Source organism: Gymnoscopelus braueri (genome assembly GCF_963280865.1).
Source record: "Gymnoscopelus braueri genome assembly, chromosome: 6".
NCBI lineage: Eukaryota > Metazoa > Chordata > Actinopteri > Myctophiformes > Myctophidae > Gymnoscopelus > Gymnoscopelus braueri.
Genome location: NC_137607.1, coordinates 15,989,520 through 16,057,021, shown reverse-complemented (window position 1 = coordinate 16,057,021; position 67,502 = coordinate 15,989,520). Strand labels below are relative to the sequence as shown.

Genomic DNA, 67,502 nt, shown 5'->3' with positions numbered 1-67,502 from the left:
TCCGTGCCCCCTCCACCTCCATTTCTTCATTGTCTCCGCCAGGCCGAAAGGCATGGCGAGAGAGTATGTTTTACCCTCCGTCCGTCCGTCCGTGTGTCCGTCCGTCCGTCCTGTCTGTGTGTTACCACCAAATCTCCGGCACCGTTGGCCCGGTCGCTGCGAAACTGTGCACACACACTCCCTGGATGCCAATTCAGAACCTCTGCCTCAAATTTTTCACATGGGCCTGTTATAGCGCCACCAGGAGGCCGATTTGTGCACAATCCATTTTTTTCCCATTACTCCTACAGTTTTTAACCAAACCTCATGCAAATCGGTACACAGTATCTCTATAGTCACGTGATCAACCCTGATCTGTCCGATTTCCCATATTCCATCCTCATTGGCTAAGGTTACCATCCAAAGTTTGCAGGATTGGTCCGTTTTGAACAAACTGCCTCAAATCATGAACGCAGCTTGCCATTTCCATAAAATTGCACACGCACATTCCCACTAGGCCGAGGAAGAAATGGCACTTAAAAGTTTTCACATCAGCCTCATGGTGGCGCTATAACAGGCCGATTTGCATTTTTAACTATAACTGCACCGATCTGCGTGAAACTTTGCACGCCTACTCCCTAGAGACCAAGGAAAAACATCTGCACTGCATTTTTTACATCTGCTTTTTACAGCGCCACCAGGAGGCCGACTTATGTCAAATACATTTTTGGATATTAATCCTTCAGATTTTATCCAAACATCACGCAAATCGGTACACAGTATCTCTATAGTCATGTGATCAAGACGCATCTGTCCGATATTTCATATTCCATCCTGATTGGCTAAGGTTGACTTCCAAAGTTTGCAGGATTGGTCCGTTTTGAACAAAATGTCTCAAATCATGAACGCGGCGTGCGATTTCCGTGAAAATTTGCACGCACATTCCCACTAGGCCGAGGAAGAAATGCCACACTTTTCACATTGGCCTATTATAGCGCCACCAGGAGGCCACAATAACTTACCTGACCTGGCGGAGACCTGTGCTCCGAGGAGCACTTTTTCTAGTTATTATTATTATTATTATTGTTCTGAATAAACATAAAAATGCATGACCGTCTGTCTGATTCTGTGTAATAAAGCTATGCACGATTATGCATTATGTGAATTCATATTTTGAATAAGAGCTTGGTGAAAAGAAAAACATCCTTCAACTCGTTAAAACCGGATAAGCATCTGTGTCATTTTAACGATTTTATCGTTGGCTATTACAAAATAACAGATATACAAGCTCACAGCGTGTCACTTCGTGCCACGCTGTGAGCTTGTACATCTGCTATTATTGAACATTTTTGAAATTTTTATATATCTTTTATTAACACAAATCTTCTATTCTGGTGGTCCCTGGCACAAAACATTTTCAGATGGGGGGTCCATGTCCAAATACATATAATTATGGGGGTCCTTGGCACGAACATGTTTGAGAACTATAGGGTTAATAGTTCCTGGCAACACAACATGTTTACTATATTTAATGAACGTCCTTACTGGAAACTAGCTGCTGTGTTTGGAATGTGAACTGACAGAGGATTCCTGTAGACTGACAGTAAACAGGATAGACAGCTCATCATGTTGTAAATCGACTATTTTTCGGCAAAAATACAAGTACAGACCCCTGGGGAACTCCGGTCAACCAAGTATATACAGGGTTTAAATGGTTATAAAGAAAACATCACATGGATGCACCTGGGACGTATCATCAGTGTTGTAGCCTGGGGTCATCGGGTGTTTCGGGTCTCGCAACAACATCGCCCAGGTGACCCAGCCGGGGTTGATCTAGCCCCGACTTACGTCCCAGTAGCTACCCACGGTCAGTCCTGAGACAGGGCCACTCAAAGAACGTATAGATATTTACTTTGACATTTTTAAAATCAAAACACAGTGCCAGAACCGGCTTTGTTTTAACCAAAAAAAATCAAGCTTGTGGATCGGGTACTTTCGATGGTTTTGTGTGATGATCAGAGTGTAGAAGAGAGAGTTGCGTCACGCTTTGATCTCACCGCAAAGCAGGATGTTGCCTCCTGTAGTTCCAAACAGGAACTTCCTCATTGAGATAGAAACAGAACTTCCGCATTCCATTCTTACGATGGGAGTCAACGCTAGTGTCGTCACTCTCATAGTTATATCACGCTGAGCAGGGGTGGCCTTAGTGATCTGGGGGCCCGTTTCAAGAGCTAATATGTGGCCCCCTATGCACCCCCCCAGCCCCAGAAAAAAGAAATTATATAAAATAATATATAATAAATAATATATATAATATAAAATATATATATAATATATAATAATTATATATATAATATATATATATTATTATATATATTATATATTATTATATATAATAATAATATATTATAATAAATAATATAATATAAAAACAGTTTATTTTATAAAATAATAATAATAATATTTGAAAAAATATATATAATAACTGCTTGATACCACTGCAATTTATCCACCACACACACCTTATATAATTATGTAATGCACCGTATGTATATTTATTATGTATGTTTTTCTGTTTCTTCCTTTCCATATCTCTTTACAGCTTTCTTAAAACTGCAATGATGGGGTTTGTGCAACAAGTAATTTCACCCACTTGTACCATCATTTTTTTTTCTTTTTTACTGAACACACCAATTATGTTCGTATAGAGAGACTCTGGACAAAGCTGGATGTACGGCGGTGGATTCTAACCCACAACTGGGATCTTTAAGTGAGCTAGGGTTGATGTGTGGATGTACTCAGATTCTCCCTCAGATGTCTCTGCTACAACAGGGAATGACGACACTCTTTATATTGTCACTAGCTGTATACTATTGACCCTGTGCCTGTGGTGTAAAGTAACTAAGTACATGTACTCAAGTACTGTGCTTAAGTACATTTTTGAGGAATGTTTACTTAAATGTTTACTGGAGTATTTACCATTTTCAGTACTTTTACTTCTCAGAGGCAAATATTGTACTTTTACTCCACTACAATTATTTGAAAACTTTAGTTACCAGTTACTTTGCAGATATAAATGATTACATTATAAAACATACATTAACCACTTTAGCCCTATTTTATATAATAGGCTATTTTCAAATATTTTAGTACTTTTACTTTTGGTACTTTAAGTACATTTTGACACCAATACTTTTGTACTTTTACTCAAGTAAATCTTGAGTACTTTTTCCACCACTGCCCTGTGCATATTTGTAACAGCAAGCTTATTCTGTAAAGGAGTCTCTCTGCATAACATACACTCTAAACACTTAGACCCTCTATATACTTATAAAACAAGCTACAATACAAAAGTATGGTAGTTATAATATGCTGTTCTTCTAAGCATAATAATGTAATTTGACCAACACGGAAAATACTTCATAAACCTTGTTATAAGTTGTTATGTATCATTATAAACATTAGTGTTATGAAGCCTTATAATGCATTGTAAATGTGATTATAAAGATAGACCCGACCTTTAAGTAAAGCATTACACAATACACCTTGCTTTGTCTTTGCATGCATCTCTTTATTCATGACGATGTTCACAACATCTTGGATTATGTATTCATTTAAAAGCCCTGACAGGTCACCACTGTAATAATATGTGATACAATACAGATATCTACTGTATGAGTTTAGGATTAAACAGAGTCCCAAAGAGAGAAAAAACCCAAATTAAAACCATGAAAAAGAGTAAATATTGCATCATGCCTTTTATACCACGGCTGTGCTTTTCTAAAATACATGCATGTGAACCTAAACATGTTTAAGGAACACGTCTGATCTTCATCGCTACAGCCTTCAGGGAGTATTTAGTACCCTTCCAGTCCTTCCAGTATACACCTATGTAGGCGTTAGGCGTCTTTCCCCAAAGGTAAACACCGTTGGGATTAGCATAGTCACAGGACTTGTACCAAAATGCACCGCAACGATCAATTGCACAGTTCGCGCTCCACGTGTCCTGATCTTTGTCAAAGGTTGAGAATTTCATTCCATTGCTATAGGTCAGTGAGTCTCCTGCTCCTCCATCCTGGAAGCCATCAACCTGCAGCTTGTAGCCATCAGCCTCAGAACCCACAGAGAAAGAGGAGTAAAGAGCAAACGCTGTGTTTCCCTCAAAGTCTTCCATGTCCACCCTCAGCTGATACTTTGTGTCCTTGGTAAGGAGATGCATGTTCTCCAGTCCCAGCCAGTACTCGCCTGATGCGTCTCCAAACCCAGCTCGGTACTCTGCCCAGGGTCTGTAGAAGTTCACAGTGCCGTCCACTCTTCTCTGGATGACTGTCCACTTCCCTCCATCTGTGTCCATTTCACAGTAGACCTTGGCAGGTGGAGTAGTGGGGAAGATGGTGTACACACCACTCGCTGTGGAGACTTTTTTGTAGATTTCGTCACAGTCCAGAACCAGGTCGTGATCATCATTGTTGTAGATTTCCTCACAGTCCAGATCAGGGGCGTGCTGGGACCAAAATTCAGCTCTGGGATTTACACATTTGTACATAAATGGCGCGGCCGTTCTGGAATTTTCCCGAATTTCCCAGTGGCCAGCTGAGTGGACTGTTACAGCCAGAAACAGAACTGCAGCAACAAGTATCATCTTGAAGTCTTTGAGTTGTAGCTTGTTGTTCAGATCAAAGGACGTCTGAGTGTGTTGAGTGTGTGTTCAGCTCCAGTAGAAGGTTCAATGCAGTCTGTGTGTGAGACCCTTCTCTTATAGTTAAGAATGGTGACGTATTGACACCAAAGAGATCGTATGATAGATAAAGGTACTCTGTCACCAGACCAGTCTGACCTGCCTATACATTTTAGTTACATAGTACACACACACACGCACGCACGCACGCACGCACACACACACACACACACACACACATACACACATACACACACACACACACACACACACACACACACACACACACACACACACACACACACACACACACACACCAACCAACCACATTATTCAAAGCATGCACTGCTCAAGGTGCGGCCATAGTTGAATGATTATAGAGCCCGCCTTGGAACCCAGAGGTCACAGGTTCAATTCCAGGCCCTGCAGCAATGTGTCAAAGTGTCCCTGAGAAAGATACATGACCCCCAACTGCTCCCCGAGACACTGCCCCCTAGTGCCCACTGCTCCTGTCACTAAGGATGGGTTAAATGCAGATACTGGTGTTTTCCAAAATATCCAGTGACAAATACCACAAAGGTGTGTGGACTACATTATTATTATTATTATTATTATTATTATTATTACACTAACAGGTTGGGTTGTCATGATATTCTTATGTCAAAATATGAATTGCACGACTAATGTTTATGTTATATTGGTCAGTTTATTTTATTTTTATCTTGGTGTTGCTGTGTTTATTAACCATGAAATATGGACTGCAACTTATGTTAATTATCAATAAGGCAATCTCAATCAACAAACAAAATAAAAGTAAGGCAGACTGCCACATGCAGTGCCAGGTTTGGATGTGCTTGCAGTTTTTGGAGCCTGATCACCCTACGTCCTACAAATGGGCCTTGAGCTTGTTTGGAGGTCCTAGCAGGGGAGTGGAGCTACTATCACCGATGAGCGCCAGGGAGAAGGTCCTCTGACACCGAGCGCGGAGCTTCGGGAGTGGACACACATGGAGCGGAGAGGGAGGAAGGGGACACCCGCCTAACCAGCCAGATCAGCCGAATCAACCCAGACAGATGCCGCCGCAGATCACCCTCACATCCAAAAGTAATCACTGATCTTCCAGGTATATCTGCCTTTCAATTTTCCCATCCCTATCATTCACGGTTTTATTGTCCATTTAAAAATGTATACATTCATTGAGTAGCTATATTCATGCATTGCATTGTCCATCTCACATACAAAGTTAAATGTAGTTCTATATCCTAATAATTTTTCTTTTAAACAGTAACTTGGTTTAACAGCAGTTTTTCCCATAATACATTGTTGACATGTAAATTGGTCTCTTTTGATTGGTTCCCACCAGATGGCCAGCCTACCCCCACCCCTCCTCCAAACACACACACGCACGCACGCACACACACACACACACACACACACACACACACCACACACACACACACACACACACACACACACACACACACACACACACACACACGCACTAGGGGGCAAAAACATGATGAGTGTGGAGACATAGCTGCATGGAAGATTTTCATTTAATATATGATTTGATCTGAAATATATGAATCTCTGCTTACTTTTTTGTGTTTGTTCGTTTCCTTCTTTTTATTTAAGTTAATTATTTTCACTGGTATTGTGGTATTCTTATGTCAAAATATGAATTGCATGACTAATGTTTCTGTTATACCGTTCTTTCTTTTATTTTTCTCTTGGTGGTGCGGTGTTTATTAACCATGAAATAGTGGACTGTAACTTATGTTAATTATCAATAAGGCAATCTCAATCAACAAACAAGATAAAAGTAAGGCAGACTGCCACATGCAGTGCCATATCTAGATGTGCTTGACCTCCCTATGTACTGCAAATGAGCCTTGAAATTGATTGGAGCTCCTATTAGGGGAGCGGAGCTACTATCAACGCTGAGTGCCAGGGGGCATGTCCACTGCCCGTTGACCAGTGGACACTGGGACTCAGAATGGGAGCGTAGAATGGGGCACCCGCCTACCCGTCAGATCAGCCGAATCAACCCTGCCAGATGCCTCCACAGATAGACCTCACATCTACTAGGTAAAGCCGATTCTTCAGCTATATGATCCTCTCAATTTTTCCAACCCTATTATTCACGGTTTTATTGTCCATTTCAAAATGTATACATTGAGTAGCTATATTCATGCATTGTATTGACCATCTCACATACACAGTAAAATGTATAGTTCTACATCCTAATCGTTTTTCTTTTAAACAGTCAAATTGTTTAACAGCATTTTGTCCCATAATGCATTGTTGAAATGTAAATTGGTCTTTTTTGATTGGTTCTGTTGCGTGTGGCCATGCCATCATCCTTAATCAATCACTAACCCCCACTGTCTCTCCTCTCACTCAGGCTGGCACACCTGCAGCTGATCTGGGATTGCTGCCACGGCGCCCCAATTACAAGCCACTATAAAAGCCAGCCAGATTCAGTTGCCCTTCAAACATGGACCCAGCAACAGCTCAGAACCCATATTGTTGGTTATTCTGGCTAAAAACCCTTTTCTTAAAGGGATATTTCACTTTCAAAAAAACTTTTGGTGATTTTATCATCTACTCAAGCCTTGGTGAGCCCCCCAGACAGTTTTTAAGTTGCTCGATTCAGTATTTAGATATTTGATATTCATTTTATCAGACACGCCCCCTTTATCCTAATCTCTCCGAGATTTTTTTTAATTTATTTTATTTAAATTTTGTATTGTATTTTATTTTTTTCATTTAAAGTAATACTAGGTAACGTTTTCAACAAAACTAAAGTTAAATTGTATATCTTTTGCGAGTGGCAAAAGTTTCACAACACCCACTCCGTGAATTTCACCCCCGGAAGCCTTTTATTTATATATTTTCTATTGAAAGTGGACTGGGGGGACTTTCCCGGGGAAATGACGTTCCTGGCCAACGTCATGACGTCGTGGCCGACGTCCCCAGGAACTACCGCAACGGTTTCCTGTTTGGCCAGGAACTACCGCGCTATAACAAAAAGGAACCTCACGCTGATGTTAAGATAATGTAGGATTGGAAGATCGAAAAAGAACAGAAAAAGAAAGCACAGCTCATGGTAACTAATGCTCCACTGGCTAAGAGAAACGATCCGTAGATAGTATAAAACAATTAAAAGATCGCTTTTTGAAACGCTTCCGGCTTCCGGTGAAAACGAATGGAATTCTGGGTAATCGAGGATTACGGAAATTGTATGCAGTGACGGTAGTGACCAGCAGAGGTTGCTAAAAATCGTTATTTGGGATTCTGCATTGTACAACTTTAAAAAAAAATCGGGAAAAAATGAAAAAAGTAATTGAATTACCTTAGTTTGGCCTGGAGATAGCTGGTGGTTCTCTCTTCTTCTTTTTTTAGGTCAGTAGAACTTATAGGCCCACATTTCTTATTTTTGATTCACATTTACGTTGGCAATGTAAACATGTAAACATTCTGTTTCATTTCATGTGAGGATGCATGTTTGTCTGGATAGAAATGAACAAATACTCCAAACTGGAGAAAGTTTGACTGGAAATATGTACTTTAGAACTCAAGCCATAATGGCTAAATGGAACATGTTCAGGATTATGTTGGAGAGGTTGTGGCCACCAAGGAGATATTACTATGGGTTTGTCCAAATTTGCAAAGGTACTGGCAGGATGTTAAAAAGGGAAATAGAACTTATTTTGGAACTGAAATTATGTCTAGATCCAAAGTTATTTATTTTAGGTATCCATGTTTTAAATGATATAGGGAAAAAGAAAATCTATCTATTAAGGACCTTACTCTTAATAGCTAAAACAGCTATTACAATTTCATGGTTGCTGCCACAACCACCAAACATAAAACAATGGAAGTGAATTGAGGTGTTTCCTATGGAAAAGATTACAGACAGAATATAGTTGAAAATGGACATATGTGGATACTATGGACCTATGGATAGCCTACGAGCTATGTCAAAAACAAAGAGCGAAAATATATATCATTGATATTGTTATATTTGTGTTTCATTGTTGTTTATTCGTTTCCTTCTTTTTACTTAAGTTAATCATTTCTACTGGTATTGTTCTGTATTTGTATGATGATTATTATTATTACACTAACAGGTTGGGTTGTCATGATGTTCTTATGTCAAAATATGAATTGCATGACTAATGTTTATGTTATATTGGTCAGTTTATTTTATTTTTCTCTTGGTGTTGCTGTGTTTATTAACCATGAAATATGGACTGTAACTTATGTTAATTATCAATAAGGGAATCTCAATCAACAAAGAAAATAAAAGTAAGGCAGACTGCCACGTGCAGTGCCAGGTTTGGATGTGCTTGCAGTTTTTGGAGCCTGATCACCCTACGTCCTACAAATGGGCCTTGAGCTTGTTTGGAGGTCCTAGCAGGGGAGTGGAGCTACTATCACCGATGAGCGCCAGGGAGAAGGTCCTCTGACACCGAGCGCGGAGCTTCGGGAGTGGACACACATGGAGCGGAGAGGGAGGAAGGGGACACCCGCCTAACCAGCCAGATCAGCCGAATCAACCCAGACAGATGCCGCCGCAGATCACCCTCACATCCAAAAGTAATCACTGATCCTCCAGGTATATATTCCTTTCAATTTTCCCATCCCTATCATTCACGGTTTTATTGTCCAGTTCAAAATGTATACATTGAGTAGCTATATTCATGCATTGCATTGTCCATCTCACATACAAAGTTAAATGTAGTTCTATATCCTAATCATTTTTCTTTTGAACAGTAACTTTGTTTAACAGCACTTTTTCCCATAATGCATTGTTGACAACATGTAAATTGGTCTCTTTTGATTGGTTCCCACCAGATGGCAAGCCTACCCGCACCCCTCCTCCAAACACACTCACTCACGCACGCACGCACGCACGCACGCGCACGCACGCACGCACGCACGCACGCACGCACGCACGCACGCACGCACGCACACACACACACACGCACTGAGGGGCAAAAACATGATGAGTGTGGAGACATAGCTGCATGGAAGATTTTCATTTAATATATGATTTGATCTGAAATATATGAATCTCTGCTTACTTTTTTGTGTTTGTTCGTTTCCTTCTTTTTATTTTAGTCAATTATTTTCACTGGTATTGTGATATTCTTATGTCAAAATATGAATTTCATGACTAATGTTTCCGTTACATCTTTCTGTTTCTTTTGTTTTTCTCTTGGTGGTTCTGTGTTTATTATTATTATTATTATTATTATTATTATTATTATTACACTAACAGGTTGGGTTGTCATGATATTCTTATGTCAAAATATGAATTGCATGACTAATGTTTATGTTATATTGGTCAGTTTATTTTATTTTTCTCTTGGTGTTGCTGTGTTTATTAACCATGAAATATGGACTGTAACTTACGTTAATTATCAATAAGGCAATCTCAATCAACAAACAACAAAGAAAATAAAAGTAAGGCAGACTGCCACATGCAGTGGCAGGTTTGGATGTGCTTGCAGTTTTTGGAGCCTGATCACCCTACGTCCTACAAATGGGCCTTGAGCTTGTTTGGAGGTCCTAGCAGGGGAGTGGAGCTACTATCACCGATGAGCGCCAGGGAGAAGGTCCTCTGACACCGAGCGCGGAGCTTCGGGAGTGGACACACATGGAGCGGAGAGGGAGGAAGGGGACACCCGCCTAACCAGCCAGATCAGCCGAATCAACCCAGACAGATGCCGCTGCAGATCACCCTCACATCCAAAAGTAATCACTGATCTTCCAGGTATATCTGCCTTTCAATTTTCCCATCCCTATCATTCACGGTTTTATTGTCCATTTAAAAATGTATACATTGAGTAGCTATATTCATGCATTGCATTGTCCATCTCACATACAAAGTTAAATGTAGTTCTATATCCTAATAATTTTTCTTTTAAACAGTAACTTGGTTTAACAGCAGTTTTTCCCATAATACATTGTTGACATGTAAATTGGTCTCTTTTGATTGGTTCCCACCAGATGGCCAGCCTACCCCCACCCCTCCTCCAAACACACACACGCACGCACGCACACACACACACACACACACACACACACACACACACACACACACACACACACACACACACACCACACACACACACACACACACACACACACACACACACACACACACTAGGGGGCAAAAACATGATGAGTGTGGAGACATAGCTGCATGGAAGATTTTCATTTAATATATGATTTGATCTGAAATATATGAATCTCTGCTTACTTTTTTGTGTTTGTTCGTTTCCTTCTTTTTATTTAAGTTAATTATTTTCACTGGTATTGTGGTATTCTTATGTCAAAATATGAATTGCATGACTAATGTTTCTGTTATACCGTTCTTTCTTTTATTTTTCTCTTGGTGGTGCGGTGTTTATTAACCATGAAATAGTGGACTGTAACTTATGTTAATTATCAATAAGGCAATCTCAATCAACAAACAAGATAAAAGTAAGGCAGACTGCCACATGCAGTGCCATATCTAGATGTGCTTGACCTCCCTATGTACTGCAAATGAGCCTTGAAATTGATTGGAGCTCCTATTAGGGGAGCGGAGCTACTATCAACGCTGAGTGCCAGGGGGCATGTCCACTGCCCGTTGACCAGTGGACACTGGGACTCAGAATGGGAGCGTAGAATGGGGCACCCGCCTACCCGTCAGATCAGCCGAATCAACCCTGCCAGATGCCTCCACAGATAGACCTCACATCTACTAGGTAAAGCCGATTCTTCAGCTATATGATCCTCTCAATTTTTCCAACCCTATTATTCACGGTTTTATTGTCCATTTCAAAATGTATACATTGAGTAGCTATATTCATGCATTGTATTGACCATCTCACATACACAGTAAAATGTATAGTTCTACATCCTAATCGTTTTTCTTTTAAACAGTCAAATTGTTTAACAGCATTTTGTCCCATAATGCATTGTTGAAATGTAAATTGGTCTTTTTTGATTGGTTCTGTTGCGTGTGGCCATGCCATCATCCTTAATCAATCACTAACCCCCACTGTCTCTCCTCTCACTCAGGCTGGCACACCTGCAGCTGATCTGGGATTGCTGCCACGGCGCCCCAATTACAAGCCACTATAAAAGCCAGCCAGATTCAGTTGCCCTTCAAACATGGACCCAGCAACAGCTCAGAACCCATATTGTTGGTTATTCTGGCTAAAAACCCTTTTCTTAAAGGGATATTTCACTTTCAAAAAAACTTTTGGTGATTTTATCATCTACTCAAGCCTTGGTGAGCCCCCCAGACAGTTTTTAAGTTGCTCGATTCAGTATTTAGATATTTGATATTCATTTTATCAGACACGCCCCCTTTTTCCTATACAAACCCATTGTAACTTCAAACTCCATTTTAACCATGTTAGATTCATAAAAAACACCCGTCCTTGGTTCTGGTGACTCACCCTTCCCTCCTAATGCGTGAGGGGGCCGTGTTTTTCCGAGATTTTTTTTAATTTATTTTATTTAAATTTTGTATTGTATTTTATTTTTTTCATTTAAAGTAATACTAGGTAACGTTTTCAACAAAACTAAAGTTAAATTGTATATCTTTTGCGAGTGGCAAAAGTTTCACAACACCCACTCCGTGAATTTCACCCCCGGAAGCCTTTTATTTATATATTTTCTATTGAAAGTGGACTGGGGGGACTTTCCCGGGGAAATGACGTTCCTGGCCAACGTCATGACGTCGTGGCCGACGTCCCCAGGAACTACCGCAACGGTTTCCTGTTTGGCCAGGAACTACCGCGCTATAACAAAAAGGAACCTCACGCTGATGTTAAGATAATGTAGGATTGGAAGATCGAAAAAGAACAGAAAAAGAAAGCACAGCTCATGGTAACTAATGCTCCACTGGCTAAGAGAAACGATCCGTAGATAGTATAAAACAATTAAAAGATCGCTTTTTGAAACGCTTCCGGCTTCCGGTGAAAACGAATGGAATTCTGGGTAATCGAGGATTACGGAAATTGTATGCAGTGACGGTAGTGACCAGCAGAGGTTGCTAAAAATCGTTATTTGGGATTCTGCATTGTACAACTTTAAAAAAAAATCGGGAAAAAATGAAAAAAGTAATTGAATTACCTTAGTTTGGCCTGGAGATAGCTGGTGGTTCTCTCTTCTTCTTTTTTTAGGTCAGTAGAACTTATAGGCCCACATTTCTTATTTTTGATTCACATTTACGTTGGCAATGTAAACATGTAAACATTCTGTTTCATTTCATGTGAGGATGCATGTTTGTCTGGATAGAAATGAACAAATACTCCAAACTGGAGAAAGTTTGACTGGAAATATGTACTTTAGAACTCAAGCCATAATGGCTAAATGGAACATGTTCAGGATTATGTTGGAGAGGTTGTGGCCACCAAGGAGATATTACTATGGGTTTGTCCAAATTTGCAAAGGTACTGGCAGGATGTTAAAAAGGGAAATAGAACTTATTTTGGAACTGAAATTATGTCTAGATCCAAAGTTATTTATTTTAGGTATCCATGTTTTAAATGATATAGGGAAAAAGAAAATCTATCTATTAAGGACCTTACTCTTAATAGCTAAAACAGCTATTACAATTTCATGGTTGCTGCCACAACCACCAAACATAAAACAATGGAAGTGAATTGAGGTGTTTCCTATGGAAAAGATTACAGACAGAATATAGTTGAAAATGGACATAATGTGGATACTATGGACCTATGGATAGCCTACGAGCTATGTCAAAAACAAAGAGCGAAAATATATATCATTGATATTGTTATATTTGTGTTTCATTGTTGTTTATTCGTTTCCTTCTTTTTACTTAAGTTAATCATTTCTACTGGTATTGTTCTGTATTTGTATGATGATTATTATTATTACACTAACAGGTTGGGTTGTCATGATGTTCTTATGTCAAAATATGAATTGCATGACTAATGTTTATGTTATATTGGTCAGTTTATTTTATTTTTCTCTTGGTGTTGCTGTGTTTATTAACCATGAAATATGGACTGTAACTTATGTTAATTATCAATAAGGGAATCTCAATCAACAAAGAAAATAAAAGTAAGGCAGACTGCCACGTGCAGTGCCAGGTTTGGATGTGCTTGCAGTTTTTGGAGCCTGATCACCCTACGTCCTACAAATGGGCCTTGAGCTTGTTTGGAGGTCCTAGCAGGGGAGTGGAGCTACTATCACCGATGAGCGCCAGGGAGAAGGTCCTCTGACACCGAGCGCGGAGCTTCGGGAGTGGACACACATGGAGCGGAGAGGGAGGAAGGGGACACCCGCCTAACCAGCCAGATCAGCCGAATCAACCCAGACAGATGCCGCCGCAGATCACCCTCACATCCAAAAGTAATCACTGATCCTCCAGGTATATATTCCTTTCAATTTTCCCATCCCTATCATTCACGGTTTTATTGTCCAGTTCAAAATGTATACATTGAGTAGCTATATTCATGCATTGCATTGTCCATCTCACATACAAAGTTAAATGTAGTTCTATATCCTAATCATTTTTCTTTTGAACAGTAACTTTGTTTAACAGCACTTTTTCCCATAATGCATTGTTGACAACATGTAAATTGGTCTCTTTTGATTGGTTCCCACCAGATGGCAAGCCTACCCGCACCCCTCCTCCAAACACACTCACTCACGCACGCACGCACGCACGCGCACGCACGCACGCACGCACGCACGCACGCACGCACGCACGCACGCACGCACACACACACACACGCACTGAGGGGCAAAAACATGATGAGTGTGGAGACATAGCTGCATGGAAGATTTTCATTTAATATATGATTTGATCTGAAATATATGAATCTCTGCTTACTTTTTTGTGTTTGTTCGTTTCCTTCTTTTTATTTTAGTCAATTATTTTCACTGGTATTGTGATATTCTTATGTCAAAATATGAATTTCATGACTAATGTTTCCGTTACATCTTTCTGTTTCTTTTGTTTTTCTCTTGGTGGTTCTGTGTTTATTATTATTATTATTATTATTATTATTATTATTATTACACTAACAGGTTGGGTTGTCATGATATTCTTATGTCAAAATATGAATTGCATGACTAATGTTTATGTTATATTGGTCAGTTTATTTTATTTTTCTCTTGGTGTTGCTGTGTTTATTAACCATGAAATATGGACTGTAACTTACGTTAATTATCAATAAGGCAATCTCAATCAACAAACAACAAAGAAAATAAAAGTAAGGCAGACTGCCACATGCAGTGGCAGGTTTGGATGTGCTTGCAGTTTTTGGAGCCTGATCACCCTACGTCCTACAAATGGGCCTTGAGCTTGTTTGGAGGTCCTAGCAGGGGAGTGGAGCTACTATCACCGATGAGCGCCAGGGAGAAGGTCCTCTGACACCGAGCGCGGAGCTTCGGGAGTGGACACACATGGAGCGGAGAGGGAGGAAGGGGACACCCGCCTAACCAGCCAGATCAGCCGAATCAACCCAGACAGATGCCGCTGCAGATCACCCTCACATCCAAAAGTAATCACTGATCTTCCAGGTATATCTGCCTTTCAATTTTCCCATCCCTATCATTCACGGTTTTATTGTCCATTTAAAAATGTATACATTGAGTAGCTATATTCATGCATTGCATTGTCCATCTCACATACAAAGTTAAATGTAGTTCTATATCCTAATAATTTTTCTTTTAAACAGTAACTTGGTTTAACAGCAGTTTTTCCCATAATACATTGTTGACATGTAAATTGGTCTCTTTTGATTGGTTCCCACCAGATGGCCAGCCTACCCCCACCCCTCCTCCAAACACACACACGCACGCACGCACACACACACACACACACACACACACACACACACACACACACACACACACACACACACACACACACACACACCACACACACACACACACACACACACACACACACACACACTAGGGGGCAAAAACATGATGAGTGTGGAGACATAGCTGCATGGAAGATTTTCATTTAATATATGATTTGATCTGAAATATATGAATCTCTGCTTACTTTTTTGTGTTTGTTCGTTTCCTTCTTTTTATTTAAGTTAATTATTTTCACTGGTATTGTGGTATTCTTATGTCAAAATATGAATTGCATGACTAATGTTTCTGTTATACCGTTCTTTCTTTTATTTTTCTCTTGGTGGTGCGGTGTTTATTAACCATGAAATAGTGGACTGTAACTTATGTTAATTATCAATAAGGCAATCTCAATCAACAAACAAGATAAAAGTAAGGCAGACTGCCACATGCAGTGCCATATCTAGATGTGCTTGACCTCCCTATGTACTGCAAATGAGCCTTGAAATTGATTGGAGCTCCTATTAGGGGAGCGGAGCTACTATCAACGCTGAGTGCCAGGGGGCATGTCCACTGCCCGTTGACCAGTGGACACCTGGACTCAGAATGGGAGCGTAGAATGGGGCACCCGCCTACCCGTCAGATCAGCCGAATCAACCCTGCCAGATGCCTCCACAGATAGACCTCACATCTACTAGGTAAAGCCGATTCTTCAGCTATATGATCCTCTCAATTTTTCCAACCCTATTATTCACGGTTTTATTGTCCATTTCAAAATGTATACATTGAGTAGCTATATTCATGCATTGTATTGACCATCTCACATACACAGTAAAATGTATAGTTCTACATCCTAATCGTTTTTCTTTTAAACAGTCAAATTGTTTAACAGCATTTTGTCCCATAATGCATTGTTGAAATGTAAATTGGTCTTTTTTGATTGGTTCTGTTGCGTGTGGCCATGCCATCATCCTTAATCAATCACTAACCCCCACTGTCTCTCCTCTCACTCAGGCTGGCACACCTGCAGCTGATCTGGGATTGCTGCCACGGCGCCCCAATTACAAGCCACTATAAAAGCCAGCCAGATTCAGTTGCCCTTCAAACATGGACCCAGCAACAGCTCAGAACCCATATTGTTGGTTATTCTGGCTAAAAACCCTTTTCTTAAAGGGATATTTCACTTTCAAAAAAACTTTTGGTGATTTTATCATCTACTCAAGCCTTGGTGAGCCCCCCAGACAGTTTTTAAGTTGCTCGATTCAGTATTTAGATATTTGATATTCATTTTATCAGACACGCCCCCTTTTTCCTATACAAACCCATTGTAACTTCAAACTCCATTTTAACCATGTTAGATTCATAAAAAACACCCGTCCTTGGTTCTGGTGACTCACCCTTCCCTCCTAATGCGTGAGGGGGCCGTGTTTTTCCGAGATTTTTTTTAATTTATTTTATTTAAATTTTGTATTGTATTTTATTTTTTTCATTTAAAGTAATACTAGGTAACGTTTTCAACAAAACTAAAGTTAAATTGTATATCTTTTGCGAGTGGCAAAAGTTTCACAACACCCACTCCGTGAATTTCACCCCCGGAAGCCTTTTATTTATATATTTTCTATTGAAAGTGGACTGGGGGGACTTTCCCGGGGAAATGACGTTCCTGGCCAACGTCATGACGTCGTGGCCGACGTCCCCAGGAACTACCGCAACGGTTTCCTGTTTGGCCAGGAACTACCGCGCTATAACAAAAAGGAACCTCACGCTGATGTTAAGATAATGTAGGATTGGAAGATCGAAAAAGAACAGAAAAAGAAAGCACAGCTCATGGTAACTAATGCTCCACTGGCTAAGAGAAACGATCCGTAGATAGTATAAAACAATTAAAAGATCGCTTTTTGAAACGCTTCCGGCTTCCGGTGAAAACGAATGGAATTCTGGGTAATCGAGGATTACGGAAATTGTATGCAGTGACGGTAGTGACCAGCAGAGGTTGCTAAAAATCGTTATTTGGGATTCTGCATTGTACAACTTTAAAAAAAAATCGGGAAAAAATGAAAAAAGTAATTGAATTACCTTAGTTTGGCCTGGAGATAGCTGGTGGTTCTCTCTTCTTCTTTTTTTAGGTCAGTAGAACTTATAGGCCCACATTTCTTATTTTTGATTCACATTTACGTTGGCAATGTAAACATGTAAACATTCTGTTTCATTTCATGTGAGGATGCATGTTTGTCTGGATAGAAATGAACAAATACTCCAAACTGGAGAAAGTTTGACTGGAAATATGTACTTTAGAACTCAAGCCATAATGGCTAAATGGAACATGTTCAGGATTATGTTGGAGAGGTTGTGGCCACCAAGGAGATATTACTATGGGTTTGTCCAAATTTGCAAAGGTACTGGCAGGATGTTAAAAAGGGAAATAGAACTTATTTTGGAACTGAAATTATGTCTAGATCCAAAGTTATTTATTTTAGGTATCCATGTTTTAAATGATATAGGGAAAAAGAAAATCTATCTATTAAGGACCTTACTCTTAATAGCTAAAACAGCTATTACAATTTCATGGTTGCTGCCACAACCACCAAACATAAAACAATGGAAGTGAATTGAGGTGTTTCCTATGGAAAAGATTACAGACAGAATATAGTTGAAAATGGACATATGTGGATACTATGGACCTATGGATAGCCTACGAGCTATGTCAAAAACAAAGAGCGAAAATATATATCATTGATATTGTTATATTTGTGTTTCATTGTTGTTTATTCGTTTCCTTCTTTTTACTTAAGTTAATCATTTCTACTGGTATTGTTCTGTATTTGTATGATGATTATTATTATTACACTAACAGGTTGGGTTGTCATGATGTTCTTATGTCAAAATATGAATTGCATGACTAATGTTTATGTTATATTGGTCAGTTTATTTTATTTTTCTCTTGGTGTTGCTGTGTTTATTAACCATGAAATATGGACTGTAACTTATGTTAATTATCAATAAGGGAATCTCAATCAACAAAGAAAATAAAAGTAAGGCAGACTGCCACGTGCAGTGCCAGGTTTGGATGTGCTTGCAGTTTTTGGAGCCTGATCACCCTACGTCCTACAAATGGGCCTTGAGCTTGTTTGGAGGTCCTAGCAGGGGAGTGGAGCTACTATCACCGATGAGCGCCAGGGAGAAGGTCCTCTGACACCGAGCGCGGAGCTTCGGGAGTGGACACACATGGAGCGGAGAGGGAGGAAGGGGACACCCGCCTAACCAGCCAGATTAGCCGAATCAACCCAGACAGATGCCGCCGCAGATCACCCTCACATCCAAAAGTAATCACTGATCCTCCAGGTATATATTCCTTTCAATTTTCCCATCCCTATCATTCACGGTTTTATTGTCCAGTTCAAAATGTATACATTGAGTAGCTATATTCATGCATTGCATTGTCCATCTCACATACAAAGTTAAATGTAGTTCTATATCCTAATCATTTTTCTTTTGAACAGTAACTTTGTTTAACAGCACTTTTTCCCATAATGCATTGTTGACAACATGTAAATTGGTCTCTTTTGATTGGTTCCCACCAGATGGCAAGCCTACCCGCACCCCTCCTCCAAACACACTCACTCACGCACGCACGCACGCACGCACGCGCACGCACGCACGCACGCACGCACGCACGCACGCACGCACGCACGCACGCACGCACGCACACACACACGCACTGAGGGGCAAAAACATGATGAGTGTGGAGACATAGCTGCATGGAAGATTTTCATTTAATATATGATTTGATCTGAAATATATGAATCTCTGCTTACTTTTTTGTGTTTGTTCGTTTCCTTCTTTTTATTTTAGTCAATTATTTTCACTGGTATTGTGATATTCTTATGTCAAAATATGAATTTCATGACTAATGTTTCCGTTACATCTTTCTGTTTCTTTTGTTTTTCTCTTGGTGGTTCTGTGTTTATTATTATTATTATTATTATTATTATTATTATTACACTAACAGGTTGGGTTGTCATGATATTCTTATGTCAAAATATGAATTGCATGACTAATGTTTATGTTATATTGGTCAGTTTATTTTATTTTTCTCTTGGTGTTGCTGTGTTTATTAACCATGAAATATGGACTGTAACTTACGTTAATTATCAATAAGGCAATCTCAATCAACAAACAACAAAGAAAATAAAAGTAAGGCAGACTGCCACATGCAGTGGCAGGTTTGGATGTGCTTGCAGTTTTTGGAGCCTGATCACCCTACGTCCTACAAATGGGCCTTGAGCTTGTTTGGAGGTCCTAGCAGGGGAGTGGAGCTACTATCACCGATGAGCGCCAGGGAGAAGGTCCTCTGACACCGAGCGCGGAGCTTCGGGAGTGGACACACATGGAGCGGAGAGGGAGGAAGGGGACACCCGCCTAACCAGCCAGATCAGCCGAATCAACCCAGACAGATGCCGCTGCAGATCACCCTCACATCCAAAAGTAATCACTGATCTTCCAGGTATATCTGCCTTTCAATTTTCCCATCCCTATCATTCACGGTTTTATTGTCCATTTAAAAATGTATACATTGAGTAGCTATATTCATGCATTGCATTGTCCATCTCACATACAAAGTTAAATGTAGTTCTATATCCTAATAATTTTTCTTTTAAACAGTAACTTGGTTTAACAGCAGTTTTTCCCATAATACATTGTTGACATGTAAATTGGTCTCTTTTGATTGGTTCCCACCAGATGGCCAGCCTACCCCCACCCCTCCTCCAAACACACACACGCACGCACGCACACACACACACACACACACACACACACACACACACACACACACACACACACACACACACACACACACACACCACACACACACACACACACACACACACACACACACACACTAGGGGGCAAAAACATGATGAGTGTGGAGACATAGCTGCATGGAAGATTTTCATTTAATATATGATTTGATCTGAAATATATGAATCTCTGCTTACTTTTTTGTGTTTGTTCGTTTCCTTCTTTTTATTTAAGTTAATTATTTTCACTGGTATTGTGGTATTCTTATGTCAAAATATGAATTGCATGACTAATGTTTCTGTTATACCGTTCTTTCTTTTATTTTTCTCTTGGTGGTGCGGTGTTTATTAACCATGAAATAGTGGACTGTAACTTATGTTAATTATCAATAAGGCAATCTCAATCAACAAACAAGATAAAAGTAAGGCAGACTGCCACATGCAGTGCCATATCTAGATGTGCTTGACCTCCCTATGTACTGCAAATGAGCCTTGAAATTGATTGGAGCTCCTATTAGGGGAGCGGAGCTACTATCAACGCTGAGTGCCAGGGGGCATGTCCACTGCCCGTTGACCAGTGGACACCTGGACTCAGAATGGGAGCGTAGAATGGGGCACCCGCCTACCCGTCAGATCAGCCGAATCAACCCTGCCAGATGCCTCCACAGATAGACCTCACATCTACTAGGTAAAGCCGATTCTTCAGCTATATGATCCTCTCAATTTTTCCAACCCTATTATTCACGGTTTTATTGTCCATTTCAAAATGTATACATTGAGTAGCTATATTCATGCATTGTATTGACCATCTCACATACACAGTAAAATGTATAGTTCTACATCCTAATCGTTTTTCTTTTAAACAGTCAAATTGTTTAACAGCATTTTGTCCCATAATGCATTGTTGAAATGTAAATTGGTCTTTTTTGATTGGTTCTGTTGCGTGTGGCCATGCCATCATCCTTAATCAATCACTAACCCCCACTGTCTCTCCTCTCACTCAGGCTGGCACACCTGCAGCTGATCTGGGATTGCTGCCACGGCGCCCCAATTACAAGCCACTATAAAAGCCAGCCAGATTCAGTTGCCCTTCAAACATGGACCCAGCAACAGCTCAGAACCCATATTGTTGGTTATTCTGGCTAAAAACCCTTTTCTTAAAGGGATATTTCACTTTCAAAAAAACTTTTGGTGATTTTATCATCTACTCAAGCCTTGGTGAGCCCCCCAGACAGTTTTTAAGTTGCTCGATTCAGTATTTAGATATTTGATATTCATTTTATCAGACACGCCCCCTTTTTCCTATACAAACCCATTGTAACTTCAAACTCCATTTTAACCATGTTAGATTCATAAAAAACACCCGTCCTTGGTTCTGGTGACTCACCCTTCCCTCCTAATGCGTGAGGGGGCCGTGTTTTTCCGAGATTTTTTTTAATTTATTTTATTTAAATTTTGTATTGTATTTTATTTTTTTCATTTAAAGTAATACTAGGTAACGTTTTCAACAAAACTAAAGTTAAATTGTATATCTTTTGCGAGTGGCAAAAGTTTCACAACACCCACTCCGTGAATTTCACCCCCGGAAGCCTTTTATTTATATATTTTCTATTGAAAGTGGACTGGGGGGACTTTCCCGGGGAAATGACGTTCCTGGCCAACGTCATGACGTCGTGGCCGACGTCCCCAGGAACTACCGCAACGGTTTCCTGTTTGGCCAGGAACTACCGCGCTATAACAAAAAGGAACCTCACGCTGATGTTAAGATAATGTAGGATTGGAAGATCGAAAAAGAACAGAAAAAGAAAGCACAGCTCATGGTAACTAATGCTCCACTGGCTAAGAGAAACGATCCGTAGATAGTATAAAACAATTAAAAGATCGCTTTTTGAAACGCTTCCGGCTTCCGGTGAAAACGAATGGAATTCTGGGTAATCGAGGATTACGGAAATTGTATGCAGTGACGGTAGTGACCAGCAGAGGTTGCTAAAAATCGTTATTTGGGATTCTGCATTGTACAACTTTAAAAAAAAATCGGGAAAAAATGAAAAAAGTAATTGAATTACCTTAGTTTGGCCTGGAGATAGCTGGTGGTTCTCTCTTCTTCTTTTTTTAGGTCAGTAGAACTTATAGGCCCACATTTCTTATTTTTGATTCACATTTACGTTGGCAATGTAAACATGTAAACATTCTGTTTCATTTCATGTGAGGATGCATGTTTGTCTGGATAGAAATGAACAAATACTCCAAACTGGAGAAAGTTTGACTGGAAATATGTACTTTAGAACTCAAGCCATAATGGCTAAATGGAACATGTTCAGGATTATGTTGGAGAGGTTGTGGCCACCAAGGAGATATTACTATGGGTTTGTCCAAATTTGCAAAGGTACTGGCAGGATGTTAAAAAGGGAAATAGAACTTATTTTGGAACTGAAATTATGTCTAGATCCAAAGTTATTTATTTTAGGTATCCATGTTTTAAATGATATAGGGAAAAAGAAAATCTATCTATTAAGGACCTTACTCTTAATAGCTAAAACAGCTATTACAATTTCATGGTTGCTGCCACAACCACCAAACATAAAACAATGGAAGTGAATTGAGGTGTTTCCTATGGAAAAGATTACAGACAGAATATAGTTGAAAATGGACATATGTGGATACTATGGACCTATGGATAGCCTACGAGCTATGTCAAAAACAAAGAGCGAAAATATATATCATTGATATTGTTATATTTGTGTTTCATTGTTGTTTATTCGTTTCCTTCTTTTTACTTAAGTTAATCATTTCTACTGGTATTGTTCTGTATTTGTATGATGATTATTATTATTACACTAACAGGTTGGGTTGTCATGATGTTCTTATGTCAAAATATGAATTGCATGACTAATGTTTATGTTATATTGGTCAGTTTATTTTATTTTTCTCTTGGTGTTGCTGTGTTTATTAACCATGAAATATGGACTGTAACTTATGTTAATTATCAATAAGGGAATCTCAATCAACAAAGAAAATAAAAGTAAGGCAGACTGCCACGTGCAGTGCCAGGTTTGGATGTGCTTGCAGTTTTTGGAGCCTGATCACCCTACGTCCTACAAATGGGCCTTGAGCTTGTTTGGAGGTCCTAGCAGGGGAGTGGAGCTACTATCACCGATGAGCGCCAGGGAGAAGGTCCTCTGACACCGAGCGCGGAGCTTCGGGAGTGGACACACATGGAGCGGAGAGGGAGGAAGGGGACACCCGCCTAACCAGCCAGATTAGCCGAATCAACCCAGACAGATGCCGCCGCAGATCACCCTCACATCCAAAAGTAATCACTGATCCTCCAGGTATATATTCCTTTCAATTTTCCCATCCCTATCATTCACGGTTTTATTGTCCAGTTCAAAATGTATACATTGAGTAGCTATATTCATGCATTGCATTGTCCATCTCACATACAAAGTTAAATGTAGTTCTATATCCTAATCATTTTTCTTTTGAACAGTAACTTTGTTTAACAGCACTTTTTCCCATAATGCATTGTTGACAACATGTAAATTGGTCTCTTTTGATTGGTTCCCACCAGATGGCAAGCCTACCCGCACCCCTCCTCCAAACACACTCACTCACGCACGCACGCACGCACGCACGCGCACGCACGCACGCACGCACGCACGCACGCACGCACGCACGCACGCACGCACGCACGCACACACACACGCACTGAGGGGCAAAAACATGATGAGTGTGGAGACATAGCTGCATGGAAGATTTTCATTTAATATATGATTTGATCTGAAATATATGAATCTCTGCTTACTTTTTTGTGTTTGTTCGTTTCCTTCTTTTTATTTTAGTCAATTATTTTCACTGGTATTGTGATATTCTTATGTCAAAATATGAATTTCATGACTAATGTTTCCGTTACATCTTTCTGTTTCTTTTGTTTTTCTCTTGGTGGTTCTGTGTTTATTATTATTATTATTATTATTATTATTATTATTACACTAACAGGTTGGGTTGTCATGATATTCTTATGTCAAAATATGAATTGCATGACTAATGTTTATGTTATATTGGTCAGTTTATTTTATTTTTCTCTTGGTGTTGCTGTGTTTATTAACCATGAAATATGGACTGTAACTTACGTTAATTATCAATAAGGCAATCTCAATCAACAAACAACAAAGAAAATAAAAGTAAGGCAGACTGCCACATGCAGTGGCAGGTTTGGATGTGCTTGCAGTTTTTGGAGCCTGATCACCCTACGTCCTACAAATGGGCCTTGAGCTTGTTTGGAGGTCCTAGCAGGGGAGTGGAGCTACTATCACCGATGAGCGCCAGGGAGAAGGTCCTCTGACACCGAGCGCGGAGCTTCGGGAGTGGACACACATGGAGCGGAGAGGGAGGAAGGGGACACCCGCCTAACCAGCCAGATCAGCCGAATCAACCCAGACAGATGCCGCTGCAGATCACCCTCACATCCAAAAGTAATCACTGATCTTCCAGGTATATCTGCCTTTCAATTTTCCCATCCCTATCATTCACGGTTTTATTGTCCATTTAAAAATGTATACATTGAGTAGCTATATTCATGCATTGCATTGTCCATCTCACATACAAAGTTAAATGTAGTTCTATATCCTAATAATTTTTCTTTTAAACAGTAACTTGGTTTAACAGCAGTTTTTCCCATAATACATTGTTGACATGTAAATTGGTCTCTTTTGATTGGTTCCCACCAGATGGCCAGCCTACCCCCACCCCTCCTCCAAACACACACACGCACGCACGCACACACACACACACACACACACACACACACACACACATACACACACACACACACACCACACACACACACACACACACACACACACACACACACACACACACACTAGGGGGCAAAAACATGATGAGTGTGGAGACATAGCTGCATGGAAGATTTTCATTTAATATATGATTTGATCTGAAATATATGAATCTCTGCTTACTTTTTTGTGTTTGTTCGTTTCCTTCTTTTTATTTAAGTTAATTATTTTCACTGGTATTGTGGTATTCTTATGTCAAAATATGAATTGCATGACTAATGTTTCTGTTATACCGTTCTTTCTTTTATTTTTCTCTTGGTGGTGCGGTGTTTATTAACCATGAAATAGTGGACTGTAACTTATGTTAATTATCAATAAGGCAATCTCAATCAACAAACAAGATAAAAGTAAGGCAGACTGCCACATGCAGTGCCATATCTAGATGTGCTTGACCTCCCTATGTACTGCAAATGAGCCTTGAAATTGATTGGAGCTCCTATTAGGGGAGCGGAGCTACTATCAACGCTGAGTGCCTGTCCACTGCCCGTTGACCAGTGGACACTGGGACTCAGAATGGGAGCGTAGAATGGGGCACCCGCCTACCCGTCAGATCAGCCGAATCAACCCTGCCAGATGCCTCCACAGATAGACCTCACATCTACTAGGTAAAGCCGATTCTTCAGCTATATGATCCTCTCAATTTTTCCAACCCTATTATTCACGGTTTTATTGTCCATTTCAAAATGTATACATTGAGTAGCTATATTCATGCATTGTATTGACCATCTCACATACACAGTAAAATGTATAGTTCTACATCCTAATCGTTTTTCTTTTAAACAGTCAAATTGTTTAACAGCATTTTGTCCCATAATGCATTGTTGAAATGTAAATTGGTCTTTTTTGATTGGTTCTGTTGCGTGTGGCCATGCCATCATCCTTAATCAATCACTAACCCCCACTGTCTCTCCTCTCACTCAGGCTGGCACACCTGCAGCTGATCTGGGATTGCTGCCACGGCGCCCCAATTACAAGCCACTATAAAAGCCAGCCAGATTCAGTTGCCCTTCAAACATGGACCCAGCAACAGCTCAGAACCCATATTGTTGGTTATTCTGGCTAAAAACCCTTTTCTTAAAGGGATATTTCACTTTCAAAAAAACTTTTGGTGATTTTATCATCTACTCAAGCCTTGGTGAGCCCCCCAGACAGTTTTTAAGTTGCTCGATTCAGTATTTAGATATTTGATATTCATTTTATCAGACACGCCCCCTTTTTCCTATACAAACCCATTGTAACTTCAAACTCCATTTTAACCATGTTAGATTCATAAAAAACACCCGTCCTTGGTTCTGGTGACTCACCCTTCCCTCCTAATGCGTGAGGGGGCCGTGTTTTTCCGAGATTTTTTTTAATTTATTTTATTTAAATTTTGTATTGTATTTTATTTTTTTCATTTAAAGTAATACTAGGTAACGTTTTCAACAAAACTAAAGTTAAATTGTATATCTTTTGCGAGTGGCAAAAGTTTCACAACACCCACTCCGTGAATTTCACCCCCGGAAGCCTTTTATTTATATATTTTCTATTGAAAGTGGACTGGGGGGACTTTCCCGGGGAAATGACGTTCCTGGCCAACGTCATGACGTCGTGGCCGACGTCCCCAGGAACTACCGCAACGGTTTCCTGTTTGGCCAGGAACTACCGCGCTATAACAAAAAGGAACCTCACGCTGATGTTAAGATAATGTAGGATTGGAAGATCGAAAAAGAACAGAAAAAGAAAGCACAGCTCATGGTAACTAATGCTCCACTGGCTAAGAGAAACGATCCGTAGATAGTATAAAACAATTAAAAGATCGCTTTTTGAAACGCTTCCGGCTTCCGGTGAAAACGAATGGAATTCTGGGTAATCGAGGATTACGGAAATTGTATGCAGTGACGGTAGTGACCAGCAGAGGTTGCTAAAAATCGTTATTTGGGATTCTGCATTGTACAACTTTAAAAAAAAATCGGGAAAAAATGAAAAAAGTAATTGAATTACCTTAGTTTGGCCTGGAGATAGCTGGTGGTTCTCTCTTCTTCTTTTTTTAGGTCAGTAGAACTTATAGGCCCACATTTCTTATTTTTGATTCACATTTACGTTGGCAATGTAAACATGTAAACATTCTGTTTCATTTCATGTGAGGATGCATGTTTGTCTGGATAGAAATGAACAAATACTCCAAACTGGAGAAAGTTTGACTGGAAATATGTACTTTAGAACTCAAGCCATAATGGCTAAATGGAACATGTTCAGGATTATGTTGGAGAGGTTGTGGCCACCAAGGAGATATTACTATGGGTTTGTCCAAATTTGCAAAGGTACTGGCAGGATGTTAAAAAGGGAAATAGAACTTATTTTGGAACTGAAATTATGTCTAGATCCAAAGTTATTTATTTTAGGTATCCATGTTTTAAATGATATAGGGAAAAAGAAAATCTATCTATTAAGGACCTTACTCTTAATAGCTAAAACAGCTATTACAATTTCATGGTTGCTGCCACAACCACCAAACATAAAACAATGGAAGTGAATTGAGGTGTTTCCTATGGAAAAGATTACAGACAGAATATAGTTGAAAATGGACATATGTGGATACTATGGACCTATGGATAGCCTACGAGCTATGTCAAAAACAAAGAGCGAAAATATATATCATTGATATTGTTATATTTGTGTTTCATTGTTGTTTATTCGTTTCCTTCTTTTTACTTAAGTTAATCATTTCTACTGGTATTGTTCTGTATTTGTATGATGATTATTATTATTACACTAACAGGTTGGGTTGTCATGATGTTCTTATGTCAAAATATGAATTGCATGACTAATGTTTATGTTATATTGGTCAGTTTATTTTATTTTTCTCTTGGTGTTGCTGTGTTTATTAACCATGAAATATGGACTGTAACTTATGTTAATTATCAATAAGGGAATCTCAATCAACAAAGAAAATAAAAGTAAGGCAGACTGCCACGTGCAGTGCCAGGTTTGGATGTGCTTGCAGTTTTTGGAGCCTGATCACCCTACGTCCTACAAATGGGCCTTGAGCTTGTTTGGAGGTCCTAGCAGGGGAGTGGAGCTACTATCACCGATGAGCGCCAGGGAGAAGGTCCTCTGACACCGAGCGCGGAGCTTCGGGAGTGGACACACATGGAGCGGAGAGGGAGGAAGGGGACACCCGCCTAACCAGCCAGATCAGCCGAATCAACCCAGACAGATGCCGCCGCAGATCACCCTCACATCCAAAAGTAATCACTGATCCTCCAGGTATATATTCCTTTCAATTTTCCCATCCCTATCATTCACGGTTTTATTGTCCAGTTCAAAATGTATACATTGAGTAGCTATATTCATGCATTGCATTGTCCATCTCACATACAAAGTTAAATGTAGTTCTATATCCTAATCATTTTTCTTTTGAACAGTAACTTTGTTTAACAGCACTTTTTCCCATAATGCATTGTTGACAACATGTAAATTGGTCTCTTTTGATTGGTTCCCACCAGATGGCAAGCCTACCCGCACCCCTCCTCCAAACACACTCACTCACGCACGCACGCACGCACGCACGCGCACGCACGCACGCACGCACGCACGCACGCACGCACGCACGCACGCACGCACGCACGCACGCACACACACACGCACTGAGGGGCAAAAACATGATGAGTGTGGAGACATAGCTGCATGGAAGATTTTCATTTAATATATGATTTGATCTGAAATATATGAATCTCTGCTTACTTTTTTGTGTTTGTTCGTTTCCTTCTTTTTATTTTAGTCAATTATTTTCACTGGTATTGTGATATTCTTATGTCAAAATATGAATTTCATGACTAATGTTTCCGTTACATCTTTCTGTTTCTTTTGTTTTTCTCTTGGTGGTTCTGTGTTTATTATTATTATTATTATTATTATTATTATTATTATTACACTAACAGGTTGGGTTGTCATGATATTCTTATGTCAAAATATGAATTGCATGACTAATGTTTATGTTATATTGGTCAGTTTATTTTATTTTTCTCTTGGTGTTGCTGTGTTTATTAACCATGAAATATGGACTGTAACTTACGTTAATTATCAATAAGGCAATCTCAATCAACAAACAACAAAGAAAATAAAAGTAAGGCAGACTGCCACATGCAGTGGCAGGTTTGGATGTGCTTGCAGTTTTTGGAGCCTGATCACCCTACGTCCTACAAATGGGCCTTGAGCTTGTTTGGAGGTCCTAGCAGGGGAGTGGAGCTACTATCACCGATGAGCGCCAGGGAGAAGGTCCTCTGACACCGAGCGCGGAGCTTCGGGAGTGGACACACATGGAGCGGAGAGGGAGGAAGGGGACACCCGCCTAACCAGCCAGATCAGCCGAATCAACCCAGACAGATGCCGCTGCAGATCACCCTCACATCCAAAAGTAATCACTGATCTTCCAGGTATATCTGCCTTTCAATTTTCCCATCCCTATCATTCACGGTTTTATTGTCCATTTAAAAATGTATACATTGAGTAGCTATATTCATGCATTGCATTGTCCATCTCACATACAAAGTTAAATGTAGTTCTATATCCTAATAATTTTTCTTTTAAACAGTAACTTGGTTTAACAGCAGTTTTTCCCATAATACATTGTTGACATGTAAATTGGTCTCTTTTGATTGGTTCCCACCAGATGGCCAGCCTACCCCCACCCCTCCTCCAAACACACACACGCACGCACGCACACACACACACACACACACACACACACACACACACATACACACACACACACACACCACACACACACACACACACACACACACACACACACACACACACTAGGGGGCAAAAACATGATGAGTGTGGAGACATAGCTGCATGGAAGATTTTCATTTAATATATGATTTGATCTGAAATATATGAATCTCTGCTTACTTTTTTGTGTTTGTTCGTTTCCTTCTTTTTATTTAAGTTAATTATTTTCACTGGTATTGTGGTATTCTTATGTCAAAATATGAATTGCATGACTAATGTTTCTGTTATACCGTTCTTTCTTTTATTTTTCTCTTGGTGGTGCGGTGTTTATTAACCATGAAATAGTGGACTGTAACTTATGTTAATTATCAATAAGGCAATCTCAATCAACAAACAAGATAAAAGTAAGGCAGACTGCCACATGCAGTGCCATATCTAGATGTGCTTGACCTCCCTATGTACTGCAAATGAGCCTTGAAATTGATTGGAGCTCCTATTAGGGGAGCGGAGCTACTATCAACGCTGAGTGCCAGGGGGCATGTCCACTGCCCGTTGACCAGTGGACACTGGGACTCAGAATGGGAGCGTAGAATGGGGCACCCGCCTACCCGTCAGATCAGCCGAATCAACCCTGCCAGATGCCTCCACAGATAGACCTCACATCTACTAGGTAAAGCCGATTCTTCAGCTATATGATCCTCTCAATTTTTCCAACCCTATTATTCACGGTTTTATTGTCCATTTCAAAATGTATACATTGAGTAGCTATATTCATGCATTGACCATCTCACATACACAGTAAAATGTATAGTTCTACATCCTAATCGTTTTTCTTTTAAACAGTCAAATTGTTTAACAGCATTTTGTCCCATAATGCATTGTTGAAATGTAAATTGGTCTTTTTTGATTGGTTCTGTTGCGTGTGGCCATGCCATCATCCTTAATCAATCACTAACCCCCACTGTCTCTCCTCTCACTCAGGCTGGCACACCTGCAGCTGATCTGGGATTGCTGCCACGGCGCCCCAATTACAAGCCACTATAAAAGCCAGCCAGATTCAGTTGCCCTTCAAACATGGACCCAGCAACAGCTCAGAACCCATATTGTTGGTTATTCTGGCTAAAAACCCTTTTCTTAAAGGGATATTTCACTTTCAAAAAAACTTTTGGTGATTTTATCATCTACTCAAGCCTTGGTGAGCCCCCCAGACAGTTTTTAAGTTGCTCGATTCAGTATTTAGATATTTGATATTCATTTTATCAGACACGCCCCCTTTTTCCTATACAAACCCATTGTAACTTCAAACTCCATTTTAACCATGTTAGATTCATAAAAAACACCCGTCCTTGGTTCTGGTGACTCACCCTTCCCTCCTAATGCGTGAGGGGGCCGTGTTTTTCCGAGATTTTTTTTAATTTATTTTATTTAAATTTTGTATTGTATTTTATTTTTTTCATTTAAAGTAATACTAGGTAACGTTTTCAACAAAACTAAAGTTAAATTGTATATCTTTTGCGAGTGGCAAAAGTTTCACAACACCCACTCCGTGAATTTCACCCCCGGAAGCCTTTTATTTATATATTTTCTATTGAAAGTGGACTGGGGGGACTTTCCCGGGGAAATGACGTTCCTGGCCAACGTCATGACGTCGTGGCCGACGTCCCCAGGAACTACCGCAACGGTTTCCTGTTTGGCCAGGAACTACCGCGCTATAACAAAAAGGAACCTCACGCTGATGTTAAGATAATGTAGGATTGGAAGATCGAAAAAGAACAGAAAAAGAAAGCACAGCTCATGGTAACTAATGCTCCACTGGCTAAGAGAAACGATCCGTAGATAGTATAAAACAATTAAAAGATCGCTTTTTGAAACGCTTCCGGCTTCCGGTGAAAACGAATGGAATTCTGGGTAATCGAGGATTACGGAAATTGTATGCAGTGACGGTAGTGACCAGCAGAGGTTGCTAAAAATCGTTATTTGGGATTCTGCATTGTACAACTTTAAAAAAAAATCGGGAAAAAATGAAAAAAGTAATTGAATTACCTTAGTTTGGCCTGGAGATAGCTGGTGGTTCTCTCTTCTTCTTTTTTTAGGTCAGTAGAACTTATAGGCCCACATTTCTTATTTTTGATTCACATTTACGTTGGCAATGTAAACATGTAAACATTCTGTTTCATTTCATGTGAGGATGCATGTTTGTCTGGATAGAAATGAACAAATACTCCAAACTGGAGAAAGTTTGACTGGAAATATGTACTTTAGAACTCAAGCCATAATGGCTAAATGGAACATGTTCAGGATTATGTTGGAGAGGTTGTGGCCACCAAGGAGATATTACTATGGGTTTGTCCAAATTTGCAAAGGTACTGGCAGGATGTTAAAAAGGGAAATAGAACTTATTTTGGAACTGAAATTATGTCTAGATCCAAAGTTATTTATTTTAGGTATCCATGTTTTAAATGATATAGGGAAAAAGAAAATCTATCTATTAAGGACCTTACTCTTAATAGCTAAAACAGCTATTACAATTTCATGGTTGCTGCCACAACCACCAAACATAAAACAATGGAAGTGAATTGAGGTGTTTCCTATGGAAAAGATTACAGACAGAATATAGTTGAAAATGGACATATGTGGATACTATGGACCTATGGATAGCCTACGAGCTATGTCAAAAACAAAGAGCGAAAATATATATCATTGATATTGTTATATTTGTGTTTCATTGTTGTTTATTCGTTTCCTTCTTTTTACTTAAGTTAATCATTTCTACTGGTATTGTTCTGTATTTGTATGATGATTATTATTATTACACTAACAGGTTGGGTTGTCATGATGTTCTTATGTCAAAATATGAATTGCATGACTAATGTTTATGTTATATTGGTCAGTTTATTTTATTTTTCTCTTGGTGTTGCTGTGTTTATTAACCATGAAATATGGACTGTAACTTATGTTAATTATCAATAAGGGAATCTCAATCAACAAAGAAAATAAAAGTAAGGCAGACTGCCACGTGCAGTGCCAGGTTTGGATGTGCTTGCAGTTTTTGGAGCCTGATCACCCTACGTCCTACAAATGGGCCTTGAGCTTGTTTGGAGGTCCTAGCAGGGGAGTGGAGCTACTATCACCGATGAGCGCCAGGGAGAAGGTCCGCTGACACCGAGCGCGGAGCTTCGGGAGTGGACACACATGGAGCGGAGAGGGAGGAAGGGGACACCCGCCTAACCAGCCAGATCAGCCGAATCAACCCAGACAGATGCCGCCGCAGATCACCCTCACATCCAAAAGTAATCACTGATCCTCCAGGTATATATTCCTTTCAATTTTCCCATCCCTATCATTCACGGTTTTATTGTCCAGTTCAAAATGTATACATTGAGTAGCTATATTCATGCATTGCATTGTCCATCTCACATACAAAGTTAAATGTAGTTCTATATCCTAATCATTTTTCTTTTGAACAGTAACTTTGTTTAACAGCACTTTTTCCCATAATGCATTGTTGACAACATGTAAATTGGTCTCTTTTGATTGGTTCCCACCAGATGGCAAGCCTACCCGCACCCCTCCTCCAAACACACTCACTCACGCACGCACGCACGCGCACGCACGCACGCACGCACGCACGCACGCACGCACGCACGCACGCACGCACACACACACGCACTGAGGGGCAAAAACATGATGAGTGTGGAGACATAGCTGCATGGAAGATTTTCATTTAATATATGATTTGATCTGAAATATATGAATCTCTGCTTACTTTTTTGTGTTTGTTCGTTTCCTTCTTTTTATTTTAGTCAATTATTTTCACTGGTATTGTGATATTCTTATGTCAAAATATGAATTTCATGACTAATGTTTCCGTTACATCTTTCTGTTTCTTTTGTTTTTCTCTTGGTGGTTCTGTGTTTATTATTATTATTATTATTATTATTATTATTATTATTACACTAACAGGTTGGGTTGTCATGATATTCTTATGTCAAAATATGAATTGCATGACTAATGTTTATGTTATATTGGTCAGTTTATTTTATTTTTCTCTTGGTGTTGCTGTGTTTATTAACCATGAAATATGGACTGTAACTTACGTTAATTATCAATAAGGCAATCTCAATCAACAAACAACAAAGAAAATAAAAGTAAGGCAGACTGCCACATGCAGTGCCAGGTTTGGATGTGCTTGCAGTTTTTGGAGCCTGATCACCCTACGTCCTACAAATGGGCCTTGAGCTTGTTTGGAGGTCCTAGCAGGGGAGTGGAGCTACTATCACCGATGAGCACCAGGGAGAAGGTCCTCTGACACCGAGCGCGGAGCTTCGGGAGTGGACACACATGGAGCGGAGAGGGAGGAAGGGGACACCCGCCTAACCAGCCAGATCAGCCGAATCAACCCAGACAGATGCCGCTGCAGATCACCCTCACATCCAAAAGTAATCACTGATCTTCCAGGTATATCTGCCTTTCAATTTTCCCATCCCTATCATTCACGGTTTTATTGTCCATTTAAAAATGTATACATTGAGTAGCTATATTCATGCATTGCATTGTCCATCTCACATACAAAGTTAAATGTAGTTCTATATCCTAATAATTTTTCTTTTAAACAGTAACTTGGTTTAACAGCAGTTTTTCCCATAATACATTGTTGACATGTAAATTGGTCTCTTTTGATTGGTTCCCACCAGATGGCCAGCCTACCCCCACCCCTCCTCCAAACACACACACGCACGCACGCACACACACACACACACACACACACACACACACACACACACACACACACACACACCACACACACACACACACACACACACACACACACACACACACTAGGGGGCAAAAACATGATGAGTGTGGAGACATAGCTGCATGGAAGATTTTCATTTAATATATGATTTGATCTGAAATATATGAATCTCTGCTTACTTTTTTGTGTTTGTTCGTTTCCTTCTTTTTATTTAAGTTAATTATTTTCACTGGTATTGTGGTATTCTTATGTCAAAATATGAATTGCATGACTAATGTTTCTGTTATACCGTTCTTTCTTTTATTTTTCTCTTGGTGGTGCGGTGTTTATTAACCATGAAATAGTGGACTGTAACTTATGTTAATTATCAATAAGGCAATCTCAATCAACAAACAAGATAAAAGTAAGGCAGACTGCCACATGCAGTGCCATATCTAGATGTGCTTGACCTCCCTATGTACTGCAAATGAGCCTTGAAATTGATTGGAGCTCCTATTAGGGGAGCGGAGCTACTATCAACGCTGAGTGCCAGGGGGCATGTCCACTGCCCGTTGACCAGTGGACACTGGGACTCAGAATGGGAGCGTAGAATGGGGCACCCGCCTACCCGTCAGATCAGCCGAATCAACCCTGCCAGATGCCTCCACAGATAGACCTCACATCTACTAGGTAAAGCCGATTCTTCAGCTATATGATCCTCTCAATTTTTCCAACCCTATTATTCACGGTTTTATTGTCCATTTCAAAATGTATACATTGAGTAGCTATATTCATGCATTGTATTGACCATCTCACATACACAGTAAAATGTATAGTTCTACATCCTAATCGTTTTTCTTTTAAACAGTCAAATTGTTTAACAGCATTTTGTCCCATAATGCATTGTTGAAATGTAAATTGGTCTTTTTTGATTGGTTCTGTTGCGTGTGGCCATGCCATCATCCTTAATCAATCACTAACCCCCACTGTCTCTCCTCTCACTCAGGCTGGCACACCTGCAGCTGATCTGGGATTGCTGCCACGGCGCCCCAATTACAAGCCACTATAAAAGCCAGCCAGATTCAGTTGCCCTTCAAACATGGACCCAGCAACAGCTCAGAACCCATATTGTTGGTTATTCTGGCTAAAAACCCTTTTCTTAAAGGGATATTTCACTTTCAAAAAAACTTTTGGTGATTTTATCATCTACTCAAGCCTTGGTGAGCCCCCCAGACAGTTTTTAAGTTGCTCGATTCAGTATTTAGATATTTGATATTCATTTTATCAGACACGCCCCCTTTTTCCTATACAAACCCATTGTAACTTCAAACTCCATTTTAACCATGTTAGATTCATAAAAAACACCCGTCCTTGGTTCTGGTGACTCACCCTGCCCTCCTAATGCGTGAGGGGGCCGTGTTTTTCCGAGATTTTTTTTAATTTATTTTATTTAAATTTTGTATTGTATTTTATTTTTTTCATTTAAAGTAATACTAGGTAACGTTTTCAACAAAACTAAAGTTAAATTGTATATCTTTTGCGAGTGGCAAAAGTTTCACAACACCCACTCCGTGAATTTCACCCCCGGAAGCCTTTTATTTATATATTTTCTATTGAAAGTGGACTGGGGGGACTTTCCCGGGGAAATGACGTTCCTGGCCAACGTCATGACGTCGTGGCCGACGTCCCCAGGAACTACCGCAACGGTTTCCTGTTTGGCCAGGAACTACCGCGCTATAACAAAAAGGAACCTCACGCTGATGTTAAGATAATGTAGGATTGGAAGATCGAAAAAGAACAGAAAAAGAAAGCACAGCTCATGGTAACTAATGCTCCACTGGCTAAGAGAAACGATCCGTAGATAGTATAAAACAATTAAAAGATCGCTTTTTGAAACGCTTCCGGCTTCCGGTGAAAACGAATGGAATTCTGGGTAATCGAGGATTACGGAAATTGTATGCAGTGACGGTAGTGACCAGCAGAGGTTGCTAAAAATCGTTATTTGGGATTCTGCATTGTACAACTTTAAAAAAAAATCGGGAAAAAATGAAAAAAGTAATTGAATTACCTTAGTTTGGCCTGGAGATAGCTGGTGGTTCTCTCTTCTTCTTTTTTTAGGTCAGTAGAACTTATAGGCCCACATTTCTTATTTTTGATTCACATTTACGTTGGCAATGTAAACATGTAAACATTCTGTTTCATTTCATGTGAGGATGCATGTTTGTCTGGATAGAAATGAACAAATACTCCAAACTGGAGAAAGTTTGACTGGAAATATGTACTTTAGAACTCAAGCCATAATGGCTAAATGGAACATGTTCAGGATTATGTTGGAGAGGTTGTGGCCACCAAGGAGATATTACTATGGGTTTGTCCAAATTTGCAAAGGTACTGGCAGGATGTTAAAAAGGGAAATAGAACTTATTTTGGAACTGAAATTATGTCTAGATCCAAAGTTATTTATTTTAGGTATCCATGTTTTAAATGATATAGGGAAAAAGAAAATCTATCTATTAAGGACCTTACTCTTAATAGCTAAAACAGCTATTACAATTTCATGGTTGCTGCCACAACCACCAAACATAAAACAATGGAAGTGAATTGAGGTGTTTCCTATGGAAAAGATTACAGACAGAATATAGTTGAAAATGCGAAAATATATATCATTGATATTGTTATATTTGTGTTTCATTGTTGTTTATTCGTTTCCTTCTTTTTACTTAAGTTAATCATTTCTACTGGTATTGTTCTGTATTTGTATGATGATTATTATTATTACACTAACAGGTTGGGTTGTCATGATGTTCTTATGTCAAAATATGAATTGCATGACTAATGTTTATGTTATATTGGTCAGTTTATTTTATTTTTCTCTTGGTGTTGCTGTGTTTATTAACCATGAAATATGGACTGTAACTTATGTTAATTATCAATAAGGGAATCTCAATCAACAAAGAAAATAAAAGTAAGGCAGACTGCCACGTGCAGTGCCAGGTTTGGATGTGCTTGCAGTTTTTGGAGCCTGATCACCCTACGTCCTACAAATGGGCCTTGAGCTTGTTTGGAGGTCCTAGCAGGGGAGTGGAGCTACTATCACCGATGAGCGCCAGGGAGAAGGTCCTCTGACACCGAGCGCGGAGCTTCGGGAGTGGACACACATGGAGCGGAGAGGGAGGAAGGGGACACCCGCCTAACCAGCCAGATCAGCCGAATCAACCCAGACAGATGCCGCCGCAGATCACCCTCACATCCAAAAGTAATCACTGATCCTCCAGGTATATATTCCTTTCAATTTTCCCATCCCTATCATTCACGGTTTTATTGTCCAGTTCAAAATGTATACATTGAGTAGCTATATTCATGCATTGCATTGTCCATCTCACATACAAAGTTAAATGTAGTTCTATATCCTAATCATTTTTCTTTTGAACAGTAACTTTGTTTAACAGCACTTTTTCCCATAATGCATTGTTGACAACATGTAAATTGGTCTCTTTTGATTGGTTCCCACCAGATGGCAAGCCTACCCGCACCCCTCCTCCAAACACACTCACGCACGCACGCACAAGCACACACGCACGCACGCACGCACGCACGCACGCACGCACGCACGCACACACACACACACGCACTGAGGGGCAAAAACATGATGAGTGTGGAGACATAGCTGCATGGAAGATTTTCATTTAATATATGATTTGATCTGAAATATATGAATCTCTGCTTACTTTTTTGTGTTTGTTCGTTTCCTTCTTTTTATTTTAGTCAATTATTTTCACTGGTATTGTGATATTCTTATGTCAAAATATGAATTTCATGACTAATGTTTCCGTTACATCTTTCTGTTTCTTTTGTTTTTCTCTTGGTGGTTCTGTGTTTATTATTATTATTATTATTATTATTATTATTATTATTATTACACTAACAGGTTGGGTTGTCATGATATTCTTATGTCAAAATATGAATTGCATGACTAATGTTTATGTTATATTGGTCAGTTAATTTTATTTTTCTCTTGGTGTTGCTGTGTTTATTAACCATGAAATATGGACTGTAACTTACGTTAATTATCAATAAGGCAATCTCAATCAACAAACAACAAAGAAAATAAAAGTAAGGCAGACTGCCACATGCAGTGCCAGGTTTGGATGTGCTTGCAGTTTTTGGAGCCTGATCACCCTACGTCCTACAAATGGGCCTTGAGCTTGTTTGGAGGTCCTAGCAGGGGAGTGGAGCTACTATCACCGATGAGCGCCAGGGAGAAGGTCCTCTGACACCGAGCGCGGAGCTTCGGGAGTGGACACACATGGAGCGGAGAGGGAGGAAGGGGACACCCGCCTAACCAGCCAGATCAGCCGAATCAACCCAGACAGATGCCGCCGCAGATCACCCTCACATCCAAAAGTAATCACTGATCCTCCAGGTATGTATTCCTTTCAATTTTCCCATCCCTATCATTCACGGTTTTATTGTCCATTTAAAAATGTATACATTGCATAGCTATATTCATGCGTTGCATTGTCCATCTCACATACAAAGTTAAATGTAGTTCTATATCCTAATCATTTTTCTTTTGAACAGTAACTTTGTTTAACAGCACTTTTTCCCATAATGCATTGTTGACAACATGTAAATTGGTCTCTTTTGATTGGTTCCCACCAGATGGCAAGCCTACCCGCACCCCTCCTCCAAACACACACACACACGCACGCACGCACGCACACACACACACACACACACACACACACACACACACACACGCACAGAGGGGCGAAAACATGATGAGTGTGGAGACATAGCTGCATGGAAGATTTTCATTGTCTCCGCCAGGCCGAAAGGCATGGCGAGAGAGTATGTTTTGCCCCCTGTCCGTCCGTGTGTGTGTGTGTGTCCGTCCGTCCGTCCGTGTGTCCGTCATTTTGTGTACAGCTAATCTCCGGCACCGTTGGCTTGATCGCAGCGAAACTGTGCACACACACTCCCTGGATGCCAGAGCAGAACTTCTGCCCCAAATTTTTCAAATTAGCCTTTTATAGCGCCACCAGGAGGACGCTTTTTGCTAAACACATTTCTTGACAGTACTCCTACAGATTTTATCCAAACATCACGCAAATCAGTACACAGTATCTCTATAGTCATGTGATCAACACGGATCTGTCCAATTTTCCATATTTCATCCTGATTGGCTAAGGTTGGCTTCCAAAGTTTGCAGGATTGCTCCGTTTTCAACAAAATGCCTCAAATCATGAACGCAGCTTAAGATTTGTGAGATTTCACACGCACATTCCCACTAGGCCGAGGAAGAAATGCCACTTGAACATTTTCAAATCAGCCTCATGGTGGCGCTATAAATGGACAATTTGTGTTTTTAACTATAACTGCACCGATCTGCATGAAACTTTGCACGCACACTCCCTAGGCCAAGGAAAAACAACTGCCCTGTATTTTTCACATTTGTCTTTCATAGCGCCACCAGGAGGCCGACTTATGTAAAACACATTTTTTGATATTAAGCCTTCAGAATTTATCCAAATTTCAAGCACATCGGTACACATGATCTCTGTAGTCAAAATTTTCATATTCCATCGTGATTGGCTAACATTGACATCTAAAGTTTGCAGGAGTGGCCCGTTTTGAACAAAATGCCACAAATCATGAATGCAGCGTCCGATTGTGGTGACACTTTGCACGCTAATTCGCACTACATTGAAGAACAAATGCCACCCTTTTAACATTGCCCTATTATAGCGCCACCAGGAGGCCAATTTTGCAACACTTTCTTTTTTATATTACTCCTACAAATTCAAACATCATGCAAATCGGTACACATATAGTCAAGTGATCAAGATGGTTCCGTCCAATTTTTCATATTCCATCCTGATTGGCTAATTCCGAACATTGCTGCCCCACAATAACGTACCTGACCTGGCGGAGACCTGTGCTCCGAGGAGCACTTTTTCTAGTTTATGTATTGAAATGAAATATAATTAAGGCATTCTTTAAATTAAGGCAATTTAATATGGTTGTTTGGGTCATTACTTCAACATTTGCCCATAGGTTATTTAAAGTTTTAAACCATATCAGAACATTGCTAAACTTTTGTATTTGACGTGATTTTATTAACCCATTAGGCTGTCCTAGCTGAGTGAAACAAACAATTAATACACGCTTGCAGTCATTGTGCGTTGTAACAGATTACCCATGTTGTGTGTGTGTGTGGGGGGGGGGGGCTATGTAGCATAAAGGATATTCTTCCCTGATCAGTTTGTTTGCCACGGATGTCCACAGATACACACAACTTGTAGTTGAGGTCTTGGAGGGGCTGCAAGTGTCGTTTCCACAGAACTTCTCTTCGTTGCAACCATTGAGCTGTGCTGGCGCAGAAGTGAAAGAAAGCCACCACTCTTCATTGAACTTCGAACATAAATAAGAGATGGCTCTCTCATACGCACACACATCAGGCCATTATGCTATTGATAAACTGAGTGAACTGTGCAGTCAATTTAACAAGTCCCGTTTCCTGTCCATCTCTACTATGAAACTATAAGTGAAGGCAGAAAAGCCCCAAAAATATTTAAAAAAAAAAAATATATATATATATATATATATATATATATAGCAATAATGACGACATTGTAATGTCTACTGGTGCTTTCACAAATATTTTTTGATAATCATCAGTAATGCCTGTATGATAAATAAGCAGGCAAAAGCATATAATAGAACAGTCAAGTAAAAAATAACTTGCATAACTTTATTGACCTTTAAAACCAGGAAAAGACAATACTGTGTCATAGTATATTTCCCTGTACTACAATCATCATCATCCGTTTTTATGTCTGGAGACTCAGACGCGCCTCCTGCAGGAGACTTGCGTGCATATAAAAAAACAAACATTATGCAATTTCAAACAGTGAAAAACAACATATTTACAGCACAATAGAAAATGCTTCCGCCACCATCGCGATTGCTCGAATAGGATCGACAATATCTTTGAGCTTATTTTTTCCGAGAACCCAGTCTGGTCCAAATCTGAAAAATGGAGAAAAAAAAGGGTTCATCAATTCAACATTGAAAATATTCCTTCTGTTCAACACGCACACAGTTAATAGCACACAGCCACTATATGTTGGGGTCCTTTAGGATTTTACAGATTCCCCCCTAACGGTCCGATTCCTTAATTGTTCCTTTTTACGATTCCTATAGGGCAGTGGTTCTCAACCAGTGGTCCGGGGACCACCAGTGGTCCTTGAGGGGGTTAGATGTTAATACATTTTCACCCCTTTATCCATATTGTATACGTTGGCTATTCAAAAATAGCAGATCTACAAGCTCACAGCGCGTCACTTCGTACCGCGCTGCAAGCTTATAGATCTACTATTTTTGAACATTTTAAAAATAATTTAGCATTTTTTAACACAAATCTTCTCTTCTGGGGGGTCTCTGGCACAAAACATTTTCAGAGGGGAGTCCGCGGCCAAATGTATATCAATTTAGGGGTCCTTGGCATGAAAAAGGTTGAAAACCACCGGTACAGTGGGTTCCAAATGAACCCTTATCTGGCCTTAGTCTGTAGCTCTGAGAGTGTACAAATGGAACCCAATTGTTTCCTTTTGTACACTCTCAGAGTTATGATGGTCTTTTATTTCTAAATTAAAAGGTTTGAGAACCACTAGTATTGTAATTGCATATAGCAGACGTGAAGCCCATATACCGGCTCTGACAGTGTGATAAAACTGGTTCCGGAAACGGTTCCAAATATGAAGAAACCGATTCCAGGTCCTCATTGTTGGATCCGGTTCCAAACCCTAACAGCCACACACTTACTTTGGCACAGGCCGGGATTTGCGAGGCGTCGCTTGCAGGAAACTCCCGTTGATGGATGCATTCATCTTGTTTCTGACGAGTGTTCTTTCTGCATCCATTTTAAATTTGCGGGCTGTGAGACGGTAGATGCTAGAGATCCTATCCAGAGCCTTGGGGAGTGTCTTAACCTCCTAAAAGTTGCACAAAAACAAAACAAAAATCATCATTCAACAAAAAAAAAATCAAACATGATATACTTGTAACTTGTTTCAATCGAGTTGAAGATTACAATTTTAATCACTAAAATCCAATACTTTGCTGACCCAATGGTCTGGCAGGGGGTCCCCAGAAAAAGTTAATATAGCATAACATCAGTTTCATAACGCTATATACATAGGCTAATTGAAAATAGCCGCCATGTAGTGAGCGTTTTTTTATTTATTTTTATCGTGACAATATGTGGACTATATTTTTGAAACACTTTATCAACACTAATCTTGTCTGGTGGTCCCTGGAACAAAATAATTTCAGATGGGGGTCCATGGCCAAATAACATTAATTTGGGGGTGCTTGACATAAAAAAGGTTGCAGCACAGTGAGAAGCACTGCTGTACATGGACTGGATGGCTGCTACAGACCTGAGCCCGTTGCCGGTCCTGAAGTAGGAGAGCCAGGAGGAAGCAGGCCTTGGTAAAGATACTGCCTCCTTTGTCCGCCACCTTATCACCAGCCTTCTCCCGGTATCTCTGCAACAGGTCCAGCAGTGTCTCTACAGAGTTCTCCACTGCGTACACTGCCTCTGTGGTCTTATGGTACTGAGGTAGAAGGTTGAAAATTAGAACATTTCATCATGTTTTAAGAGTTAACATATTGTCGCTGTCTGGTAGAATCCTATTCATACTTTTATAGATATATATTTTTATGTTTTCTTATACATTAATGCCCTATTTTATACTTTAGCGTATGACAGTATCACGCAAAAGTAGACAAAATAGTTGAATTGCCATTTTCTTCATTTTGAAGAATTCATACTATGACATGCCCAAAATAGGTCTTTAAATGTAATTTAAATTTTAAACAATTCAAGTATTTACTAAATATTAACTACATTGGTTCTGTGGAACACAGATTATCATTATTTTATTTCTTGAAAAGTACATTTTTTGACATACAAGGTTTCCACCTGACAGCAACACTATTAAAGTTGTTGCAAACTGGGTTAAAAAGAAAAGGACAACTGCTCACTGCATGTAAAGAATAGTAATATAGAGTGCCATAATGTCTGTCCTGAATGTGGAACTGAATGTCTGAAGGAAGTGTAACAGACCAGAGAGGAAGCTCTAGATATGTTTCTTCTTTGTCTATCTAGTCATTGAACATTGGGATGTCTCTTTTCTGTTGAGATAGACATTTTGAGAAGGGGAACATAGTGTTTCACATTGGACAGAATGTGCTGATGCACATTCCCCCTTTACTGTCACATCCAGCCAAAAAACAGAACAGTGGAATGAACAGACTAAAATAAAGGTTACCTGGAGCATGATATTCTAGGTAAAATGTGAATACATTTCTAAATGTGACTTTTATGCAAGCTGATGTTACAAGCCATGACAAACACTCTAAATTAGTGTACTAAAGCAGTAGTTTTCTCCGACCCAGGTAACACACTAATGTTTCCAGCACTTGTATTCCAAGCCATTAGTAATTAAAAGTGTGTATGTAATAAAGCCAGCTCCTTGTTCCAGGTACCTTGGTGAGGTTGAGGAGGATCTGGATGGAGTGAGCTATAATTTCCATGCACGGTATACTCCTGTTGCAGGAGCGGATGAGGATGAAGATGTTCACTGTGGCTCCGCTCTCCACCAGGCGTTCACAGCACTCCGGTGACAGTCTGGTCGCCGTCTCTGTACAGATGAAATACATACAACATGCATAAAAGAAAAATAGTACAAAAACGCAGAACAACATGGAGCAGGATTATTTTGGATGGTGTCCTGCAATACATTTACACAACTTCATCTCTTTAGCAGATTTTACAGTAAAGCAGATGGCAAGGCCTTACCCAGGTTTTGTAGGGCTTCCAGAATGTGAGCAAAGTCTTTGTATTTAAGGAGGTAGTCCAACGCTATGGATGTCTTGTTGCACAATTTGTCTTCTTCTCGGACACCAGTGGACACTCGTTGTAGGCAGCGTCTCACTTTCACCACTTTGGGATTGTCATGAAGCATGCGGGAGCGATGCCCTCTCCACAGAGCCTTGAGAAAGGTAGAGGAATAGAAATAGAATAAAGGGAACATTTCTAACTACTTTGCACAACATATTTCACTGCGATTTACTCCTTGAGCATATTCAATTAAATGCATCAAATAATTTAGACAATTATTTGAACCGTTCAAAAATCTAAAGGCAGTGTAATTGCCCCAAAAAATTGTAATTAATAGCAAATAAGTAATAATAATATTGTCACTCGACTCTGAGTGCATTGAATACATGAGTGAATCGAACACAAGAGTGTAATAATGGGAGACATCTTGTGTTTTCTTTAGTGAAATCTATCAGACACTATGATTTTATCCCTTGAAAATACACTATTCTACTACAAGCTACAGAATATGTGCTGCTTCACACGTTCTTATGCACTTCTGTGTGCACGCTGTATTACATTTGTTTCAAAGCAAATGCCACTGTATATTTCTAATTAAATTAATTTAAAGGTTTATTCTTTTAATGAACAAATGAATCAATTACGAAACTAAACAATTCTCTCTCCCAGCTAAAGTCAGCTCATCCTCCTGGCGCTTGAGCAATGAGCACGTGGGGAGAGGTTGGAAGTAATGACACCAATTGTAATGGCATCCCTAGTGTAGTACCTGAGCTTTGATGATGCCTCTCTGGAGCCTCCTCTGGCGCTTGAGGAGAAGGAATGTCTTGGCGGCACGCTGGATGACGGCGGCAGCATGGCGGCGATGGGCTAACCAGTGCCTGACAGCTCTCTGAGCAATCACTACTTTCCTCCTCTTGGCCAGGAAACGGGTCCTCTCCTGCCTCGCTCGGACCCATCGCTGGCGAGACAAGGGAAATAAGTTGAAGTCTTGAGAGTTGGAATCGTCGCGGAGCAACTCTTATACTGAAACTGATCTGAACTCCTATTTAAAATATAGACGTACCTGTACGGCGATGACCGAGTGGATCTGTTTCTTTGCAGACTGCAGGGCCCAGTGGGCTCTCAGGGATCTCTGGATCCTTATGGCACTGAGGTGGTGGAAGGCCGCTGCAGCAAAACGTAGCCTCTTCTGTGCCTCGCCTGCCTCTTGTACCTAGAAAACCATAGTACAGTTAATACTAATTTTAATGTAATTAGTAAAAATACACAAGTCAAAGTCATAGAACCAGTTTTCATTTAAAGTAGAAATTTGAAATATAAAGTAATTCAGTGTAATATGGGTGACTGCTACCGTTACCTGACGTCTTGTAATCCAGCGTCGACAGTAGAACTGTAACGTAATGGCGGCACTTCTCATGCGGTTGCAGTTGTCCCGCTCTGTCCTAGCTAGCCAGACTGCCCGGACCCTCCGCTGTAGAACCACAGTTGCCTCCCTCTGCCTCTTGAAAGTACGCCTCTGGACCGAGCATCGCCAGCAGGACTGTATCAAGGTGGCGGCTTGATTTTGTCTGGCTCTCTCTCTTCTAGCCTGATGGCCTCTTAATGCAGCCTGAAGGATGATGGCAGAGCGTTTCATTTTCAGGAATCGTTCCCTCTCTCGTCTTTGAAGAATGCAGGCCCTATAGTATCTCTGGATGAGGATGGCAGACAGGCGCATGGCCTGGAATTTGATTTGCTCTCTGTGACTTCTGAATGCAGATTGGATGACAGTAGCTGCTTGATGCCGACCAGCAACCTCCCGTCTTGCCCTGTGACCTCTGTATGCTGCCTGGAGACAGACAGCAGCATCTCTCAGTCTCTGGTATTGATGCATTTGCTGCTTGGCTGCCAGAGTGGCTCGATAACGTTGCTGAATAGTGATGACGGAGGACTTCAAGGTGAGATAGCGTCTGTGTTCACAGTGGGTTCTGTAGGTTCTCTGGATAACGGTAGCTGCATGGTGCTTTTGTTTGTGTTGTTGCCTGCTCTTCATACCACGGAAAGCAGCTTGTAAGATAACAGCTGCATTCTTCTTAGTATTTAGAGCATGTACCTCCTCTCTCATCAGCTTATTGGCCCTGAAACGTGCTTGCATTGTGTTTGCAGCCCACTGCAGTTTCTTGTAGTGGGCTCTCTGCAGGTACTTTCGGATGTGGGACTGAATGGTTATTGCTGCCATGCGTTCAGTATGCATCTGCCGCCTGACAACCATCCCTCTGTAGGCTGCCTGGATGGATATTATTGCCCTGCGCCTCAACAGATAATTCAACCGGTCTTTTTTTGCCAGGTTAATTGCCCTGTATTTTTGCTGACAGAAAACAGCAGCACTCTTGATCGCCAAGAAGTGTTTTCGGTCCTTTAGAGTATGGAACCTTCTCTGAATGACAGTTGCTGCCCTGTGCATATTGTTGAGCTCACGTCGCACAAAATGACCTCTTAACGCAGCCTGAAGGATGATGGCAGAGCGTTTAGTTTTCAGGAATCGTTCTCTCTCTCGTCTTTGAAGAATGCAGGCCCTATAGTATCTCTGGATGAGGATGGCAGACAGGCGCATGGCCTGGAATTTGATTTGCTCTCTGTGACTTCTGAATGCAGATTGGATGACAGTAGCTGCTTGATGCCGAAGAGCAACCTCCAGTCTTGCCCTGTGACCTCTGTATGCTGCCTGGAGACAGACAGCAGCATCTCTCATTCTCTGGTATTGATGCATTTGCTGCTTGGCTGCCAGAGTGGCTCGATAACGTTGCTGAATAGTGATGACGGAGGACTTCAAGGTGAGATAGCGTCTGTGTTCACAGTGGGTTCTGTAGGTTCTCTGGATAACAGTAGCTGCATGGTGCTTTTGTTTGATTCTCTGCCTGGACTTCATACCACGGAAGGCCGCTTGTAATGTGGTGGTAGCCATTCTGACTCGTTGGTACTTTTTCACCTGGATGCTTCTCAGTTTCTGAGCTCTAAACCACTCCTGAATTACACTTGCTGCCCAGCATTGCCTCCTAAAGGCAGACTGTTGCTTATGCCTCTTGAAGTTGGCCTGAAGGACAGTTGCTGCCCTGTGCATATTGTTGAGCTCACGTCGCACAAAATGGCCTCTTAATGCAGCCTGAAGGATGATGGCAGAGCGTTTCATTTTCAGGAATCGTTCTCTCTCTCGTCTTTGAAGAATGCAGGCCCTATAGTATCTCTGGATGAGGATGGCAGACAGGCGCATGGCCTGGAATTTGATTTGCTCTCTGTGACTTCTGAATGCAGATTGGATGACAGTAGCTGCTTGATGCCGAAGAGCAACCTCCAGTCTTGCCCTGTGACCTCTGTACGCTGCCTGGAGACAGACAGCAGCATCTCTCATTCTCTGGTATTGTTGCATTTGCTGCTTGGCTGCCAGAGTGGCTCGATAACGTTGCTGAATAGTGATGACGGAGGACTTCAAGGTGAGATAGCGTCTGTGTTCACAGTGGGTTCTGTAGGTTCTCTGGATAACGGTAGCTGCATGGTGCTTCTGTTTGTGTTGTTGCCTGCTCTGCATACCACGGAAAGCAGCTTGTAAGATAACAGCTGCATTCTTCTTAGCATTTAGAGCATGTACCTCCTCTCTCATCAGCTTATTGGCCCTGAAACGTGCTTGCATTGTGTTTGCAGCCCACTGCAGTTTCTTGTAGTGGGCTCTCTGCAGGTACTTTCGGATGTGGGACTGAATGGTTATTGCTGCCATGCGTTCAGTATGCATCTGCTGCCTGACAACCATCCCTCTGTAGGCTGCCTGGATGGATATTATTGCCCTGCGCCTCAACAGATAATTCAACCGGTCTTTTTTTGCCAGGTTAATTGCTCTGTAATTTTGCTGACAGAAAACAGCAGCACTCTTGATCGCCAAGAAGTGTTTTCGGTCCTTTAGGGTATGGAACCTTCTCTGAAGGACAGTTGCTGCCCTGTGCATATTGTTGAGCTCACGTCGCACAAGATGACCTCTCAATGCAGCCTGAAGGATGATGGCAGAGCGTTTAGTTTTCAGGAATCGCTCTCTCTCTCGTCTTTGAAGAATGCAGGCCCTATAGTATCTCTGGATGAGGATGGCAGACAGGCGCATGGCCTGGAATTTGATTTGCTCTCTGTGACTTCTGAATGCAGATTGGATGACAGTAGCTGCTTGATGCCGAAGAGCAACCTCCAGTCTTGCCCTGTGACCTCTGTACGCTGCCTGGAGACAGACAGCAGCATCTCTCATTCTCTGGTATTGATGCATTTGCTGCTTGGCTGCCAGAGTGGCTCGATAACGTTGCTGAATAGTGATGACGGAGGACTTCAAGGTGAGATAGCGTCTGTGTTCACAGTGGGTTCTGTAGGTTCTCTGGATAACAGTAGCTGCATGGTGCTTTTGTTTGATTCTCTGCCTGGACTTCATGCCACGGAAGGCCGCTTGTAATGTTGTGGTAGCCATTCTGACTCGTTGGTACTTTTTCACCTGGATGCTTCTCAGTTTCTGAGCTCTAAACCACTCCTGAATTACACTTGCTGCCCAGCATTGCCTCCTAAAGGCAGACTGTTGCTTATGCCTCTTGAAGTTGGCCTGAAGGACAGTTGCTGCCCTGTGCATATTGTTGAGCTCACGTCGCACAAAATGACCTCTTAACGCAGCCTGAAGGATGATGGCAGAGCGTTTCATTTTCAGGAATCGTTCCCTCTCTCGTCTTTGAAGAATGAAGGCCCTATAGTATCTCTGGATGAGGATGGCAGACAGGCGCATGGCCTGGAATTTGATTTGCTCTCTGTGCTTTCTGAATGCAGATTGGATGACAGTAGCTGCTTTATGCCTAACAGCAACCTCCCGTCTTGCCCTGTGACCTCTGTATGCTGCCTGGAGACAGACAGCAGCATCTCTCATTCTCTGGTATTGGTGCATTTGCTGCTTGGCTGCCAGAGTGGCTCGATAACGTTGCTGAATAGTGATGACGGAGGACTTCAAGGTGAGATAGCGTCTGTGTTCACAGTGGGTTCTGTAGGTTCTCTGGATAACGGTAGCTGCATGGTGCTTTTGTTTGTGTTGTTGCCTGCTCTGCATACCACGGAAAGCAGCTTGTAAGATAACAGCTGCATTCTTCTTAGTATTTAGAGCATGTACCTCCTCTCTCATCAGCTTATTGGCCCTGAAACGTGCTTGCATTGTGTTTGCAGCCCACTGCAGTTTCTTGTAGTGGGCTCTCTGCAGGTACTTTCGGATGTGGGACTGAATGGTTATTGCTGCCATGCGTTCAGTATGCATCTGCTGCCTGACAACCATCCCTCTGTAGGCTGCCTGGATGGATATTATTGCCCTGCGCCTCAACAGATAATTCAACCGGTCTTTTTTTGCCAGGTTAATTGCTCTGTATTTTTGCTGACAGAAAACGGCAGCACCCTTGATCGCTAAAAAGCGCTTTCGGTCCTTTAGGGTATGGAACCTTCTCTGAAGGACAATGGCGGCTCTGTGCATCTCCGCCACCTCAAGTCTCGCTCTGTGACCACGGTATGCAGCCTGGATGACGACAGTAGCAGACCTCATGGTTCTGTACCTCTGCATCTGCTCGTTTCTAAGCCTTCTGGCCCTGTAGCGCTCCTGCACAACAACAGCAGCACACTTGGTGGCAAGGTAGACCACGCGCACTTTGTGCATTCTGAAGTGAGCTTGAATGACAGTGGCAGCGTCCTTCTTCTGCTTTAGATCTTCTCGAACTCTGAAACCTCTGTAGGCAGCTTGTATCTTCATGGTGGCATGCCTTAGCCGTCTGTACTCCCGTTGTTGTTCTTTGCCCTCCAGGAGAGCCCTGTATCGGCTTTGGATGATGATGGTTGCACTCTGGAGGAGCAAGTATCGTTTTCTACATCTCGCCATTCTCACCGCAGACTGAATAACAGTAGCAGCCTGACGTTTTCCTCTCAGCTCTCTTCTAACTTTCATGCCTCGGAACCCTGCTTGGAGAATGACGGCAGCTCCCTTCACCTGAAGGTAGTCTGCCCTCATCACCTTGCCAGCCGTGTAAGCTCTGAACTGCCTCTGCATCACTATGGCTGCTGCTTTTCTTGACTTATACTGTGTATGTGCTTTGTGCCGACGGTAATGGGCCTGTATTAGTGTGGCACTTTGGTGCAGGTTCTCCAACTTCTTCCTGTCGGCTCTCCCCCTCCAAACAGCTTGTATAGAGAGTGCAGCGTGCCTGAGAACCTCATACTCCTTCCTTTTCTTCTGAGCCAATGCCATTGTTCTATACCATTTCTGGATGGCCATGGCTGCTGTTTTCAAGGACAGGTAGCGCCTTTGAGCTGCAAACTTCCTGAAAGCCGCCTGGATAACTGTCGCTGCCTGGTGCTGCTCTTTCAGTAGTCTCCGTGCAACATGGCCACGATATGCTGCCTGTATGGCGGTAGCAGCAACTCTCGCCTTAACAAAATTCTTCCTGTCGAGATCTCTTTTCACAGAGGCCCTGAACCAGCGTTGGATCACGACAGAAGCTTGTCTCGTCACAGTTAGCCTTTTTCTGACAACATGCCCTCTGAGGGCACTCTGGATGACAATGGCAGAATGTTGCCGAAGCCTCAAACTTTGAAAGCAGCGCCTCTGCGTGTAACCTTTGTAATGAGCCTGAATGACGAGAGCACTCCTCTTGATTTTTGCATAACGAAGGAGACACGTGTGCATTCGGTACCAAGACTGAATCTTCAAGGCAGCAGCAGTTGTTCGCGCCGTCCTTTCCTTGTGCCATTTCCAGAATGCGGTTTGTATCACTTTGGCCGCTTGGTTCAACCTCTCCAGTCGCTGGGCCTTCCGTCTCCGGTAGTTCCTCTGGAGCTGGACGACTAACGTTCTAAGTGAGATGTATTGCTGCCGCTCTCTTCTTGCTGTGGTCCATGCTCTTGTGTATTTCTGAATAACTGCCGCAGCCCACAGCATTCTGGCATAGGCAGAGGACGCCCTCCTCATCCGCCAATGAGCTTGAACAACAATGGCACTATAGTTGAGGTGCTGGTAGGCCCTCCTAGCGGTGTACATCTTCCACTGAGCCTGCAGTGGACAAATAATTATTGTAGAGTATGAGCTATTGAACTTATTCACGATTAGCTTATAGTTGATACTCAAAGTTATACACATTTTGAAAATAGCAGATCTACAAGCTCACAACGACTTGCACTGCGAGGCATTGTGAGCTTGTAGATCGGCTAATTTCACAATTTTTCCTCTTATATTATTTGACAAATGTTTGACCAGTTTTTATAGTTTAGTTTGTTGATTACTTTTGATGCAGTAATGGTCTTTTTCTTTTAGGTATTAAAAAGGTCTTAAAAGTCCTTAAATTGTTATATGGGGACCCCCGCCAAAAAAAAGAGAATCATATGGGGTCTTGACCCCCAGGTTGAGATCCACTGAATTACACAAGCCTGAGCAATAATGTATACTTTATTCATGTGTGGTTTAAAAAGATTTGTTGGGTGAAGATAAATGTCTCTTTGGCTACTCCTGTACGTTTCCTACATCTCAAAACATTCTTCTTTACCTTCAAAATGTGAATATAAAAATCCTACCTGGATGACTGTGGCTGCATTGCATCTCAGAGCCTGGCGTTGAGCCTCCTCCTTCAGCCTCAGAGCATTGCGGGCTGCATAACCCCTCCATCTTGCCTGGATGGCAATGGCAGCAGAATTCTGCCTTTTAGCTTTCTGCCTATGGAGAAAGCTTCTGACCACCACTTGGATCTTTACTGCAGCCACGTTTCTTTCCTGTATGAGGTCATGGAACAAGATGGAGGCAATATTAGGTGGGGCTTTAGCGAACGGTCCATTACTGATGTATTTTATGTGATAGAACAAAACGTGAAAATCAAAGACCGTGTAAACCACAGACCTTATTTCAGGCATCTAAACAAAAACCCATTAAAAAAATATATAAGACTTCAGGCTTATTCTGGGTTTTAGGACTACAAACCTCTGCACTCTATTGTTAAGGAGATATGTTAACAGTAAAGGGGCACATATATATTATATGCACTATATATGCAGCCAAACCATGTCTATGATTATTAACATTCACCACTTACTCAAAATCAATACCGTTAGCTGTAACAATAATATACATTAACCAAAAAAAAAACGTTAGAACTAAGAAAAATAGCACATCTCCTCCAACAGAATTAAAGGCCAACAAACACTTCTTTCCTGAAAGTGTTCAGATTATGTTTCCAATTTAGGCATCCCAGGCTAAATTCAACCCTAACCCTGATAAATTCAACCCTAACCCTGATAAGAGTAAGCACTAAGCGCCATGAACCATTAATAGGTTATATAAGTGGTTCTCAACCAGTGGTCCGGGGACCACCAGTGGTCCTTGAGGGGGTTCCAGGTGGTCCGCAGCTAAATGATGGAGTTGGTATAACCAAAGGGACCCTTATAGATCTTTAACCCTTGAGAGCGACCCTTACGGGTCCATTTGTTTTCAATTTACGCTCTCAAGAGTTAAATTATTGCTAAACATCTGCATTACGTAATTAAAGAATAGTTATTTTGATCAAAGTCTGCCTGTCATCTCTCCTATGGTACTAACATCAACACAGCATGGAAATGTGGACAAAATATTATCAAACGACAACAAAATATTCTAAGTTTTGGGTCTGAGAGTCTAAATCTTGTCAAATGGTGGTCCATGACTCAAATGCTGAATAAATAATGGACCTTGATAGGGTTGAAAACCACTGGATTAAATGGTTATGAGTAAGTGAGTTATCAGAGTGCCAAGAAAACAAGTCATAGTGCATTGCAACAAAGTAACTAGGATAACAGGTAAACATCAAAAGCCTTAGTTTCTTTATGTGGTGTATTCTCCAGTATGGGGAAATGAGGGTGTTTCTTATTGATCTTTGAACACATCGACGTGATTAACTGACCTGGTAAAGTTCCTGATCTTTCTTCAGCCTGTACTTTCGCCAGGCGTCCTGGATGACCCGAGCAGCTCTGGTCTCATTGCGCAGATCCAAGAGACGCACACACAGGAACGACAGGTACGACATCACAACCTGGAAAACAACACGGATGTGGTGATAAGGAAGCAATGCCACTCAATTATTCACATTAAAAATAATATATCATGTCTGGCAACAAGCAATCCTTGTACTAATACTGTATGCCCTAAATATCTAATAAAGTTCTACTCATGACCCTCGTCTGCACTTCCAATGCATACCGTAAGTACTTTACCATAGTTATCAATCTGTGCCCTCTCATCCCAAACTTAGTTGCTGGTTCATAGATTACAAACTGTGAGTACAACTGTTCTTTTAAACGTCACACAACTCCTTCATAATATCACAAATGTTCACTGTGCTCCTGCAACAGAGCATCATGCTCGCTGTTGCCCGGTCCATACAATGCATGTGTATGTGTAATGCCCACATTACGCATACGACGACCTGGGTGTTTTAGCCTGTTATTGCCCGTCTTATTAAAAAAACAATGCCTACAACTCTTAGAAAAAAGGAAAGCGTAATAATCAATTAGGTTTTAAAACTTGGATGGCTTGCATTTTGCGACAGCATTGCTGTCCATGGTGCTTAAGGGTCAGGGTTGGAGTGGACACACTAATAAGATGCATGTGTGTGTCCAAAGAGCACATTGTGCTCAAACTGGTTCCTGAAACTGTGCTCCAAATGGCAACGGTCACCCCTGTGTGTTTAATTATGCTCAAAATATAATATAATAATATGAAGCTTCTTATTTTCCGAGTGGTGAGCATGGCAAGCAGACCGGGGGAACAGCCTTGTGTTCTCCCAGTTCAACTGTACTCACATGCTGTGTGTGTCAGTTATGTACTGTGGTATTTGGGTTACCAATTACCATATTGATTCTTAATGTGCTTCTGCCCCAATTAAATTTTGGGCACATGTATTGTATGTTGCAAATAGTGATTGACTTTGATATGGTCTTGGCAGACTTGAGCCACTCTCACCTTCTCATTGGGGATGGTGTTGGACATGTCAGCTGTGTTTATCATGGCAGGTACTCCACCCAGGAAAGTGACGGCAGAATTTATCAATTTGAAGTTGTTTTTCTCATTCTCCAGGAGCTCTTTGTAGTCCAAAGAGGAAGATTCTGTAGAGTAGAGAATAACACAAGAACATAAAACATTGGTGGTAAGGATGGCCTTTTTTCCCCCCCAGTAGTCAATTAGTAAAGACAATGTTCAAGTCTCACACACACACACCACATCTGTAGCATGTTCAATGTGTATCAAACTACAATGGAACTGGCTGCATCCCAGTGTCGGGGTGTCGTTTTTAAAAGGTTACTGCTTAGCAAGGAAGCTGGCTCTCTTGCACTGTGACTGTAATCCTTCCAGGTTAAAGTACTGGTTTCAGAGGAGCTCACAGTCTCGTGATCAATTATTACCAATACCATTAACTGCAAACTGGTAGTTGACACCTGTTACACACCAGATATTGGACTATTGTCTCCAAGTCAGTAACAGTAAGCTTGATAAACTCTACAAAAGGCTTAATTTACTGCTTTGTCATATCTCTCTCTAAGGGAGGGAAACAGATGATATCAACATATTCATTCATCACCACTGAGCAGTCATACTATGTTAGTTAGTTCAGAGAACATCACATGTAATGAGTAGAAAATGAGAAAGAGAGAGATCTTTTTATGTTAACTTTGACAAACTTAAAATATAAAATGTTTGATATAATTTAATTTGTCTTGCTCTCCCTTTCCCCTCTCCATAGTCTTCTTCTCCCTTTCTGGAAAACAACAATGCCGCTTACGCAAAACAAATGTCAGCCACGTCTTTACACCTGTAAACCAGTGACGTGACAATAAAGTAAATTCTAACCCTATAAACATTTACCATCTTGGCCCATCTGCCTGGAGTCAAAGGAGCTGTCCGAGTCACTGCCTGAGGAGTCGAGTTCTACTCGGCCCCGGTGGGAGCACTCCACGGTCTGAGTGGTGCATTGACTGACAGCCTCCGCTGGCAGCTGGTTGGGGTGGTAGTGGTGGATCAGGTGGCAGAGGACACGGCCATCAGAGAATGACACCGTGAAGTTCTCTGCCTGCACAGACGGGAACAAACAAGTTACATAAGTTGGTTGTTGTCTTGTTTTTAACACATTAAGACCTGAGGCCGATTCTACCAATCAGTAGTTCTATTTTTGAAGATTTTTTAAACATCTTGAAAGTGTGAGATGTACGAGCTTGAATATCAGCGATTTTTTAATAGCCAATCTAAAATGACAGATGCTTTCTTTTTCGTTTTTTTTTTATAGTATATAATAGTTAGGTTTTCCACCTACACTTTACTTTTAAGAATAGACTTTGGTGTGCATTAAAAACCTTCACATTAGTTTGCCTGAAGACCTTGTGTTTGGTCAAAATGTTGCTTGTTTTTCCTGAGTACACTACAGGCTTTATGCCTTTTATGTCATGTGTACGTTATGCTGCCATCTTGGCCAGTTCACGCTCATAAAGGGATTCTATATCTCAAGTGGTCAACCTGGTTAAATAAAGGTTTAATAAAAAAGAAAACGATGACTAACTCGAAAATGTGCTCCTCAGAGCACAGGTCTCTGCCAGGCGAGTACTGTTCCTGATTAATCCCGTCTTACCTATTTATATTACATATTGTCACGTGTCACGTGAAGCTTGACCAATGTTCGCTTGGCGGGTAAAACGTACACAACATACATACACCCAGTGTGAAGTGAGCGGTGTTATTTAGAAACAACAGTGGTCATCACAGTGATGGAAGCTCACTTAAAAAAAAATTTTTTTGAAGTGCGTGGTGCTATTTATAGGTTATTATTTCATCATGCGTCTCGTAGCCAATCAAAGCAAAGGGTCTGAATAGAGTCAGCCAATCACGGTACAATAGTACATATTGTCACGTGTCACGTGAAGCTTGACCAATGTTAGCTTGACTGAGACGGACACACACACGGAGGGTAAAACATACTCTCTCTTCGGCCTGGCGGAGACAATAATATCAATAATAATAACTGATAGAAACATGGCTGTTATCAGCAGTAAACAGAAATTGTCAATCGCATAATAAGCTTGGATCAATTACTGGGTGACTGGGTCACTGCTGAAAAGGTTTGTGCATCCCTGATTTAGAGGATACATCAAAGGATTATCAAAACATACTGTACAAAAGCATATTCAAATATCTACACCAAGAAAACTCAACAGCCAAGAGTCATCATTCTTCTCACCTTCAGGCCATAGAAGTCGCAGACAGCATTAACCCAGTCCATCAGAAGGGCGATCTTGGTGCTGCTGTGTTTGTATGGCGCCCGGACCTTTGCACTGCTCAACGTTAGGCCCTTATCAGCCCTCAGAGAGGCCAGCCTCTGTTTAGTGCTCCAGGTTCTCTTCAGGAAATCTATCTCCTCCCTCAGCTGTTCCTCATCCAAAATCACCTCCACCTAAAGCAGGAATTTGAGGGCACATGATACGATATGATAAAGTACTAGTAGCTATAGCTGCTACATTGTACCAGGGATGTGCCTTAGAGGAGTGAGTAGAACATCTCTTCTACCCAAACTGAAACGGATTGTGGGATTTTACATGTGTAATCCATTTGTTTTAAATACCCGTGGGCAGAATTGGGTACACACCTGGAAGGCAAAGATGATTTTCCAGAGGAGGCTCAATGTCTTTTCCCTGTGTCCATCCACAATATCTCTGGAATCGATGGCAGATCCTGCAAATACACATTTTGTGACAATCAATGATAGCATCGTTTAATCCAAGTTGGTATTGACATCGCTTATATTTCCTTCCCTTCAATGGAAAATTCTAATGACTCTTGTCCATTCCATTTTATGTTTTAGGGAAGTGTATTTTAATGTTGGTTTAATCAAGTTTATTTTCAGTGCAAGATTAAAGTAAAATTGTTTTAAACTGACTGAGATAATGTACAATTATACTGAGGCACACTTGCAGTCTTGCACACAAATACCCTCTTTGAACAATGTGTGATTTGTTTCTCTTTTTTTTATAACTGTGTATAGCAATTCAATCTTTTCATTATGCAGATTTGTCTTGGTAGGCAAACAACAGCTGTTTCAAATTAAATAAATGGTGTTTACAAACAAATGACAAGTGTTCACACAGAAGTGACAGATGCAGTCAATGAGCGGTAGAAAATGTAGAAAATGTGGCAAAAATAAATAAAAATACCATGACAATAAAATGAATACATTTACTCTCCATGAAAGGAGTAAAATATGCTAATTACCATATTCGTCCTTAAGGTCAACACCTCTGTCTTTGAGGACCTGCAGTGCAATTTCCACGTTGTGGACCTTTTGTAGGCGGCTGATGGCAGGAAGACGCAGTTTACGTGATAGACTCCAATCCTTGATGAACAGCTCCATCACACGCCTAGAGGTAAAGCCCACATGAAAGTGAAACGAGACATACGGACAACACAATGCTCTTTCATAACCAGCCCTGGGTGAGGTGAGAGATATGGACAGAGAGGGTGCTACCTGACGAAGGCCTTATAGAGGCCGAAACGTTTTTTTTTTTACCGCTCTATTCGTAAATTGTTTTGGGAGCATTAAGACCTTCTCTTTCTTTACAGAAAGGGTGATAAGCCATGTCAAAATAAAGTCAAGCACTAAACTCAGTTGCTGTGGTAAAATTTCACAGCTTAGAAGACACTAGTCATTATCCAGGCACAAAGACACCAAAACGGAGTGGAAAACCACACCCCGGCAAACCACACCCCGGCCATAGCTGAGTGGTTAGTGAACCGCCTAGGGAGCCAGAGGCCCTGGTTGCCCCAGGTACGATTCCAGGCCACGCCAGCATATGTGTCGATGAAATGAAATTTGTCCCTGAGCAAAGACTTAACCCCTAATTGCTCACAGGCCCTCATTGGAAACAAGCCCGCAAGGACTTTCATGAACGTCCTGTTAAAAGGAATTATCCTTATCCCCTCACTAGTTTACAGTTATATTGACAGCTATATTAATCTATTTATTGAATTAAAGTGTGAATCAAATGTTATTTTCTCATTGTCTGTGTTATTAACTATACTAATGAAACCTACGGTTGCTCAAGCACTGAAGCATAGCCGTTATTGTGAAGTATGGCTAGTATAGAGTTTGCATGCAGTTTGCAGTCCAGACTTTCATCTGCCAACCTCAACTTCAGACTAGTAAATATTAACATACATACATCATTTATTTATTCCTGCACAAGACTAAAGAGCACCGTACTACAGACGTTTTCCCTGTATATGGATTTGTATCAATACAATTTCTCATACCCTACCGTTTTCATACAACCAAAACACAATGGAAGGCTACTATAATCATTGGAAGAGAGCCACAGTATTTCTGGAATGCAATGAAGAATAGTGTTCTCTAATCTACATAATCTTCTAATTCTATGTGTGTAAATTTGCCCAAAGAGTACATTTCACTTACACTAGACGAATTCCACATTTCAAGTCAACTGCCAAGTTCCTCACAGCAAAGTTAAACTCATCCAGGGGTGTCTGACCATGGGATACTGGTAATCCCAGGTAACCAAGATGCCGAGGAAGGATCCCCTCTCCACTCAGGAAGTCCCTGGAAAATGCCAGGAGCAGGTCTTTGCTCGTCTGTAGCAGCAACAGTAACACAGATTAATGGGGATTAGCAAAACGAAGCAGCATGGCAAAAAAGCATGTGAAACCGTATTCAAACCCGAAAGACAACAGAATCCTTGAGACAATTTATGTGAAACAAAACATCTCATTTGAATTACTAATTTGTATAGATTTAGAGCTTTTGTCCAGTAAATTGGCACGTAGAAATATTGATGGGCCATGGGGATTAGCAATATTTCACAAACAATGTTTGATCAAAAGGTCAGTTTGAATTTTTACTTTCAATATTTCGTGCCAATTTTTCATTACCATGAACAGGTTTGGATCAGATTAACCACAATACAAATTGGAGCCAATGGAACCAAATGGGTACACTCTCATAGTTATGGGGGTCCTTGAAATTTAAACGTTTGAGAACCACTGTGCTACACTAAATGGAACAGAGCCTTCATTAGTATCATTGGTAACACCTGTGAAGGAAGTAAGGAAGGGGCCCAATTTCCTTCCAATATGGCTGCTGTGCATAGAGCCTATTGGTTAAAGGAGCATTTTGGTCATGTGGTGCAGCTTCACTTTTTAACCACATGTTCATGTTGTGGTTACAAAGGTTTGGGCCGATTGCAAAAAAAACATTTATGTTGTCAGCTTGCGTGTGGGGGTGCTGCTCTACCTTGAACTCTGCGTCCATGCAGAACAGGCAGGGGTCATGCTCAATCAGTCGAGACTCTTTGGCCTTGTCCAGGAAACACACCAACAGGAGCAGCTTCTTCAGACTGAAGCGGGACAGCGCCTCCTCGTGGCCTAACCAAAGAAAGTAAAATGAGCATCAATGAAGCCAAAATTGAACAATGTAAAATCTCCAGTGGTGTAAAGTAACTAAGTACATTTACTCAAGTACTGTACTTAAGTAGACTTTTGAGGATTTGTTTTACTTTACTGGAGTATTTCCCATTTTCTGTACTTTTACTCCACTACATCTCAGAGGCAAATATTGTACTTTTACTTCAATACAATTACTTGAAAGCTGCAGTTACTAGTTACTTTTCAGATATAAATTATGATATCATGAAACATACATTAACAACTTTAGCCCTATTTTATACATAGGCTATTTGAAAATAGCCAATCTACAAGCTCACGACGCGTTGTGAGCTTATAGATCTGCTATTTTCAAAATTTTAGTACTTTTACTTTTCATACTTTAAGTACATTTTGATGCCAAAACTTTTACTCAAGTACATTTTGAATGCTGGACTTTTACTTGTAACAAGAGTATTTCTATATTGCAGCATTGGTACTTTTACTTAAGTAAAGAATTTTAGTACTTTTTCCACCACTGAAAATCTCTTAGTATACTTTTACAGTGCTTGTATCAGCTCTTTCACTCTACACAGACAGTACATATACAATTGTTTCCAAATTACCATCTTTGTAAAGGTTAGGCACTTTGGCATGTCTGTATTGAGCAGCAAGGTCTGGATTCCACAGCAGTCGTTTGAGGATGAACACGGCCAGACCCAAGACATCACCGTTATTCTCCAGTGAGACCAGCTCCCCAAAGATAGTCTGAAGGTGTGCCAAGATACAATTGATGAGAATCATGTCAACGAACATTAAACACATTAAAAAGGGAGAAAACCTTGTTTGAAACACAGTTCAGAGAACAGAAGTAAACACAACATTGCTGTGTGCGAATACCTCAAGTCCAATCCTCAACCACAGAGGATTGTACGCCAGCAGCCAATTAAGAACTTTTTGACGTTCACCTATGAAAGACACAAACACAGAACATTACAACCTTAGTTACAAAGGCCTTAAAATGGGGCTTCAGTCTACTGCAGTGCTTCTCAAACATGTTTTTGGGCAAGGACCACCTATCCAGGGATCCAGGTCCTTTACTGCTCCCCACACCCAATTAAAATGTAGTTCTGCTCAAACAGAATGAATTATAAGACCACAAAGTACATAGATAAAGTAATCTTCATTCTATGGCTGGGCATTTAACAGGAAATATATCAAAACAGATATTTAGAAACAATAACCGACTTATACCCGAATAATCGAGAAGCAAGGTTTTTTTATTTTATATATTTTTCATATCAATGAATCGACACGAAAGAAATCCTGATAAATCTTTTATAATCGACTAAAACGATTAGTCTGAATAACCACTTAACCCTGCATTATACTTCGTTGTACGATGATGGCGTACGAAATAGTGAAAATAGTCGATCTACAAGCTCACAATGCGTCGAGATGGGACGCGTTGTGAGCTTGTAGATAAAAAGAAATGTGTTCATTAATCAAGGCAAATGTTTGAAATAATCGTGATCACTCAGCCCTATACTTCATCCACTTACCGATGTCCTTCCAGAGGTGCCGGTCTTTTCTTATCAACAGCCTCTTGGCCTCCACTTCCTGTTCCAGCTTCTGGATGGCTTTGACCATGGCCTCCGATGTGAACAACTGGCAGGCTGCACGACGGAGGCGGTTCAGCCTTCGCCGAGCTGTGTATGTGCTGAACGACATTTCCTCTTTGGTAGGAGCTTTGGGCACATTGAACGTGTCATCGCTGCTCATGGCAAGAGACACAGCATTCACTGCAGGAGATGAAGACAAGAGAGAGGGAATGAATAGAGCTCTGAGATCTATAAAGCCACACACACACACACACACACACACACACACACGATTAATTAATTCAGTATATATGTTGTGTTGGAAATGGTTAAGGGATTCTTAATTTAATGAGGATAAAATGCCTCGAGTAAGTAAGCATGATACTTCATTTACAACCTGCACCAAAAATCCCACCCCAAAAAAAAGTGATACAATTTTAGATTTCCAAATAGCAAATTTGACAGTTAGACAGTTTTTAAATGAAGTATCAAGCTGACAAAAGGCTGTTAATATTTATATCAACATTATCACTGGATGAACTCAGCAAACGGCATATTTAAACAGGTCAGGTTTCCATGAAAGTCACACAAATCATTGGTTAATCATTGGCTGGAATTAAAATTTAAGACTGCACGCACGTCCATGTATACACCATCCAAAGCCCCATATCGGTACTTCCAGTTCCAAATAAATACATGGCACACTCTAAAGTACAGATACAGGACTACATCAAATAGTACAAACGTGATTGTGACAGCACTAAATGCCCTAAATAAAGGGCAAGGACAAACAGAAATCACAACTGGAATAGGGGACCGTACCTAGGAACAGAGCTTGTGAAACCAATCCTATGGGCCAAAGACTGTCAAAAGAAAGTCTAAATAGACATATTGATTTAATGTTACCTTTCCCTTTAGCAACTTCAGTGTTTACTTTGAAGTCATCTGGGGTGAGGACATAGTTAATCCACCAAGTGAATCCTCTCTCCTGCTTCTCAATCCACCTCTCATCATAGAACATATTCTTGGCTGCAAATGGCATTGGGTGTCTTGGTATGACTGTAAGAAAATCATGCAAAAACATAATTTTTTTAAATCACAATCCACACAACAAAAACAATGCAATAAGAATTTTGCCCATAATAAACATCAAATACCTGTTTGTGCAGGCTTAATGAAGGTCAGCTTAGACTGTGCCACTGCAACAATTCTTGCTGTCTTCACAGGCCGCGCACCAAATGACTTCAAAGAGTGTGAAGCTATGAACGCAATCAGAAAAATATTTTCCAATATAATTATCTGTCCTTCATATTTTTGTCATGAAACAAAAAAAGGATGTTCATGCAAACATAAAATAGATTCATACTATGGAACAATTGACATCTTAACATCACAGATTTGAGCCTCACACACACCTTGCGATAGGTTCTTGGAGCTTAGTTGCTTGGCTTGGGTAGGGGCCACTGGCTGTGCGGTCTTTACAGAGCGCACTGAACGCACTGAACCTGCAACAACAACAAAAAACAGAATGCAAAACTCATCATGGGGCTGCACAATAAAATAGTTTTGCCAACTATAGCTATACCACTAGGTACTCCTGTAATAAGGGTCTCAATTCTTCTAACAAGACATTCAACAAATCGGGGCTTTCAAGTTTCAATGGAGATCATGAACACCAACAGCGTATAAAATAATTATTTAGGCACCGTCTTTCAAATCCATTCCACGTTTCCTCACCTGCTGTTCTCGTCTCCTGCCTCTTTGATACGCTCCTCTTTTCTTGCACCGATTTCTCCTTCATAACCGCTGCCACTCTTCTCCTTTTACCTCTCTCGGTTTTCTCAACAGTCTCCACCTTCTCCCCCTGCAAGAACTCGTCACTCTTCCTCTTCTTGTTCCTCACCTCCAACACAGTCAGGCTGTGGATTGGGAATGTCAAGTCTTCATGGACGGACAGAGGCTTGAACATAAGATGTGGCGGAGTGGTTATTAAAGATTGCTTAAGCGCATCACAGGGAAGAGGAGAGGATGGAGGAGACGTGACGGTGAATGTATTGTCAGATGGGACTGAGAGCACTGAAGAACTGACTGGAAAGGTGATAGGGAAGGGTGCCATGGTCGGGGAGCATGTGACTTGGAAGGTTGCGGGAGCAGGCAAACCATCATAGGCTGAAGTCATGCTGATGAATTCTGACTTCCATAGCGGCCGTCTGTTTTCACGTAGAGGGCTGGGTGATTCCTCAGTTCTGCTGCCGTCACATTCTATGACAGGGAGGTCAGGGGTGGCTGGGCTGGATTCACAGTGACCGCTGGCATCAGTCAGCTCAAGTGTTTTCTCCAAGAGCTTTCGTCTTGACTTCTTTATTATTCTCTCGCCTGTTGCAACCGGGGCTTTGACCTTTGTCACGGTGGCCGAGGTAAAAGAACACTTCTTAACTCTTAGGTTATCACCAACCTGGATCTCTGGATCAACAACCTGGCTAGTCGTGCCTGGCTTTTTGTTCACAAAGAATGTAAGTCGTGGCTTACTGGACTCTGACTCCACGGGGCTGTCAGGCAAAGACGTGAGGGCATCGTTTTCGGAGCCACCGCCATAACTTCCACTCAAGGATTCTAATGAATCTGAATAACTGGAGTTTGCATTGGGAGGACTGGCATTGAGATGAATCAGGTCAGAGTCGATGATGGCCAGAGCATCTCTGACGGACAGAATTTGAGTTTGGGGTGAAACACGTTCACTTTCCGTAGCCACGGCATCAACAGGGCTTTCAAGTGACCGTATGCGGGGCATGAGGTTTTTAAAGCTCTCTGGTGTTCCAATGGGTGAAAGTGTCCTGTTCAGCACTCTGGTAATCACTCTGTGCTCAGGCGTGCTTACCAATTCATGAGGCTCAGCTGAACTGTTGGTAGGCTCCATGGGATTGGCAACAGGGACAAGCAGAACAACAGGAGAGTTATTCTCAACGTTGTCCTGGTCTGACAGGACCTCTGACTTTCGCCTCCGAGCGGGCTTAGAAGCCCTCGGCTGCGCCGATTGCCCAGGGTTGTCTTCAATGGGGCTGTACTTGGAGAGGGACCTCGCTCGCACTGTCTCTCCCTCATTGAGCAAAGAAAATGGGCTCCTGGGTTTTCCACGCATGTATTGCTGGTTCCGGGGAACTTGGAAGGTCTTATTGGCTGCAATCTTCAAGGTGGTCCCCGTTTTCGGGCCTCTAGGCGTGACTGATCGGTCACCTGCCCTCTTGTTTTTGATTGAATCCCATAAACTTTTCTGAAACACAGTAGAGATAATTATGAGATACTGTTTTAAATTACATGCTCCAGGTAATGGCAATATATGGCAATGTGTGATTAAAATCAATGGACTTTTCACATGCCAAAATGTCTCCTGCTTTTAAGCATTTTGTTTTACCTTTTTCTTTTTTGGTGCCTCTGCTCTCCCAAGCACAACAGCTTGATGTCTGAGGACGCCATTTGCATTGAAGATGACCAGCTCTCGAACTCCACCTTCTTCAGATGGCGTCCAGGTTATTGTCAGAATGAAATGGCTTCCAGGCTGCCAAAATAAAACAAACAGGTATGGTGTGTTGGTATTGCCAAATTGTAGTTTCTAGAACACAAATGTAATGAGGTCTCACTCACTAGGAAAGGGTTGGCCAGTCACTAGTTTATGTCACTCTATAACTGTGGAGCAACTCAGCTGTGGTTCCTTCCTACTATTATGAAGTTAAGCTGCCTTGGTGAGCTCAAGTTCAAGTTACTATAATCTCAGTTAAAGGTCCAATACGTCCAGCGGTCATTAGTTATAGAGGTAAATTTGTAATAGCTGAGAGAATCTTACATACAGTTTTGTACCACAACGTTACTCTGTTTTTTATATATATGAACAAGTTAATTAACCACTGGGTCCCATTTTATACTTTGTTGCACATAGGTGTCAAGCATAAATAGCAGATCTACAAGCTCACAACACTTTTCAGTGCAAAGTATTGTGAGCTTGTAGATCTGCAATTATTTGTGACATTTTCAGCTATAATGACATGCCCAAAAGTGGGATAGATCACAAATCGATATTTTATTAAATTATTGATCATCGATTGATCATCGATATTCTCGATTAAATCAATTAATTTGATTTACTGTTGCACCCCTAAACACACCACCACTACAAATAGCATTTATTTGAACCTTAACGATATGTATAAAGAGCTCTTAGTGCCGGCCGGGAGATTTATTTTACTATCAGCATTATGTGTTTACTTTGACAACAGGTAGAGTGGGGTAAAAGGCCTGCCTTGGCTGTATTTTTCAAACATCAAAACAAAAACAAATCATCACCGTATGTCACAAATTGTTATTCACATTTCCCAGCTCCCACTACTACTGCTCAATGCAATATTGCATGATCTCATTTCATCAAGGTCTAGTTATTACACCAAAATGGTAACTGATCCTAAAAAAAGTTGTAAACACAATGAAATTAGACTTCTTCACTTATTTTAGGCACTGGGAGGGAATAAATCACAATCTGTGTGTAAATATTTATTATTGGTCTCTGGGGTAATTTTGACAGTTTTAAAGTTCCATTTTGTTTTAAATAGTTAGTTTGCTATAGTTTATATACGTGTTACAAGTCATAACTGAGTACATAAATAACACATATTGGCACTCGCTTGCCAGCTAGAGAACCCACTATGTTTCAGGGCTAGATACCCACTTGAAAACAGCATGCTAAGGACATTAATAAATACATATAATAAGTACAAATACATTCATTTGGGGGGTCCTTGACAAGAGAATATTTGAAAACCACTGTTTTAAACGACATTTAGGAAGCATGCCTAAAATAAGAAACACGCCCAAAAAAAAAGGAACCACTTCTTGGGTTTTAAATCCTCTCAACGGACATTGTATTGAACTGCACTTTCCTGTTCATTTTTTGCAAACTGCTAATAAAGTATTCAATCAATAAAAAAAAACAATATCTACAAGCAACTTCACAGAAAAGGAAGCCCAACAACGTCGCTTATAATAAGCGGACATGGCAACGCTGGCATTAAGCAATTTAATAACGAACGAACGAACACTGACTCCACTGTCTCCATCCAATCCAGGTTTCCTCTCAACGTTACCTGAATGGTAAAAGTGCTGTGATCCACAGAGAAGCCCTTGGAGGACGGCATCTTCTCCACCCTAACCTGGGCCACATCGTCCTCGGTCGGATTGTCAACCCTGAGAAGGGCAGACCTGGAGGAGCCCAGCCTCACACAGCCGAACGTTACGAACGGAGCCTTGGAGAACTGCAGCAAACTCAGCACTGGAATATCATTCTCTTTGTCGCTGCTGCTGCTGCTGTCTTTCCTTATTGGACTGATAATGTCCAGATATCCGTTCCGAGTCCTCGTGGAACTCTCACCGAGGGCCATTTCTTAACGAACAATGTTTAAAAAACGCACAAAACTAGTCTGTAACACACGCTACATATCTAACTGACTGACTGAGTTGTTTGGTGCCGTTTAAAACCATGCGAGTGCGACCGTTCATCAGCCCTCCTTCACGGTTTGAAATCGAGACCGTTGTGAAGTCAGCCAATCACAGTGGAGGAGCGGCTGTATATGGTCCGTTTGACCAATGGGAAGACAGAACGACTTGAACGGCGTACACAACATTCATTTATCAGCCTATCGGGAAACTCTCATTGCGTTTTAAAGTAACGTCTACGTCACTACGTTGCTGTTTGCGTCTACTGCGTGCTTGATCGGTGCGTGGGTGGGTGTGTTGTTGGGAGGCGGTAACCATAGAGTTACTTACAGACAGTGGTGGAAAAAGTACTAAAATGTTTTACTTAAGTAAAAGTATCAATACTGCAATGTAGAAGTACTCGGTTACAAGTAAAAGTCTGGTGTTCAAATTTTACTTG

General features: G+C 41.0%; 2 protein-coding genes across 2 annotated transcripts; both read right to left on the bottom strand.

Annotated features, from left to right (window-relative positions):
- Positions 1-3,529: 3,529 nt before the first annotated feature.
- LOC308086830 (microfibril-associated glycoprotein 4-like) lies at positions 3,530-6,508 on the bottom strand (the record flags this gene model as incomplete). Its single annotated transcript, XM_080430475.1, has 3 exons — positions 3,530-4,502; positions 5,548-5,645; positions 6,491-6,508. The coding sequence occupies 3 exons, from the start codon at positions 6,506-6,508 to the stop codon at positions 3,791-3,793; spliced, it is 828 nt and encodes a 275-aa protein (XP_080286601.1). The 3' UTR covers positions 3,530-3,790.
- Positions 6,509-41,354: 34,846 nt separating this feature from the next.
- LOC308086829 (abnormal spindle-like microcephaly-associated protein homolog) lies at positions 41,355-67,070 on the bottom strand. The gene is made up of 26 exons (XM_080430474.1): positions 66,715-67,070; positions 64,995-65,138; positions 63,320-64,853; positions 62,998-63,087; positions 62,740-62,841; positions 62,489-62,641; positions 61,544-61,783; positions 60,882-60,949; positions 60,608-60,749; positions 59,854-59,984; positions 59,020-59,195; positions 57,822-57,967; positions 57,199-57,284; positions 56,794-57,006; positions 55,431-55,635; positions 54,531-54,673; positions 53,473-53,601; positions 52,118-52,312; positions 45,882-51,599; positions 45,588-45,737; positions 45,291-45,482; positions 44,483-44,675; positions 44,170-44,324; positions 43,059-43,235; positions 42,442-42,611; positions 41,355-41,646 (listed from the first exon to the last, which is right to left on the bottom strand). Exons 1-26 carry the CDS (start codon positions 67,006-67,008, stop codon positions 41,544-41,546), a joined length of 11,049 nt encoding a protein of 3,682 aa, XP_080286600.1. The 5' UTR covers positions 67,009-67,070; the 3' UTR covers positions 41,355-41,543.
- Between the last annotated feature and the right edge of the window lie 432 nt (positions 67,071-67,502).

Excerpts from the sequence above, each read along its gene's own strand:
- LOC308086829 (XM_080430474.1), bottom strand. The coding sequence starts at position 67,008 with ATGGCCCTCGGTGAGAGTTCCACGAGGACTCGGAACGGATATCTGGAC. Across the intron at positions 59,196-59,853 it reads GCATGGACGCAGAGTTCAAG|ACGAGCAAAGACCTGCTCCT; the intron begins GTAGAGCAGCAC and ends TTGCTGCTACAG. Across the intron at positions 53,602-54,530 it reads ACACCATCCCCAATGAGAAG|GTTGTGATGTCGTACCTGTC; the intron begins GTGAGAGTGGCT and ends GTTGTTTTCCAG.